A 72089-nucleotide genomic window follows, 5' to 3' on the forward strand; every position below is an offset into this window, starting at 1 on the left:
GTGATAATTTAGATACAGAGAGCTATATAAATGAAATTTGGTATGTAAGTCAGAATTGAAGATATTCGCTAAATTTAGCGCCAAATTTTTCAGGGTGGAGGGGGCGGGAGAAAACCGTATGTTGGTCTGTAAATTCGCGTGTAAATAAAGGCCTGAGTCTTCATGTACAACCAACAAACAAAAACGCAATGTCTGAGATAAATAAAATTCGGAATGCAATCTTATAGACAAAAACTGTATATTTGTATCAAATTTCGGATTTATTTGCTGAAAGTGAATGTTCAAAACATCCACGTTTCTTCAGCATATTACGAATCATTATTGCCTCACTAGACGTGGAATTCGGAGAGGGAGGAAGTTTATTTTAGTTATTTTAATGTCCCGTTTTTAAATCAACACTAGGGCTCTTTTGGGACGGACCTCGCAATTTTGAACCGTTGACAGATGACGAGGACGACACCTAAGCAGGCACCCCCTCTCCGAACTTCCGCCCCACACCAGTGAGATAACATTTAACCCTGATGTATTTAACACATACCAGAGCCGCTTACACAACAGTACCTCAGTGGAATCGGGTCTCGAACATGGAATTCTTCGGTCCCGAAGACGAGAGCTTTTCGCCAGGCCACCGCAACTCCTCTGGGAGGGGGAGGGCTGTAACATTCGAGAGTATAGCTCCTTCTCCCCTAAACTACTTTAACAGCATTTAACATTGAATAGATAGATACATAATAGTATAGAAGAAAAACAGAAAAATAAAATGTTGGATTGTCTAAGCATATGAGGATTTCATAGACATAAGTGGTTTTTCTTTCTATTAATATTCGCAATTGAATTTTGATTAAACTCAAAAATCTTTTAACTCAAAATATTTCCTGGAGTTAAAAATAATTTAGACAATATCTTGAAAAAGTTTTTTTTGATCCAATGAAACAATTTATAAAACTGTTACTTACTTGCTCAAGGCATAAAACTTTTATTAAATATCGTAGTTCAGTGATGCAATCCTTTATAGTCTGGCCGTGGGGATGTGAAATATTTACTGGAGAGCATAAAAAAAGTATTCTTAAGGAAGACGGAAGGGAAGTAAGAAAGAAAAAAATTGTCTGGGATGCATTATATACTATTTTTAGGGCAGAGTGCTTTAGCCGTCTGGCATCTAGTAATATGTATTAGCTCTATACTTAGCATCGAAACTTTGTACGCAGAATGTCCATTCCCTTTTATTTTTTAAGCTCGAAATTTTGGTTTATCTGCCAGCGTCAGACCTCTTCTGGTCTGAAATTTTTTTCTTTCTAAATTGAGTCTTTTTATCTGTCTACCCGTTTGTATGTAAGTATATTAAATGTAAAATGCAAAGATTACATAGAAGAAATTTATCATAATTAATTATTTAATTTACTTAATATTTAATTAAATTTAATTAAAAATTCTAGATTTGTGTCATTTTTTAGACGCAATCTATCAACATAAAGGAGAATTTTTTTTCTAATTACATGGCCATGCTTTCTTCACCATACTGTGAAACTAGTCAAGACCATATTTGAAAGAGTTATTAGTACGATTGTTTCCATTCATGTTGAATGAAAGTACTCTAGATGGGTACTGCTGTACTGTTGAATGAAAGCAAAATCAAACGTTCTCCCGCTGGTGTTTTACGGAAGTTAGTAGAGGTGGTACCAACTCAGGTGTCGTCCTCGTCATCTGACCACGGTTCAAAATTGTAAGATCCATCTCATGATAGCTCTAGTGTTGCTTTAAAAAAACTGGACATTACTATAACTGAACTGAGCTGATTTACAAGTTTAAACCTGATTAACCCAGGAGAAAATACCATTTCTTGCGGAGAAGCCATTTTTAAATAAAAATTTTAATGTGAGAGATTTAATTCATTTAGTGTTTACTTCATTTAAAGAAAAGGGATTTTTTTAATGAATGAAAAGTACTGGAAGTGTATATTTTTGTTAGTTTCGTTTAATAAATGTTTAAAGAGGTAAAGATACTTTTTGGTCTTTCTTTATGCAATTATGCACAAAGTATATTGATAAGAATTTGAAAGAAAGGCATTAAACTGGGATAAAAGTAAAGAAGAATTATTAAAACAAGTAAATGCTAAATGGACAAGATAACTTTATTTTATATTTTAGAGCGATTTTTACTGATGCTAGCAGAAAAACAGCCTTGAAATTTTAAAGAAAAAATCTTGAAAACTACATTACCTTACTCGGTAGTCTATAAGAAAGTTGTTGAGATAAAATTGCGATTCTTTTTCTTTCCATTAATTGCTCAATCTTCCCTGAAAGAGAAATTGGTAAGATTTTTAAAATTCCTATTTAAAAGGTTATTTTTAGTATGTTGGATAGGTTGTTTGGTATTATTTTTGATTCTTAGGAGAAAATATATAGAAAAAGTTAGGGATAGTTCGATTTTTCCTTTTATGTAAATTATTAGTTCGCACCATCAATGGGCCGCGGTGGCCTGGTGGTAAGGTCTCGGCTTCGGAACCGGAGGGTTTCAGGTCCGTGACCCGATTCCACCGAAGAACCGTCGTGTAAGGGGATCTGTTGCACGTTAAATCCGTCATGATCAAACGTCCTCCCGATGGTGTGGTGTGCTGCGGAGTGGGAGGTGCCAGCTCAGGTGTCGTCCTCGTCATCTGACCGCGGTTCAAAATTTCGACGTCCGTCCCAAAATAGCCCTAGTGTTGCTTCAAACGGGACGTTAATATAACAAACTAAACTAAACTAAACTTCGCGCCATCAATTCTTTTATTTAACTTGTAAATTCAAGAAAAAGGATTAGAAAAAATAGGCTAGATTTTTTTCCTCTGTTTTTTGTAAATTATTAAATGTTCCTTCCAATAAGATGGTTTAGTAATAATTTGATTTAAAGTGTTGCTGGCGATAATTTGGGTAGGTTGGCTTATTATATTTGATACTTTTGTGGAAAATATGTGAAAAAAAGATGTAAGCATAACTCGACTTCTTTTTCTTTTCTCTTTTTACTAAATTATTAATTCGCTCCAAAGCGATAATAGGCCGCGGTGGCTTAGTGGTAAAGTCTCGGCTTCCGAGACGTAGGGTTTCAGGTTCGATACCCGATTCCACCGAATAACCGTCGTGCTAGGGGGTCTGTTGCACGTTAAATCCGTGAAGCCAAACGTCCTCCCGTTGGTGTGATGTGGAGAGGGAGGTGCCAGCTCAGGTGTCTTCCTCGTCATCTGACCGCGGTTCAAAGTTACGAGGTCATAATTTTTCATAATTTTTTTTTCTTCTAAACATTATGGAATTTTGTAATAATTTTTCTCAATTTCTCTACCAGATGGCAGTTTTCGTAAGCAATCAATATCTTTATAAATGAATCGATTAACTGGTAATTAAATTCTGAAGATGTTAAAATGGTATATTTTCAATAGGAATCAACAACTATACAAATTTTCAAATCTATAACAACTCAAAGAAAGAGTGGTAATTCGATTGATTCTATTTCTGCAAACATAAACTACTCAAGTTAAACAAAATTGCTCAGAAACGAAACGAAGCAGTGCTTCACACACTGCACCGGTATCAAACAAACCACAAAAGCGCTGACTCATAGCATTAATACGACATTCAAGGTGTGTGGAACTCTTCCATGCCCAATTTGCTCACTGCCTGATAAGCGATTCCACAACAAATAGGAAGAACCCACCCACAGGAAGGGCGATGCAGGCATCTTCTGCCAACACACCTTCCTCCTGGGCAGTGTGGATCATTCGAGGTCGTTTATATCAACCCCGGCTTAATATTCATAAGTTGTGGTTGTTTACCAAAGTCTTTCAGTTAGTAATGCGCATGCGGAAGCAGACGTTCTTGACTTTATAAGTCTCTTAACAGTATGTTTGGTTTTTTTCTAAAGATTGCATGGGACTCGTCGATCAGTTTGTAGAATTGTCTTACAAATTGTTGGTTTGTATGTAGAAAGTTTGGGCAGAAGTCGGGTTATTGATTTTACAGGTATCTAGGAATTGACATGGATGGATTGTTTGTGCATCTATTAGTTTTTGACTCAGAGATGTCTGTTATCTTAACATCTGTTAAGATTCCCAATAATTACTGCAAAAGGTTTCTACTCTTTTTATAACATTTGGTTATTTTCTCATATTTATAGTTTAACGGACGTGAATGATATTTTGAACGATGAATACATTTTTTATTTATTTTTAATTTTCAAAAATCTAAGAAAATAGTTAAAACTACCTGAAAATCTGACGGAGGGGGAAGTGGGCAGATGATAATAAAGTTTTCATGATATGTTCTTCAGTTCAGTTTTCAAATCTAAACCGTGATTGATAACAAAGTTTAGGCTGAGTTATATGAAGAATCTGAATTTTGAATCCTATTAAATAGTAAGTTCACCAATGTCATGTTTTGTTCACATTTTATCCAATTTAAAATTTCGTTAATGTATATATAAAATATAGTATTTCATAATTGCCTATATTAAATTCTACGTATAATGTATATCTAAATATTAGAATAAGAACTTTGATTTGTTTTCGACGTGATTATCATTTTTTCCCAAATAAATATCCTATGTTCATATTTCGGTTTTAATAAGATTTATACTCTCAATTTATTTGACTTCATTTCAATGATTTTTTAAACATATATATTAATAATTCCTCATATACAAAGTATAAAAATGACAATTACACCGTTACAAAATTTATAAAAGTCATTTTAATGATATCAATGTAATAATTGTTCCTGGATGATATTACCTGATTTTTGGTGATTTTTAGAAATATTTTTTTGATCTAACTTCCGACATAGATTATAGCGTTGCTCTGAAATTGAAATCGTCTTCATTGCATCAACAGATTTTGAATAGCGTGATTTTTTTATTGTTGAAAGCTCTCCCCCGGGGGAGGGCACCTCGAAATGAGGATGAGAAGCTTCCGGCATGGTGGTTGGTTCTCGCCACAGTGGAGGGTAGACGGAAAGGTGGGGGTCTGGTTCCTCCAACGATGACAGACCGTACTTCCTTAGAGAAGGGTTGTACCGTGGCTCGTGATGGCCCTTAGGACTCAACCACAGTTCCCACCAGTGTTGTTGTTGCGGCTGCCCGGTCATTCAGTATTTTTTATCCCTCATCTGGTTGGCGGGTCAGTGAGTCAGTGATATAACTTATTGTTGAAAGCTAAGAAAGATGTATTATATTTAATACGGTTTATCTCGGAATTTGAAACTCTCCTTGCTTTTGCGCATGAATCAGGAGGTGCTTATTTTGTCAAAAAGGTGGTGAGAGGAAAAACGAAAGGAAGCTGTAGGGTGAACTCAAACTATTCGTGGAATTAGAAGTTAATAACCACTCATTTTTCTGCCTACCACCCCTTATTAAAGTGCAAGCGTCGGAAAGTGGTTCTCTCAAGTCCTGAAACGAAAGTATCTGTGTAGTGTACAAGACGAATAATAAAGTGAAGTTACGATTCCTCGAAAATTAGAAGACAGGCGAATTGGACAATTGTGTTTATAACAGCGTTATGATGTCATGGAATTGGTTCCCATTAGTAAGGTTTGTGTATGTAATGAACAAAACCGGTGTAAGATCATTCAAATAACATCGCTTTAATGGCTGCCATAATTTTATATTTAAATCTATTTTCTTGGGGAATAATCAACAATGAGAGATTTTATTGATAATAAACGCAACAATTTTCCCGACGAACCAGTTGGTCGCCAAAGACGGCTAGAAGATTAATATCTTCGAATTTAATAGCAACACAAATACATACCAATAATTCTTATTATAACTGATTAAATTACACTGAAATTTGACAGTGGTACAGAACAGGAGGTTAAAAAATAACTTAATGTTTTAAGCGGAATTCTTCTATAATTTTCATTCATTTGGAATTCTAGCTGAATTCTATCAGCATCTTCGTTCGACTGTCTGCCTTAGATAATGCCAACTTCATTTACGTACTGGGAGACGCGCTTATCATTCAAGAGAAAATAGTCTCTGCTAACTCAAAGTAGTCTTGTCTCTGCAAACGATATATATGTAATGATATCTCTAAATCTAAATTAAATTCTAATTAATTTCTTAATTTTTATCTTAATTTAGCCCATATTAACTTCATTCTAAAATGTCCTCCTATTTCCTGATCCAATTCCACCATTTTTATTTAATTAATACTACACGAGCTCTTTGAAACTGCTTTAGTCCACATTTTTACAAGCTCCGAGTGAAGGGATAAAAATCTGTCAAGCTAAGCGAATTCTTTTAAAAGATCCCTATAATTTCCTTACCTAAATCGACACGTGTACAGAAATCCCTATCAGACTCTCATGGTAAATAATCACCGGGAAAAATATTTCTTTCGCTCTTTTCTCTTTTTTGTTCTTGTGTTGTGATGTAGATTGACATACCTCGTCGCTTCTTGCTTGTACATAGATTATGTCTCCCGGAATGGAATAAAGCGAAGTTGAAAATTCAAATCAACTTCTTTGTCTTCGACCCCGAAACTGCTCAAAAACATATGTTTTATATATATATATATATATATATATATATATATATATATATATGTAATGATATATATGTAATGATATATATGTAATGATATTTTAATATAATGATATTTTAATATATATTTTAATATATATATGTAATGATATTTTAAAACAATTTAATCCTAACTAATTTACTAAATTTTTTGCCTAATTCAGCCCACGTAAAAGTCATTCTAAAATATTCTCTTATTTCCTGATCTCATTCCACTTTTAATTCAGCTGAAGCTGTGTAAAAATTACTGCACCATCAGTTGCCCTTACCAAGGTGAGCACGAGTATTTAATTGACACGTGGTCGGAAATCTAATGTTATATAAGACTAGTGATCCTTTGTTTCGCCCCTTCCTTCCTTCTGCTGTTCTGTCGCGCTGTGGCGGACGTGCCTTGTCTCCGCGTCTCTGCTTGTAAGTAATTATGCTTTCCCGGAATGGATATTAAAATTAATTTTAAAATGTAAAATGTTTCTTTAATGCCTTCGAACCTGCATTCTGCTTCGACCAAAATAAGCTTACATATATATATATATATATATATATATATATATATATATATATATATATATATATATATATATATATATATATATATATATATATCAGTCTTTTCTGTATTTTCTAATGTAGCCCACTCTTTCAAAACTAAATTATTATCTCTGATTGCTATCATATATTATTCATTTAAATACTTAACAACTAAATCCGTATTCATAAACTTCATATATTAACTTTTTGTATTGTATTAATATAAGACAATAAAATACGAATAATATTAATTGGTAAACTTTTAACTAAACAGCAAAGAGAGCTATTGCATTGCTCGTTTATTTTTGCGTGGGTATCTATATACCCTTGAGGGTGACAACAATTCAGAAACAACTATGACCATGAAGATTATGAGTACTGTCTCGCTTCAGCATTCAGAAAAACCCTGAATAGGTTTTATTCATTCATTAATTTCAGTATTTATGTATTGTTAAGGAAAAAATAAGAGAGTAATTAATTAATGTTTCATAGTTGATTTTATTACTTTTGTTACTTTCACAAAGCTTCATAAGTGGAAATGAATTGAAATTTAGTTTTTATGGTTAAAAATTTAAAGAACAGTCACATCAAGCGTTTTAAAATCCTTAGAATAAATTATCACGTTGAGGTCAGTTTTATAAAACTAAATATAAGATAACATTCTTTCAAATAAAGTTTTGATGGAAGTGTTATTTAATTTGCTTTAAATATAAATGTCTGATTTTGCATTAAATAAATAATGTTTTTATTTTCTCATATATAGATTCGAAAAAAAAATTAAAGTTATCAAAAACTTTAATGTGCAGACTTTGACGAATTTCTACATTTTAAACCTCCTTCAATCAGAAAAAAAGTGAGTTTTAGAATCCTAATTATCAGTGAACACGGTTGCTCAGAAATAAAACGAACTAGATGAGTGAAATTTTGCGGATATTTTTAACTACAGATTTAGATCACATTTGTGTCCAATCAAACGATATGGTAATGAGAAAGGACGCAAACACCAATGGAAGATCACTCTTATCGTTTGCAATTTATAATTCTTTTAAATTTCGAAGATGTTAGTTTCTTAAAGTGAAAAATTAATCCTGGAATCTACCTTAAAATATGAGCTTTAAAAGTTGTTAAATAGTATAGTCAATTTCAAGCAAACATATGTTTTTAATGATATAACTTTATATTTGCTATGAGAAATAACGTAAAGGGATTTTAAGATTAGTTTGTACGAGCCTTATATTGAATTAAATATTAAACATATATTTTGAACAACAGAATGAGATGGATGAATTTTTTCGGTGACAATAAAAATATAAATTTTTATTTCGCTGCTTTTTTAATGCTTTTTCATTATGATTTTCCTTCCAGCAATATTCAAAGGTCACATTTTAATTACTTAAACGTTCTCGGTTATTAACAATACACATTTTTTGTAAGTATTTTAACCCTTTAAAGGGCCATTTTTTTCTAGTCATATTATGTTAAAATATTTTTAGGCTTGAAATTAGAATAAGAAAAGGGATTCGTTTAGCTTATTAGATAAATTTAATTTGATTAATTAATTAATTTGGTTAATTAATAATTAAGTAAGAAATCAAGACGCGTCATTTTGTGTGAAATAAAAAACTGAAGCATCTAAGTTTCTGTCTTTCTAAAAAAATTTGTCAGAACTTATGCCAACCTACACAATTTCATACAAAGATTGATAAATTTGGTGGGAAGCATACTTCCCATGGCCCTAGAAAGGGTTAATTTGCCTTTCCTGTTGAATGTTTGATACTGTTTTTCTGTTGTGTAATTCTGATGCTTCGGAGACCTTTTCAGACAATAAATAACTGATTTTTTAAATTCTATCTTAAACTTTAAAATTTTATGATGTAGTTCTGTTATGTTTTCCCTTTTTATCTGATTAACGAATATATTTTGATAAGAGCCCCAATAACTCGTTATACACAAATAAATGCAATGCATATTTTTAGAAGGCAACACGAGCGTAAACAAACGTTGTCATTAACCAAAATATAATTTTTTTATTTGACATGAGGGTAACAGACCAGAAACTATTGCAACAGGTAAAGATGTACCTAACATTTTCGTTTCATGTGAAATGCAACAAGCTTACTAAAATAATTTCTGTACCCAGCGGAAACATCCTTCCCTCGATTACTTAGAAATATAGCACTTACGTTCCGATTCTTCTTATGAAAGTGTGCCTATAAAGTCAGGGGTTTGGGAGCAAGGAGAGAGATAGCAAATCTTCAAATGTCACAGTATGTGCTGTCATTCAATATACAGGGTGTTTGGGATAGCCAGGAAAGTAACGTGTACCTATTGTAAAAGGATCTATATTGAATTTATTGAGGTAGGTCAAAACGCTCTAGCAAAGAAATACGCTATCTCACAGAAACCCGTTTTCCAGGGGGAGGGTTTTATTATTATTTTTCTTTTTCTTTACTTTCCTTGTGGTTTAAATATCACTTCGCCGTTGATTAATTCAGAAAAACTGCATGATAAAACTGGAGAATACATTTTTCACTTTTAGGATGAATCCTTTGTCAAGTCAGGAAAAGTTCATAATTTTAATCGCAAATATATATCACCAATATTACAAATAACTTCATGAAACTTTTCCATGTATTAGTATTATGTTATTGCGTAGCTAGTTTTTTCTAACTAGACTTTTGGCCTATCTCCTTTATTTTTTGAGTAAATTTTGTAACTATCTTATTTCGCTGCTAGGGGTTCTCTAGATTGCCTCAATAAATTCCACATTATCCCTTTATTGAAGGTATATTACTTCTCTGGATATATGGTGCACCATTTTGAATTTAAAAGGCCTAAAGGGACAGATCATCCTTTATGATGCAGTTATAATATAAGCAAAAAACCGAATATGCATTTTGGACGTCTATTTTTTTAATGAATGTGTTCAAATTTTAATGCATATCTATAATTTCGGTCACAAAATCACATACCAAATTTCATTTATCTAATTCATTGCATACATACGAGTAAAACGAGTTGGACAGATATTCACTCCATTAACTGATTTAGTCCAAAATGTATCTACATTTCCGGAGATAAATTATGCACCAGAATTCATTCATATATCTCTTTATATTCTTAAGTAATAATGTTAATGAGTACATGGACGGGCAGGCAGTGGATTTCGTTCAAAATTTGACAGAAATTTTCAAAATAATTGTTAGAACTACCAAATATTTTTCTTTTAACTCAGTGCATTTTTCTGTTTTCCCGCTCACAGCAGACGGCATAGTATTAAAAATTTTTCGGAATTAGATAGATCAAATATGTGAAGATTCGTCAAACTTTCGATATTATTATTATTATTTAAATTACTATATTTTCTTTTTGTTATACTTTGAATATGAAAATATAAAAATGGCATTTCGTTTCTGTTTTTATCTTCATTATATTGAATTATGAGAAAGCGTACAGCGCTGTTAAACAGAAATCATGGCTAAAAATGACCAAACTTTTGGACTTTCAATCCTGGAACGGTCTGAAATGTGAACTTATAATCCGAAATGCAATTTAAGGGTAAAGAGAAGAGGTCAAATCAATTACAATAAATTAGTTTATTACAAAAATTTTCAAAATAAAAAAAAACATTAAGAATTAAAGAAACATAAAGAAATATTTTGCTATTACATTTATCATTTTTATTTCTCGTATACATAGTTCATTTTTGCTTTTCGTACTTTTATTTCTCATGTACGTAGTATGTAGAAAATATAGTAATCATTAAAAAATTCAAACTCCAGATTTTGATAAATATCCACGTTTTAAATCTCCCTGAGTTCGAAAAATGCATTTTTGGAAAATGTCTGTCTGTGACTAAGATAACTCAAAAACGCTTTGAGCTGGACGGATGAAATTTGGTATAAGGTTTTTACATAAAATTGTCACATTTTTACCAAAGTTTGTGTAAAATCTGCTCAGAGGAAGTTCGTCTGTCTGGCAGTTAGAATATAATTCTATACAGCAACTAAAAAAACGATGAGTGCTAAATAGATAACATTTGGCACATAGATTTAGCATCTACAATATATATTCTCTCAAATTTTGAGCCAAATCCAATAAATGGTCTGTCTCTCTGTACTTTCTGTCACTTTGTACTTTCAGAAACTTATGTTGTTGTTTCTTATGGCACTTGCCGCAGACAAGTTCGCTGTTCGAAGACAGCGATTTTAAGCCGGAGGGGGTTGCGTCTCTTGTTTTTATAGTAGCGCCAACTAGGGCCAAGAGTACGACTTAGCAACTTACGCATCACTCATTCGCTTGCACAACCCCTTTTTACAGGAGGGCACATTCACACATCTCACAGATAGAACAACGGAAGAACAACCATGCCCAAACCGGGACTCGAACCCGGGACGCCCAGATTATGGGGAAGCCGCGCTACCCCTTTGCCAGGACGCCGGCTCAGAAACTTATAAACGTGATAATTGAAAAACGCAATGACTTTAATATATCAAATCTGGTATCGAATTTTGCGATTACAATGGAATTTTGTGTCGAATTTTTGTTTCAATCGATTGAGAAAAACGTGTCTAAAATAGAAATTTGATTTTCGGACACTATTGATGACGTACCAAGGATTAATTGCCAAAAATTCGCCAAGGATAACATAATAGATTAAGTAAAAATGATTCATTCAGTCCAAAGGTTAATATTTCTTAACTATTGTACGCCAATCCCGTGCAAGGCGTTACAAAATTATTAGAGAATGCCAGAAATTAGAGTTCCTTCCAGATCCACCTCGGACATTGGTCGTATTAAGAAGATGGGTGAGTTTGGGAAAGTAAGAATGAATGTAAAGAATGGGTGAGTTTTTCAAAATTTGAATTCATCCGAAAAAAAGAAGAAAAAACAATAGGCTTAATTTATTCTAAGAATTCTAAATAAAAATTCCGAAAAATATCTTAATAGAATTTATAAGTCTGCACATTTTTAGAACCATTAGGAATTAAAGAAACATAAATTGTTTTGCCATTACTTTTCTCCTTTTTCCGTCTGGTTGATCCTTTCCCGACATTAATCATATTAAAGAGATATGATTTAAAAGAGAGAGAGAGGGAGAATTCTTCGGAAAATTTAATTGCTCAAAAAAAAAAACTTTAGTTGACTCAGGAAGTTTATTCTAAGAATTTCATATTGAAATTCCGAAAATTGCTTTAAAGAATGAAGGATTTCTTAGAACTGCACATATAAACTGCAAATTTTCAAAATGAAAAGCATTAAGAATTAAATTCACATAAAAAAAATTAGCCATTTTTTGCCATTTTTTTTATTAGTTTTCCTATTGGTTGATTCTCGGAAATGGAAAACTTCAGGGAGCTTTTTCCTTTTATTTGCCCAGGCTTTACAGTATAAGAAAAGAAATGTGGGAATTCTTCGGAACTTCAATTCATAACAAAAACGCTGAACTGTTCAGAAACATTATTCTTAGAATTCCAGGGGAAATTTTAAAAGGACTTTAATGAATAATAGCATTTCTATGGCTGCACATGTCGCTCTTCAAGCTCGATGTTGAAACGAATAGTTTACATAAAAATACTGACCAAGTAGATGCTAACACAACTTCAAGGACACTGCATCTAGTTCATACAAAAGATGCAGGGTTAATGAAAAATCCAGCGCAGGCAAATGGGAAGAATAAGAATCCGTACAAGTTAGTTCTTCGTTTTGGGAAGCCAGCGAACACGAGATGATTTAAATACTGGCTTCGATTTCTCGCTGGGTTACTTTCCCCTTTAAGAAAAGGAAACGAACAAAAATAAAAAAAGGGGGGATAGCAGAAATGGAATGCATGTTTGGGAAAACCCTGGTCGTCTGGGAGAGTAAGGGAAGGGAGGAGAGGAGGCTGAAAAACTAAAAATAATTATTAGAGAAGAGGAAACAGCTGCGTGTTGCATGATTACTTTAAATCATTGACCTAATTTCTCCTCGCATCTCGACCGGACCTTGTTTAAACTCGTTCAACTAAATTGTGAGCCATCTATCTATTATGCTGATCAGCGTGCTCCCATAATAACGGTTATATAGACCGCCTAATGTATTATCATATGCACTATATATTTTGGAACACTAAAATTAAAATTCTAGAAATTTAATTTTTAAAACATTTTGATTCAAATTTATTTTGCATACATTTTGTACCATGGCAAGTAATCCTGTAATCGTAATTAAAACTAGCGACGACGGTTCTTCCTGAATTTTGTATTTTCTCTAATAAAGAAGTGACCTTATATCCCCAGCATAAAATGATGGATTTTGATAACGGTTGTCAACACCACAAGTGCTCAGATTTTTTTTTTCAGTTTTATTTTCATATACTTCATATTGTATTAAAGAAAACAAAATAAGCCTTTTTTGGCGACTTTTATTGGTCGATTAAAATTAAAAATTTAATAAAAACTTTTATTACTTACCAAAAAATTTTATCAAATATCACCATTTTAAATATCACATACCAAATTGGATTTATTTAATTCATTGTATTTTTTTATTTATCGTCTTTACATATATTTGAAAGTACAGAAAAGTATACTGTCATGATTTTAACAGGTTTTATTCATAATTTGTTCAGGATTTATTTTTAAGTTACTAAAATTTTTATTTTCATATTTTATGCTTCATATTATATTAAAGAAAACCGAATATGAATTTTAGGCAATTTTAGTCAACCGATTAAAACTAAAATGTAATACAAAACTAATTTTTATGACAAGATCATACACAAAATTTCATTGATTTAATTCATTGTGTTTTTGAATTATGGCTTTTACATGTGTTTGAAAGTACAAATAAATAGACTGTGAGGAGTTTGATAGATTTCACTTAAAACTTGTTAAGAGACTAAAAATCTGTATCAAATTTCATTTATCAAAGGCATTGCATTTTTGAGTTATGGCGTTTACATACATGCGTTAATACATAGGTTCCCAAAGTGGTCCAGGTGGACCCCCAGGGGTCCATAGGAGACCACACTGGGGTCCACGTAGACGTGAAAAGAAAACAGGGGTTCACAAGTTGTAAGTGGTCCACGAAACATTTTCTGGTTTTCATAATAAAGAACAAAAATTTTGGCTTGGATTTACCTATCAACGTAGGTAAGTACTCAGAAATATTCGATACTTAGTTCAAACAGAGAATTAAATAGAGCAATAGATAATAGTACAAGTGTACACCACAAGTCGAGACTTCCAAAGAGACGCCCGTGCGCCCGCTCGTCCGGGATGCTTGTTTAGACCTGCAAAGGGATGAAATGCGACTTGCGCTGTGCTACTTTTTTGAGACTGAAAATGTTCTACTTTTTTTTTTCTTCTTAACACTCCCAATTTAGGGTGATATTTTTTAAGAGTTTTCAGAATACAGTAGAAATGTAGCAGCAGGGGGTCTACCGAAAATAGTAAAACTTTGAAAGTGGTCCACGAGAAAAAGAAGTTTGGGAACCTCTGCGTTAATATAAGACCAAAGGATGGCTAATGGCTACTCTGTTGATAGATTTAGTTCAAAATTTAATATAGATCTACATTTTAGAGGCTAAATTTTTGCACCAAATTTCATCCATTTATCTTTTTAAATTTCGCAGTTATTATATTAAATCGTATTCTGACACACAGAAGACAGATTTCTTTTGAATGAATTTCGTTCAAAATTTGATAGAAATCGGCAAATCTGGTGTAAAGACCACATATCATATTTCATCCGTCTAAGTAAGGGTTTTTTTTTTAATTGTCATGTTGAGACATAGACAGATATTTTCCAAAAATATGTTTCTTCGAAACCAATAAAACATGGAGATTCGTCAAAATTTTGTGATCGAATTTTTCTGTACTTTTTCTCGAAACTTTTTAGCGCACTTTCGAATAAAAATCGTATTCTTCTACCCCACCTCAAAAATTTCAAAATTTCGCCCCTTCTGCTAAGGTTGCGAATGTCTTTTAGGACACTGACGAGCAATCCTCATGAAATATATTATGAATTATAATATCAAAATCTCATTGGAAACTATATATTAGATAAAATTTGTAAAAGTGTACCAAATTTCATTTGCCTGACCTTTACCGTTTTTTTTTAGTTGTTGAGTTCTCTCGTGATGAAATTGCCAAACAGATAGACTTTCTCCAAATGAACTTCCTTCAAAATTTGATAGAAACGTACAATGTAATCTTAAGTCCATGTACCAAATTTCAAACATCTAGTTGAAAGTGTTTCTGAGTTATCATTTTCATATACAGACATAAAATGTGTTTTCGAACACAGGCAGGTCTAAAACGTTGAATTTCATCTTGAGCTCTTCATTTTCTAAATCTTGACTTCGAATATTTTAACAATTGCAATACTTTCGCTGTACTTCGTATGCAAAAAATAAAACAACAGCAAAAAAGAATAGCGATTTTATAATACTTTGAAACTTAGTAATTCAATTCAATTTTTTTTAGTTAGTTTGATTTGATTTGATCGAATTTGTTTACTATGAATACAAAATTTTGCAATATTGACTTTTGATTGCGAGTTTTAAAAAAAATTATTAAAAAAGAACCAGTGCTAATTCCTTTATATTACCATAACTTAATAGAGAAAAAAAAATGGAACTTTAATTTTATTTGTAATTGAGTCCAGGTTTTCGAAATATATTTTCTGATACTTGTTTTTAAAATTTTATTTAATAAACATCTAATTCCAATTCCATGGCTCAAATCTTTTTGCACTCGTAATAATAAAGATGAAATTAAATGTTTTATTTGATGAGCCAGCTTGCTGCTGTTGTTATTCTTTTTTTCAGATTCTTTAAGAGATAAAGAGTGTTTTCATTGATGATTTCATAAGACTATACCAAGGAGAACTTTAAATATGTTATGTAATAGAAATAAAAATTGCGAAGAAGAATACGAAATAAGCAATTAAATGAGAAGAATTAGTTTAATATCTGCTTAGACGAAGGTCACCATTATTTCCTTATTTGATATTACTTCAAAAGTTTTCACCGCTAGTTTTCCTAAATTAACGGACTGTGGCGTTTCAAATATTTCATGTCAGTGTAACATAATAGTTAAAAAATGATTTCCGAAAAAAAGTCTTTAAAATAATTTAAGGCATTTTTCAGAAATAACTTAATTTTCTGAATAGATCAAATTTGATGATGTTCATCATGCAATGAAAGCTTAAAAAAGAAAGACAGAAGAAATTAAAACTTAAATTATCAAGTTAATTGTGTGCGTATTTATTGACCTATTTTATTTTATACTAGCTGTCTTTGGCGAACAGCTGGTTCGCCAAGGATATTGGTTATCTTTAAGTTCAGTTAAATCCTTTAGATATAACTTTATATTCATGATATTGCAAAATTGCCAGACATTAATTGTCTTACATATCTTCCTCTAATTGTATACATGAAACTTTCTTATGGCCATGACATCATAAATGCGTGATTTATCTGTCTTATAAACTTCGCGGTATTTTATATTTAATTTTTTTATCCATCTAGTAAACTACACAGATAATAAACAAAATCCTTCTTCATTAACTTTCAATATTGAAGAAAATAACTTGGTCGGATAGTTGATGGCACAATAAAATGGCTTGATTTTTAGGGCAACGATGTAATTTGTTCTTGGAAATAAGGCAAAAAATATTTTTAAAAACTGTCAAAAATTCAGGAAAATTTCGCGCAACTATTAAATTGATATCTTTAAAATAATACTTTTTTGAATCTTGAAATGATGCAAAATTCACTTTTGCGCAATAATATTTTTGGTTTTTATCGCAGATCCAACAATCCATCTTAATTTTTAGTTAATTAAAATCTCAAAAAAAAAATCATTCTTAGATGCACATTTTAGTTTTTCAAGATATATATAAATGTAGTAAATTTAGTAGCTGTAGGTTATACAGAACCTGTAGAGCAGCAACACTTACACAGAAATACACACTTGCACTTTTATTATTAGAATAGATACTGCAATTGCAAATTGTCCGATATTACAAACGATGTTTAAAACGTGTTTCATTTAAAAGGTCTGGGGGGTTTTTTTTGTAATAAATATTTATTATAGTAATTAGCAAAATCTTGATTTTAAAAAAATCATGAGTTGAAAATGGGAGGATATTTTTGAGTGTTATGATAGAAACCCCCTTCAAAACCCTCTTCATTTCGTCATTTTTTGTTTTGTTTGTAAAATCGTGTTTTTTCGGAGAAAAGATTTAGATGCGAATCACATACCGATTCCATAGGAATATTTTTCAATCTGGCCTACATATGAAATGGTCATTTAAATTATAAAAAAAAAAATCATGAATGCACTTAGTTTAATATGTTATTCGAAACTATCTGCTATATTACAGTATTCATTTTACAGTTTATCTATCATTACTTATATTTTCGAACTTATACTCAGTTTTACCATGGTGAAATCGAATTCGAGATGGCGCTATACTATCAGCATGAGAGCAGAAAGAAAAAGGTTAATAGTTAGCTATTAAAGAATATGGTGTTTTTGTGTGTGTGTGTGCTTAAAATCATGTTTTTCCAGAGAAGTCACCTATATAGATAAACTTAAAAAGCAAAACCTTATCTAAATATAAAATTTGAAAATTTGAGATCAAAATCGTTAGAACTGTTTCCGAAATACACGATATATATATATATATATAATATTATTTGTTGTGAAGCATGATGCAGTTTGAAGACAATGAAGATACTTTTAATTTCGTGACGTCGTTTTATTTCATTTTGAAGAAGCAAGCATATGTACAAGCGACGAGCACACAGAACGACACAGAAAGGAATGAGGAAAAAGCTCTTGGACATTTTATCCCTGGTCTTATATAACCTATCATTTTGATAGGGAAAATACTTCTTCACAGTGCTAATGTATTATGAGATTTCGATAGGGATTTTCATTACAGGCGCGGAAGAAGGTAGGGGAAACACAGGGAGATTTTAAAAAAGAATTTGCATGATCAGCGGTATTTTATCTCTTCGCGCGCGGTGTGGGAAAGTTAGAATTTAGCTGATTCAACAATTTAACAAAGCTTCTCTTGAATTAATTAAGTAGAGACAGTGGAATTGGATCACGAAATAAGAGAATATTTTTAGAATGAAGTTACTATGGGCTAAATTAAGATGAAGTTACTATGAAAATTAATTAAATTGAAATTAGAGTTAAAATATCATTACATATATATATATATATATATATATAGGACTCAGAAATCGCTACTATTTTAGAACGCACATTTAATTACATTTAGGACGATTAGGACATTTAGAATATATATACATTAACATAAAAGAATTGAACATTCAGTAGATTTCGTCGAATACGTCGCGTCTCGTCTTTACTTTCATCCAGATCCGTCTGATCTGACACGTCTTCACTCTCGTCCAGATCCGTCTGATCTGCTCTCCGTCTAACCAGCGTCAACTCCGTCTAACAACCAGCAGATGGCGCTCGCCAACAGGCGCTCGTCACTACATATATATATATATATATATATATATATATATATATATATATATATATATATATATATATATATATATATATATATATATATATATATATATATATATATATATATATATATATAAATTGCTCGTTTAAAGACATAAGATTTCATCAGTGTAGTTTAAAATTTGGAAAATAATTAAATTCTGGAAGTTGAACTTTTTAACAATTTGTATGTTTTTTTTATATGTTTGTTTCTAAAACGGGAAAAGAAAAATCTAGAATTCCAACAAAATGTGCTTGAATCAAAGTCTATACGTTTCTAAATTTACGAGCGCCATGATGAAATTTCCAAACTATTCACGGTATAACTATTGGAGACAGTAGGCAAAGTGACAAAATACCGCGTCGCCTGGAAACAAGAATAGAGTGTGACCTTGAACCTCAGTTACCATAGCAACTGCTTCCGTTTGTCTGAGTTTAACATAACTGCTTTCCAAAACAATTTCGTAATTCTCTTTCTTTGCATTCCTAAAATTATTCCAAATAAGAAGAAGTGAAATTTCACATTTATATTAAGGTTTCTAGATTTTTTCTTTTGTTTAGAAACCAACTATCCAATATCAATTTCTTAGGATGTCTCTTTCTAAATGAAATTGAGAATTTTAAATGTTTAAAACCAAAACATCTTTTGTGTTACTTACAAGCGTTTATTGGTTCCTAAAGGCAAGTATTTTATTTTTATGCTAAAGTATAAATATTAGTTATATTAGGTTATATTTCAAACACTTTTAAAGGGTTCTCAAAAAAAATTGCTGAAAATATAGGTTAGTTTATTCATATTAACGTTCCGTTTTCTAAATAGCAATCGAGCTATTATGGGACATCCCTCGTGATTTCGAACCATATTCAGATGACAATGACGACACTTGAATTTGCACCCCTTGCAAACTTCCACACCACACCATTGGGAGTACATTTGGCCCCGACGGATTTAGCACGTACTAGGCTCGTTCTTTGGTAGGTTATTTGATGGGATCGGGTCCTGAACCTGAAGCCCTTCAGTACTGAAGCCGAGACTTTATCACCAGACCACCCCGGCCCTGCTGCCAAAGCATAATTGTATGACGCAAAATAATATATATATATGAAAATAAATTTTCTGCTAAAATATTAAGAAAAGCTCAAAGATTTATGTTCATTTCAATATGTTTTGTTATGAGCATGCGATTAATAATACATAACTACATTTATAAGAAAGTATGAAATAAAGCATTATGGCGGGGGGACCTTCCCCACTTGTTATAACGATATGTCTAGTTTGGTAATTAGTATATTGAATAAGAGTGACACTTTAATAATTATTAATTGAATATTCCTAAACCAACAAGAATGGATCAGAAAACAAAACTAGATTAAGAAAGGAAATTCGACGGCATTCAGCTAGAAAATTTTGGAACAGATTTTATAGATTTTCCCAAAGATAACGAAAACAGTAAAGCGAAACACAAGGGATAAGAAGTGGTTTCCCTAAAAAAATTTCGTATATTCTCTAACAAAGATGTTATACAAGTGGAATCCTTTTCTTTGCGTGGTATTGGCGTACAACAGTTACGAAATATCAATCTTTCGCGCGGAATGAGCCTTTTTACTAAATCTATCGTATGATCCTTAGTGAGTATTTGGGCGTGAAACCTGGCATATGGTCAAAAGTATTTTAAAATCCAGTTTGAGTTTTGGGTGCATTTTACTCAACCGATTAAACAGAAATTTGGCATAAAACTATACTTAAAGTCGCAGAATCACGTACCAAATTTGGTATCTTTAGGTCAATTACATTTTTCAATTATCGCGCTTATGGCCGGGATAGCCTGGTTGGTAGGGTGTCGGATTCGCGTCCCTTAAGTTGCGAGTTCGAACCCCGCCGGCCGAAGATTCCCCGTGCGCTTGGTGGCTGACGCGCGTTAAATCTGTCGTGGTCACAAATTCCTCCAAGTCGAAAGTAATACCACTGGGGGTCCTGGATCAGGAGTGATCGTTCTCTGATTCAGGTCTAAATGACGATCTGTAGTGAAAATGCGGGAATGAAGTCCGCACCAAAAAAAAAAGGGTTGGGAAGTGTGTGTAGCTAAGTCGTTCTCTTTGCCCTAGATGGCGCTATTATAGAAACAAGAGGCGCTCCCCCTCAGGCTCAAATCGGCTGTCTTCGAACAGCGGGCTTGTCCAAGGCAAGTGTCATAAGAAACAACAACAGTTATCGCGTTTATATATTTCTGAAACTATAGATCGACAGACATGTATTTCGTTCAAAATTGGATAGATGTCTGCATTAAAAATATTACATTTATGCACCGAATTTTATAACTCTCGATCTCTTCATTTTTTGTTAATATTCGAACAACCAGACATACAGCTTTTTCTGAACTGATTTTGCTTATAATTTCATAGAAATCTACAAATTTGGTTTTCAATCTTTATACCAAATTTCCTCCTTCCAGCTCAAAGCGTTTTTGAGTTATCTTTATCACAGACAGACAGACGGCCATTTTCCAAAAAATGTGTCTTTCGAACTCAAACGGGGAGATTCGTCAAAATCTCGAGTTCGAATTTTTCGACGGTTACTATACTCTCTCTATACTTCGTATACGGGAAAGTAAAAAGGCAGTGGAAATATATAACAAAGATTGATAGAAAATAAACTTAAATTGAAAATTTTGCTGAACTTCCAATAAATAAGCAGTTTTTTTTTTTTATTTTAAAGTAAAGGCAATGAGTATTTTTTTTTCTTCTAATAGTGTCCTTCCAAGTCTGTTTTAGCTATTTAGTACAATAAATTATGTTTATGCATCATTTTTTAAAAATTCCTCTCCGAACTAGTCGGATACCATAACTAACAAATTAATGATTGCCCATCGTCAATTATTCTCACTTTTTATCACAATTTACATGTTGATTCACTATTAATCATAGGATTACTCATTAGTGTGCTCCATTTAAAACTAGTGAATAAATTGTTACTCAATAAATGACTATTTCAAACCCAACATAAGCCAAAAACAGATTACTCAAGAAAATTCAGTTTCATTGTTTGGAGTCAATCGTTTCTATAGAGGTGAATTATTCACCTGGTTCCCAGAAGAAAGATCTAGAAAAAGCAAGAAAAGAAATATCCCTCGAATCATTAGGCGGTTCGTGTGTGTCTTTTTTTCATTCTCCTCTTTCCATCTCTGTCTTTTTGGCTCCAAAAATAACTCTTCTACAATCGTTAATCCACGGTGATGGTGTGATAATATGTTTTCTTACTATGCCTAAGCGACTCTTTTTCCACGAAAAACTCCTGTCAGGGCTCCTCGTAAAATTGTCTGCAGTCACATGGACATGACGTCACGGGAAGCGACGTCACAGGAATCGGCTATCACGTCATCAGGAGAATTCGCCCACGTAAATGGAGACGTTTGTGTATATGTATAGGAGAGGGATTTTTGTCGCGAAGAGGGCTTACATTTGGCGACGGAATGAAAGTTTTCTGAGTTAGTTTGAAATCATTTTGAACAATTTTGAACTAAACGTGGCTTGTTAGAACTCTAAACATAAAACTGTTTTCAAACTTAGCCTTTGAAAATAAATCTTTTAAAAATAAAATTAATTTAAAAATTTCTTATTTACACTTTAAATTACCATTTTTTTCTATCAATAATGCATTAAAATATTTAAAAGAAAGGAAATGATTTAAGATAAATATGACTTAAACGTATTTGAAAAAAAAATGTTTTATTTCTTTATTAATTAAATTTATTAATAAATGATTAAAAATTTAGATTTTTATTTATGGTTTCAGATAAGAAATTGAAATATTTAAAGTTTTATTTCATTGAAAAATGAGGCAAGAACTTACGCCAACCGTCTTTCCAGAGAAAAATATGGCATATTATCATAAACCAGGGGTGGGCATTAAATCGATCATATGGACCACTAAGACATTCAAGGGTCACCGCCTTTACTAAGACCTAAGACGCGCATACTAAAAGAAACATTTATGGAACACCGACGACTATTATTATTATGTTTGCAGTTATGTAGTATTTATTATTATTATTAAGTTATAATAAATATTGTAGATGTTTTTTAAATTCACTACGCCTACGCCACTGGGTGGACCGCAGCACCTTGGAAAAATTAATGTGGCCCTTATCCTGAAAAATCTTGTCAACCCTGTCATAAACTCTCGTACAACGCGATTAAAATATCTTGCTTTATTTGAACACAATTCATACGCTCTACAGCAAATTTATTTACAATAGACTTCTCTGTAGATGAATTTCCCGTTCTCTGAGATTTCCGCATATTCATTCAAAACGTGATTTTTTTGGCATTGTTATAAGAGAATCTAGGGTATTGTCTCAATAATAATAATTTTTTTTTCTTTGTTAAAACCACATTTGTGGTCGAAGTATTTAGTATCATTTTCTGCGGTTGTTAAGAGATATCAGTTTATAACCAAAAGTGGTAACAGTGCTTGCCATGGATATTTAAAAAACAGCTTTATAAAAGATTAGATTGTTTGATATCGGACGCATTCTGTTTAATTATGTTATTAGATTAGAGAAATTTTTCTTTAATTGCTCGATTAGTCGTCATAGTACAAATTTTGACTGTTTGTTCCGGATAAAAAATATTGGCCCGAGTTTGAATTAAATTATCCGTATTTTACTAATTTGTGAACAGTTTATATATATATATATATATATATATATATATATATATATATATATATATATATATATATATATATATATATATATATATATATATATATATATATATATATATATATTCATTTTACACTTTCGACACATTGGGGGATACCTCAGAAATGGGGATGAGTAGCAACGGGTACCGTGATTGGTTCTCACTATCCTGGTGGTTCTAGTAACGGTGTAGATTCGAGTCACCTTCCTTTGATGACGAGACGTACTTCCTAAGGGAGAGATTGTACAGTGGCCATTAGGACACAACCATAGTTCTCACCTGTTACTGTAGTACATTCAGTTTAAATTTATGCCTTTGAGTGGGTGGAAGGGGCTCAAGTATTTTCATCTTACATCCTTACTGGTAGGCATGTCATCGTAGATGTAGATTGTAGAATAATAATTAAAAAACTCATTTTATATAAAAATAACTATAGTTAATTTTTTAAAAAATTAGATAAAAATTAGAGTTGGAATCTCGATTATTTGGGCTGATGTGACTGAAATGACATAGGATGATCGAAAACTCGGTCCATAAAGATTAAATTTTCTTCTCATTCTTTAATTTATTCAAAATTGTTTATTTAAAAGCATAATATTAAGTACAAAATATCTTCCAGCTATTAATGTTTTAACAAATTTTATATTAGTTATCAAACATTTTCCACTGATTTGATGAAACATAAATTGATTTTGATAAGAGAAATTGTAAACCTCATTGTTTTTAGCTGTTCCCTTTGTTTCCATGTTAAAAAAAATATATATATATTACTCTTAATAGAATATTTTCCATTGCTGAACAACGTGAAACTCTCCAACACTTCAACTGTATAATTTTTTCATGAAAATGCGAGGATTTTACTTACAGCTCAGGTGTCATCCTCATCATCTGACCACAGTTCAAAATTACGAGGGCCGTCCCAAAATAGCTCTTGTGTTGCCTTATATAACGTTAATATTACTAAACTCACTCATGCAAGACGCCAAACTGTTACAAATTTCTTCTCATTGTTTAGCTTATTTCATGAATGTTTCGAAATAATTTATGCCACAATAACTTCACTCGGTTGTTTTTCCAACTTTCGCAATTTTCTAGCTAGTCTGTTTCATCATTTATCACTTCAGAACATTAGTCATGAGTATTTATCGCTTCAGCTCTAAATACTCATGAGTGAGTATCGCTTCAGCGCTAATCATGAGTATTTATCTTTAAAGCGTTTTCATCTCTAAAATTTTCTAGTAGGAGGGCAAGAACACTTTCACACCTGGAGACATCCAATTTTACTTTCTCCTCATCCTTCCTAGTTATCTAATTTACTTGGAGCCACCAGCAACATTAACTAAAGGATGCCCCAAAATTAATATAAGATTTGAATTTGCCACCATTTCTGCAGTAAAATGTTAGCAACCCATTAAAAAAACATTTGACCAATGATAGTTTAAGGTTGGTAAAAATGAAGCGTTACACGATAGAACAACATGTTTTGATTGTTGAACAGTAGTTCGAAAATAATGAAAGTCTGACACCACAGTTTGAAAATTTGAGAATTGGCCCCTTATATCGTGTGATTTAACACCAGCGGATTTCTTTTCATGGGGTTATTTGAAGTCAAAGGTCTATGCCAACAAGTTCACAAGCACGAGTACATTGAGAAAGGAAATTCAACGCTGCATTAAGGAAATTCAGCCACATTCATACAAAATAGTCATGGAAAATTTCTACAAAATAGTGCGTATGTGCCAGCAAAGCCATTTTCCCTATATGTAATTCCATACATTACCCTATCCTGTGTACCTTACAATTCTATAAAAATATTACAATTTAAAAAAACATATTGTTTTTTATTTAATTCAAATCTTGCATTAACTTGTTCTATCGTGTAACGTTCAATTTTTATTAATCCTAAATTATCAGCTGTCAAATGGTTTTTTAATAGGGTTGGCAACACTTTACTGCACGAATGTAGGCAAATTCAAAAGATGCATTAATTTTGAGGCATCCTTTATAAGGTTATCAGTAAATTAGAATCTTCCTGACATCGATACAACATTAAAAAATTGAACCTACCTTAACGATAAAGAAAATTACTGTTTTTTTTTTTTTGTAACTGATTATCAATCAATTCAAAACCAACATCGATTAGAAATGATTGCTGAGTAATTTAATGTTGAATAAAGACTCGACTGTAGTAACAAAATGTTGAAACAGAAGCTTATAGTAACATTATCTGTGTACAAGAAATGAGAGTAATTGATTCGGAAATGAAGAAAGATGACTTTCGCTTTACGTAACCTTCTTTTGTCGAAGGCAATTACAGTTACAGTTACCTTCCGTGACTAGATTTGTTAAAGAAACGGGCCTATCTATTAGATTGCAATCAAGTACAATGTAAACATTCATTACTGCAGAGAACATATTTGTTTACTGAGTGTAAAAGTGTTAAATTTCTTATTTTTTCTTATTTCAAAAATAATAATAATAAATAAACAAAAAACAGTATTATAGATGGCGGGATTATATCGTAAAGTAATAACATAACAAGTTGATATTAATTGTCCAATTCCGTCTTAAATTTTTAAACATCGTTTGTTATGATAATAGAAATTCGAAATCCAACATTTGCTTACAGAAACTGAACCAACTATTATAAAAAAAAATTTTTTTACTGAGAAAATGTATTAATACTCGAATAGAACTTTTTAAAAATCTTTAAATATTTAAAATTTATCCATTCTAATCATTTTAAAGTTGATTTACATAGACTGGTGTATTACCTGTAAACTGAATCGTACCTGATTAAATGGGCCGCGATGGCCTGGTGGTAAGGTCTCGGCTTCGGAGCCGGAGGGATCCAGGTTCGTGTCTCGATTCCACCGAAGAAGCGTCGTGTAAGGGGGTCTGTTGCACGTTAATTTCGTCATGACTAAACGCCTTCCCGCTGGTGTAGAGAGGGGGGTGCCAGCTCAGGTGTCGTCCTCGTCATCTGACCGAGATTCAAAATTACGAAGTCAGTCCTAAAATAGTCCTAGCGTTGCTTTAAACGGGATGTTAATATAGTTGAACTGAACGTACATGATTAAAAATCAATCAAATTGCTCTATAGAACAGGGTTGTAAGATGTAGAACCAACAAATTTGTTAAATAATTAATTCTTGTAGGCCTTGAATAATAAACGTTTTTCAAACTTTTTATTGCTTCTTAATTTTTAAAAAACCAATCAAAACTTTAACGTTTTCTCATAATAGCTTCGTGATAGTTATATTATGTATTATATTCTTATTATGTACGGAGTTTATAATAAGAATATTAAGTAATTTTAGTATAAGTAACTAATTTAGTAATTAGAATAAGTAACTAATTTTACATCACTTTAACACTTTGATTACTTTCTCTCCCGAATCAAGTCATGAAAGTTTCATATTCATGGGACGATTTCGGATCGATTCTTGCTTCTAACGTGTTGTAGAAGATGGAAAGCAAGTTTTCACTATGGATGCCCTCGCTTTAAATTCTGAATTTCTGATTTGAAAAAGAAATCCGTCCCCCCCCCAAAAAAAAGTGCCAATAGTATAAGATTGTGATTCTAGTGAGAGGGTTAAAATTCAAAAAATAATTTTTTTCAGTGACATCACTTTTATTTTAGTACAATTTTTTGTCTTACTTTAATAAATAGTAAAAACATTTTAAAATGTATTGTACAACAGTACTTCTTATTGCTTTAGTAATTGCGTTCATATAAACGTTTGTTGCATCGATATTAAACGCCACAAAATAAATTCCCTGTATGAGTCACCTACTTATAAAAGTAAATAAAACGAATGAAATAAAATTTCTTATATACATTGTTTAACCCTTTAAAGGGCCATTTTTTTCTAGTCATATTATGTTAAAATATTTTCAGGCTTGAAATTAGAATAAGAAAAGGGATTCATTCAGCTTATTAGATAAATTTAATTTGATTAATTAACTTATTTGGTTAATTAATAATTAAGTAACAAACCAAGACACATCACTTTGATTGAGATAAATAACTGAAGCATCTAAATTTCTGTCTTTCTAAACAAATTTGTCAGAACTTATGCCAACCTACATAATTTCATACAAAGATTGATAAATTTGGTGGGAAGCATACTTCCCACGGCCCTAGAAAGGGTTAAGAGAAATAAGTCCCGCAATAATAATAATAAAAGTCATCAACAGATGTCGGAACAAAAAAGAATCCAAATGAATACATGAAGGTGGAGTACGGAAAATTTCATTTAAATTCAAATGATTAACCACTTAACGCGTAAACCCAAGTACCATTCGGGTACGAGTTACTGGCAAATTTGTACCAGCCGAGTTCAGCTCGGACGTTTAAAATTTTATGGTTACTCTTCTTTGCAGCAACGAAAGTAGCTCGGACATATACGTATACGTGAGGTATAGAATCTATGATCAATTATTATGTTTTCGTGTAAAAAAAATGCGTTTTAAACAGTTAAAATTTGCATGTATAAATGCATGATGCACTATATGCAATTCGCCGAAAATAACTCCTGTTTGGTTTCTCATATACAAAATATACAAAGAAAAAGTATTGTAATCAATGAAAAAAAATTCGAACTCCAGATTTTTAAGAGACCATCCTGAGTTCGAAAAACACATTTTTGAAAAATTGATCATCTGTCTGTGAAATGATAGCTCAAACACGTTTTGAGATAGACAGAGGACATTTGGTATATTGTCTCTACTCCTTTATTATCTTTTCTGAATTGTATCTCTCCCTCCTTCGTCTTTGAATGAATTATAGAATTTAAAGTGATTAATATAAAATTAAATAAATAGAATGATTTTTTATTTCTTTCTAAAACACATACTAATGGAATAAAAAAAATATGTATGAGAAAATGTTTTATTAAGATACATTAAATGAAAGTACATTTACTTAAAGTTCTATTCATTCATTTCATTAGCTCATTTGTCACAGCATTCGTACAATTGTTAAAAAACATTACTTGAATCCAATAGTTAACAGGGCCGTCAGCTTACTCTTCACATTTTAAATAAGCTCTTTCAAAAATAGAGATTCGGCGCCACTTCACTTTCTTTTCTAATCTAAAAACTCTATTGGTGCCAAGTCGGGCGAGTTCGTTGCTGGTAACCGCAAGTGACCGAAGTGTGAAGGACGCGCAACAAATGTCATTCCTTTCGCATCCGTTTATCGAGGTCGAGTTCCTCTCAACTCTTAAAATATTTTCAAATAAAACTGTTTTTTAAAAAGCTTTTATTTAATTTGATTTGTTTCAAATTAAATAAAAGTTTGTAAAGATGAAAGTTACCAATTGACTTTATCGCTTACTTCCGGATGTGATGCCTTGGAAATTTGGCAGTAAGCGTATTCTTTGTGACAATATGCTATATTTAAAACTCAATCACTTGTTAATTGAATAATTCAATTAAATTTTGATTTCGTTCTAGTGGCATCAATTCGCATTGTAAAAAACAATCATTTCCAGAGTCCATAATATTTATAGCAGTGAATTATAAATTAAAGAAAAAGAAAATTGAAAATAAGCAACGTAAAAAAAATTATACTTCTTAGAATATTAAGAAAAATTTGATTTTATTAAATTTGATTGATTAACTGTTTTAATTTGAAAATTTAAAAATAAATAACCAAAGAATAAAAGAATTTTATGAGAAACAATTGTAAAATTAAAAAAACGAATATTGTAAACGAAAAAAAGTGAAATTTCCCACACCGGGAATTGAACCCGGGCCTCCTGGGTGAGAGCCAGGTATCCTAATCACTAGACCATGTGGGAGACACTTGGAGGTATGAAATAAACTCTTATCAATACTTTCAAAACATTTCGTCGACAAAATAAAATAATAAAAACTGTCAACTGTTCGAATTTTAATCATAGGAGAGAAAGAAAAATATAAAGCAATAAATACTGTATAGTACAACAATAAGAAACTTTCACACCACTAGAAAGAACAAAATTGTTTTCAAGTCCCTTCTCCTTACCTACAGTATTAAATATTACTTCGATTAACCTTTTGAAACAAAAGGCTAAAGTCTCAAGTGTCTATGCGAAAAATTGTCTCCGACACCACTGACTAATCATTTCTTGTCAGGTGGGTTCTCTTTCACCCATGAATTTTTCATTTAAAACATCGTAGAAGATTTATATTTGACGATCCCGGAATTTTTTCTTTTTCTTTTGTAACACAATATCTTGTTTTGTTCTTTGTAACTAATTTTGTAAGTAAAGAATTAATGTATTAATATGAATTAAATGAATATACATTAAATTTAAATTACAACGAAATTGATCATGTATTATATTAGTTTAAAAGAGTGGTGGGTTTTCCTTTTATATCTTGTGGGCGATCTGAAGTTAAGCATAAAATGTTTTTTGCTCATATATATAGATAAATGAAGAAAAATTTTTAAATTTCGCTTAGTATAGTAAATATTATTACAGTCATTGTAGTAGTAACATGTAGATAGAAATTGTAAACAAAAAATATATATAAATAAATAAATATAAAATAAAAATAAAAAATTACTATAAAATAAAATAAAATCAGAAATAAATATAAAATAAAAATAAGAAATAAATATAAAATAAAAATAAGAAATAAATTTAAAATAAAAATAAGAAATAAATAAAAATAAAAACTGTGCATAGTTGGGAAAAGTAAATTTATTTCGTAAATACTACATAAAAAAAAAGAAAAAAATTTCTTCCTATAGGCTTGTCTTCTTTGCTAATATTTTTTCACATTATAGGAAATCTTTTCTGCTGTGATTATGATTATAATGAATGTCATTATATAGATTTTAATTTAGATTTTTTTAAAATTTTTTTTCTTTTATAAGAGAAAAAATCTGCCCTGACTTTTTGTCTTTAACCTTCGAAAAAAATTTAAACAAATTTCGGATTATTCCCAAAATAATTGATTATGAAATTCGGATTGCTTATAATATACTGTAAATGACAGACAATCAATTTACAAATGTAATTTTTCATGCTATTTCAGATATAACAACTGTACTCGTCTCACGCCATGTTCTGGTATCAAATCTCTGATTTTTGAAAAATGTGCGTTGAATTACTAAAATAGTATTTTTATATGAATTATTTAAGAATTATTGATTTTAATGTCAGTAAAAGTGGGATTCTTTATTCTATTTAGTATATTTAAATCCCATTTTTGAGCTACAAAATGGCTATTTTAAGATAAACTTCAAAATTTCGAATGACTTCAGATAAAAAAGATGTAGACATTCTACTAAGTTCTCCAACATAGAAAAATACAGGTTGATTGAAAAAAGAAAGTACCTCGATATATGAGACCGTAATTATCATACCGTCCATAGGAACGGAATGAAATTTCTGTGCAAAGTATTTTGAGGTATGCATCCATATGAATACAATAGTTAAGCTCTAGCAATTTTAGTTACAGTGTCAAAATTTTCAAATGGCAACATCAACTTTATACAAATTAAGAATTTTAATGCAAACACACATATTAAATTTCAACTATCTGCTTTGTTAATGGTTTCAGTTACAGAACAGACATACATCTGAAAAGACAGACAGTCAATCATTAGACAAACCTCTACCAAATTTTGATCCATATTATAATTTTCGTGATAAAACCAAGTTCTAAATTTCTCTTTGCTCCCCCCTCAGCTACTTGCATTTTTAAGTTATTGTCTTGTCTGACAGACATAATTTTAATTTATTCTTTTTTTTGGGGGGGAGAGAAGTGGGAGGTACTACAGCAGGAAATAATAGTAATAGAATTTCTTCTTAATTAATTCGATATGACAGAGGGAATAAGATATTAAATTCATATTAATTGTATGTATAAGTTTAAATTGTTTTTTATAAAGGAAATAAATCATATACAAAAGACCCCCCCCCCTTCCACCATTTCTGCATGCCGTATCGCGAGATTCCATTCCTCTGTTTTGATAGGTAGAAAGATTTTAATTTTATAAAACTGAATCGAATTTTCTTCATTCCCTCTCGGAACGCACTAATTCAGTTTTGGAAGGACACCAAGAGGCCCCCGAGCTTCGTGTTACCCTATCTTAAGCAAATCAAGTCGGGTTTTTGTTTGAAAACACTAATAATAGGTGAAGCTGGCGTTTCTTTTGTGCCCCTAATTAAACGAAACAGCTGCGATTTTTGTCTTCGCTCCTCTCTGCTGGGGGGAAGGTTTTGTAACTGTCGTGGCGCGGACTGTATTGCGAGCACTTAATTTTTGGCTTATGAAAGCTACAAATGATATACGAATAGAATTTCTTTTTCTGCGAACCAATGGTATAGTAGTTATAACGAAATAATCTTCTCTCTGCGAATGGCCTGGTACAAAATTTGTACCAATAGAATTTTTCTCTGAAAACTGTTATAAACACTATATCACTATAATTTTAATTCTACGAATTATTGAGGATACTATACCACTATACCAGCAAAAGGATTTCCCCTGCATAAAATTTTCCTCTACAGATGTTTTATCAATAGAATTTTCCCTCTACGTGCTGTCATCGAAGTAGTATCAACTAAAATTTCCCTCTATGAACTGGTTCAGATGGGGCGCATTACAATTTTTACTTTCTGGTATAGATTGTATAGAGAAAGTATAGTAATCGTCAAAAAATTCGAACTCGATATCCACGTTTTAGATCTTCTGAGTTCGGGAACCATATTTTCAGAAAATATCCGTCTACCTTTCTATCTATCTGTGAGAAAGAAAACTCAAAAACGCTTTGAACTAGATAACTGAAATCTAGTATACTATCTTTACACTAAATTTGCAGAGTTCAATCAAATGTTGAATAAAATCTGTTCAGTGGAAGTCCATCTGTTCCAATATAAGCTAGCATTATATTTTACAAAACAAAGAGAGCTAGATAGATTTAACGTCTGTAATGCAGACGCCTACCAAATTTTGAGCCAAATCCAACAAGGAGTTTACTGTCTATCGGTCTATAATTTCAGAAGCATGTAAATGCAATAATTCAAAAACATAATGACTTAAATATTTCAAATTTGGTAGGAAATAATTTTTGTGACTACAAGTACAGTTTCATGTCAAATTTTTGTTTTAATCGACTGAGAAAAACCTTCTAAAACATAAATTCGATTTTTGCATACTATTAACGGCATGCCAGGGATTCATCGCCAAATTTCTCCCATCGATAAAACGATAGATTCAGTAAAAGTGCTAAATTCAAGCCAAAAGTTAATATTTCGTAACTATTGGACACCAGTGCCATGCAAGGAGTTCTCTGAGATAAAACTTTTATTAGAGAGTATGCGAGAAAGTTTTAGGGAGCCCTCTACCACTGGTTTTCGTTTGCGTACTAATTGATACATAAGTTGTGCCAATAGAATTTTTTCACTGGTACTGGTGAGCTGGTATAGATACTGTACTTGTAGAATTTTTTTTCTCTCTTTTGCCATCTGGTATACCTACTGTAGCTGTAGAATTTTTTTTCTCTCTTTTGCCATCTGGTATACCTACTGTAGCTGTAGAATTTTTTTTTCTCTTTTTTGCCATCTGGTATACCTACTGTAGCTGTAGAATTTTTTTTTCCTCTTTTTTGCCATCTGGTATACCTACTGTAGCTGTAGAATTTTTTTTTCTCTTTTTTGCCATCTGGTATACCTACTGTAGCTGTAGAATTTTTTTTCCTCTTTTTTGCCATCTGGTATACCTACTGTAGCTGTAGAATTTTTTTTTCTCTTTTTTGCCATCTGGTATACCTACTGTAACTGTAGAAATTTTTTTCTGTTTTTTGCCATCTGGTATACCTACTGTAGCTGTAGAATTTTTTTCTCTTTTTTGCCATCTGGTATACCTACTGTAGCTGTAGAATTTTTTTTTCTCTTTTTTGCCATCTGGTATACCTACTGTACCTGTAGAATTTTTTTTCCTCTTTTTTGCCATCTGGTATACCTACTGTAGCTGTAGAATTTTTTTTTCTCTTTTTTGCCATCTGGTATACCTACTGTAGCTGTAGAATTTTTTTTCCTCTTTTTTGCCATCTGGTATACCTACTGTAGCTGTAGAATTTTTTTTTCTCTCTTTTGCCATCTAGTATACCTACTGTAGCTGTAGAATTTTTTTTCCTCTTTTTTGCCATCTGGTATACCTACTGTAGCTGTAGAATTTGTTTTTCTCTTTTTTGCCATCTGGTATACCTACTGTAACTGTAGAATTTTTTTTCCTCTTTTTTGCCATCTAGTATACCTACTGTAGCTGTAGAAATTTTTTTCTCTTTTTTGCCATCTGGTTACCTACTGTACCTGTAGAATTTTTTTTCTTTTTTTTGCCATCTGGTATACCTACTGTAGCTGTAGAATTTTTTTCTCCTTTTTTGCCATCTGGTTACCTACTATACCTGTAGAATTTTTTTTCTCTTTTTTGCCATCTGGTATACCTACTGTAGCTGTAGAATTTTTTTTCTCTTTTTTGCCATCTGGTATACCTACTGTAGCTGTAGAATTTTTTTCTCCTTTTTTGCCATCTGGTTACCTACTGTACCTGTAAAATTTTTTTTCTCTTTTTTGCCATCTGGTATACCTACTGTAGCTGTAGAATTTTTTTTCTCTTTTTTGCCATCTGGTTACCTACTGTACCTGTAGAATTTTTTTTCTCTTTTTTGCCATTTGGTATACCTACTGTAGCTGTAGAATTTTTTTTCTCTTTTTTGCCATCTGGTATACCTACTGTAGCTGTAGAATTTTTTTCTCCTTTTTTGCCATTTGGTATACCTACTGTACCTGTAGAATTTTTTTTCTCTTTTTTGCCATCTGGTATACCTACTGTAGCTGTAGAATTTTTTTCTCCTTTTTTGCCATCTGGTTACCTACTGTACCTGTAGAATTTTTTTTCTCTTTTTTGCCATCTGGTATACCTACTGTAGCTGTAGAATTTTTTTTCTCTTTTTTGCCATCTGGTTACCTACTGTACCTGTAGAATTTTTTTTCTCTTTTTTGCCATCTGGTATACCTACTGTAGCTGTAGAATTTTTTTTCTCTTTTTTGCCATCTGGTTACCTACTGTGCCTGTAGAATTTTTTTTCTCTTTTTTGCCATCTGGTATACCTACTGTAGCTGTAGAATTTTTTTCTCCTTTTTTGCCATTTGGTATACCTACTGTAGCTGTAGAATTTTTTTTCTCTTTTTTGCCATCTGGTATACCTACTGTAGCTGTAGAATTTTTTTCTCCTTTTTTGCCATCTGGTTACCTACTGTACCTGTAGAATTTTTTTTCTCTTTTTTGCCATCTGGTATACCTACTGTAGCTGTAGAATTTTTTTTCTCTTTTTTGCCATCTGGTTACCTACTGTACCTGTAGAATTTTTTTTCTCTTTTTTGCCATCTGGTATACCTACTGTAGCTGTAGAATTTTTTTCTCCTTTTTTGCCATTTGGTATACCTACTGTAGCTGTAGAATTTTTTTTTTTTTTTTTTTGCCATCTGGTATACCTACTGTAGCTGTAGAATTTTTTTCTCCTTTTTTGCCATTTGGTATACCTACTGTACCTGTAGAATTTTTTTTCTCTTTTTTGCCATCTGGTATACCTACTGTAGCTGTAGAATTTTTTTCTCCTTTTTTGCCATCTGGTTACCTACTGTACCTGTAGAATTTTTTTTCTCTTTTTTGCCATCTGGTATACCTACTGTAGCTGTATTATTTTTTTTCTCTTTTTTGCCATCTGGTTACCTACTGTACCTGTAGAATTTTTTTTCTCTTTTTTGCCATCTGGTATACCTACTGTAGCTGTAGAATTTTTTTCTCCTTTTTTGCCATTTGGTATACCTACTGGAGCAGTAGAATTTTTTTTCTCTTTTTTGCCATCTGGTATATTTACTGTAGCTGTAGAATTTTTTTTCTCTTTTTTGCCATCTGGTATACCTACTGTAGCTGTAGAAATTTTTTTCTCTTTTTTGCCATCTGGTATACCTACTGTAGCTGTAGAATTTTTTTTTCTTTTTTTGCCATCTGGTATACCTACTGTAGCTATAGAATTTCTTTCTTTCTTTTTTTTTGCCATCTGGTATACCTACTGTAGATGTATAATTTTTCCTTTTCCTTAAGAGATGGTACAGATGCTGTACTTGTAGAATTTTTTCCCTCTTCCTTGCGAGCCAATAGAAATGCTGTCACTACAGAATTTCCCTTCTTCTTTGTGATCTGATTCAGATGCTGTACCTGCAGAATTTTTTCTCTTCCATACGAACAAATGTATTTGTATCAAAACTAGGTCTTCTTAAACTGTGTGTCCCGACCTTCCCCCTTAGAGTCGTACTTTGTAATATTAGGATATCAAAAAATATTCAGCGACTTCTCTATCCATATTCTTCAATATTAATGAACTAAATCTTTTAAGGAAAGCAAATTGAGACTCTTCATCAAAACTCACTTAATATTTATCATTGTTTGAATTTCATTTCATTAAAAGATTTATTAGCGTTTGTGGATTGTATATATTTGTGAAAATCATTTTTTCGGATGGAAATGAGGTCGCACTTATATTTTCCCACTTGCAAAGAGGCTGTGAGTGGAAAAATATGTATGAAGATCTGCTCTAACCAATAAGGAACCCACGGCACTAATTAATTTACGCCAACAGAACTGATCTATACTGAGACTTATGAATTAAAGATATTGACAGTCTGTATATGAATAAAGCCCGCGGGTCATAAAAAAACGGTGCAGACACAAAATGTGTTCAAGACGAAAAGAAACAAAGCATAAAATATGACACATGTACAATATTACTCAATGAGATATAGGAAATGCTTTCAGAAATTAATAAAGAATACATGCCTCGTATAGAAAGAAAATTGACAATGTACGGTTTGTAAAAAGGTTAATAGGTTATATGCTTATCATGTGCTACAAAATAAAAAATGAACCTCCAGCCATGCTGAGCTATAATTTATATAGCTAATCTTGTAACAGACAGTCTGGCTATTGATATAATACTAAATTTAATAACGGATTTAGGAAAAGATATGTTTCAACCCTTTGCCCGAACATATTCTTTGCATCCGCAATTGAATATCCTTAAGAAGAAGTGTTCTTATCTTTGGAATGTTCGTTGAAGATGATAGCACGATGATAAAACGGCCATTCCATTCTAAGCTATAACCTAAGATAATCGATTGAATAAGGGGATATAGAATCTATTTATGAACCAAAATCAAATATTTGACGTGCTTTATATTTTTTGTCCATGGTACTAATACATGAAAGGTGTCTTTTCGTGTTGAATCGAATGAGGTATGTCAAATTTGTTTTTGACTTTCTTCCTTTATTTCCTATTGTTTGAGAGACAAAACACATCACTGAGAATTTTGACTCCAAATAGTGAAAGGTGGTGGTCTCATTGAGAAGTGTACGGTCACTTTATTATTCTTAAACATTTTATGACCACGGTTGAAACTAATGAACGTGGGAGACGGGGGAGGGAGGGATCAAAACATTAGTCGATATTTTATATGAAGATAATTATCATTAAAAAATGATTTCAGAGGTCCACTTAATTCACAGTTGTTAAAAATTCAGGTTTAAAAAACAGAAATATTTGCATTTAAATAAAATTCTGTACTATTCCAGCAATTTCAAAAATGGGTGGTTATACGTGTCTTTACATAAATTGTGCACTTGAGAACAGATACTCTTTGGAATTTTTTTAGTTATCAAATTTTACAGTGAAGTGTATGTGCTCACTTGAGTTATAAGATCCAAAGAATAATAGGAGACAATTTCCATACGGTAATAATCCAGATCAGGACATAATTTTCATAGGATGACGTGTTTAACATGTTCAAAAATTGGTTGATAGATTCTTACTTCAAAAATAAATTCTTGCCGATTTGAAGTCCTAATTATTTGTCGAACTCTCGTTTAACCTATGTTTATTGAAATAAATACATTTTCCAACGGTCAATTGTTTGATTTGCTACATTAACGCCCATTTTGAACGTGCATAATGGTTATTCGGATGCGAACCTCATCATTTTGAAATAGAGTCGGATGACATCTGAGTCTGCGCTTCTATCTCTCAAGTTCCAAGTCGCACCAACGTGAATATACTTGACCAATGACAAAATAAGTGCACACCAGGCTCATATTCATGATTGATTTTGCGTAAATTTCACTCATTGACCTCAAAACCAAGATTGCCATCACGATTTAATTACTCTGACAGTTATATTAGTTAAAAATCAATTACATATAAAGCAATTTCTTTTTTTATTGTGTCAAAACTTTAGCAATAATTTGCCTTTTTCTTTGTCATCCTGTATAATATTCCAATAAAAATATTTAGGTGACAGAAAAAAAATGTAAAATTATCTTACAAGAATATGGATACCTCATCTCAATTAACCTAATTCATAAACAATTCTACTAAGTCATAAACTAATTCTGCGAACTACATGATAACTCTTCATCATTAACAACATCATTATCAACCTTTTTTTTTTTTCCACCATGCTGTCGATCCACCCTGCGAGAAGAGGACTTGTTGCTGTTTTGGCGATCGAAATCCTCTGCCAAAGAGTGTCGCAGGGTGTGGTAATGCGCCTTTCTATATTTGCTCCAGGAACTGTGCGGCGAAGCTATTTTTAGCTCCGCTTCCCGAAATAGCCCCGTCATGGGGCGCTAATGCCTCCCGCTCTTGTTTGTTGTTGGCAGCCTCCCTTTATTGACAGTGTCAGCTTGTTACGGGAGAAAGGGGGAGGGGATGGCAGAGAAAACCGCAGCGGACTCTCCAGTCGATTACTTCTGGGAAAAGGATCTTGTTTTTGATCGAATATTCAATAACCAAAAATAGGATTTGAGAGGGAAGGGAAGTAATTGAATGGAATAGTTTTCGAATACCTATGATATTTCAAACGCGGTTAGCGAATATGAATAAGTAATTCCATTCTGATTTATTGTACGATGCTGCCATATGCTGTGGTTTTACAAGAGAATTAATCGAATCAAGGCCTTTTTTTTCACGTATTATGGCATAGTGATTATTTAATTTAGTTTAATTTTATTAAAATATTGCTCTGAAGCAACTTAAGGATTATTTTGGAATGAACTTCATAATTTTGAACAATGATCGATAACGAGGACAAATCCTGATCCTGTATCTCCTTCTCCAAGATCATTTGATCCCAAAAGATTACCTTACATGGCTGTTCTTCGATTCCGAATATAGAATCCACCATATCAGAAGGTCATAATTTTACTATAAGTCAAATACGCTGAAGGAAAAAAAAATGTTGTCAAAATTATTAGAATTTATGGTCTAAGCAAGGCAAAACATAACTGGGAGCTTTCAATATTTAGTACTTGAAACCCTCCAATAACTAAAATAAAATATTTTCAGTTAAATAATTTATAAAAGGGCACAATATTCTATTTTCAAATACAAAGTCTGGTTCCGAAATGAATGGGTTGCGGGTTTTAACCCAGAGATCAGCCATGTTAAGTGAACCTATCAGTGAGTAATTCCGAGTTTTGTTTAGTTGTTGGATGAATCTTTCAGAAACGATGCCAATCAATTAAAAAATATGAAGATTTCTTTAATTATGCACATTAATTATGTATAATTTAAATATAACGCATCCCATTATCATTTTTTGAAATCAGCATTAGAATGTTAAAAAATGTTATCTTCATGTGTTTTACTATTTTAGAAAATATTTGAAATTCAGAATCAGAATGAGATAAATTCAAACAACATATCTATGTTCTGATTGGGGGAAGTTTTAAGTTCAGTATCGTTACATTAACGTATCATTTTGAAACCTAAAGAAAGCTGTGTTGGGATAAATCATATCATGTCGAATCATATTATATCGGACATCATCATCATCCCCAAATTTCCACGCCACATCAACACTGAAATATCCGATCCAGAACGGCATAATGAGAAATCAATTTACAAAACTCCAATCCTGACCTGGATTTCTATAATCAATTCACCACGGAGAGTTTGGAATAGAATTACAAAACGATCAATATTTTGATTTTGTGAAAGTGAGTCGAAAATACATGAAGATTCGGAATAAAATGATCCTGTTTTAAACAATCCTATGAATAGTATATGAATGTCCTGAAGCAAAATAAAGGGTGCCTCAAAATTAAAGCAAGATTTAAATTTGGCACCATTCGTGCAATAAAGTACTGGCAATCCTATTAAAAAAACCATTTGACCAATTATAGTTCAGTGTTACTAAAAAGGGAGCGTTACACGATAGAACAACGTGTTTTCAATACTTAACAATATTTCAACAATAATAAAAGTCTGGCGTTCAAAAATTTGAGAATTGGCCCCTTAGATCGAGTGATTTAATGCCATTTGATTTCTTTTTATGGGGTTATTTGAAGTCTAAGGTCTATGCCAACAAGCACACAAGCACGCGTGCATTGAAGGAGGAAATTCAAAGCTGCATCAACGAAATTCAACCACATTTACGTAAAATAGTCATGGAAGTTATCGACAAAAGAGACCATATGTGCAAGCGAAGTCGCGGACGCCATTTGCTCTATGTGTAATTCCATACATAGCCCTATCCTGTGTATTTTACAATTCAATAAAAATATAACAATTTAAAGGAAAAAAAATGTGTTTTTTATTTAATTCAAATCTTGCGTTAACATGTTGTTCTAACGTGTAACGCTCCATTTTTACTAACCCTAAACTTTCAGTTACCTACACTTTACTGCACGAATGAAAGCAAATTGAAATCTTGCGTTAGTTTTGGAGCACCCTTTATTTTCCACTGTGAGGATTGCGGTGATCTCGTCTAGGTTATGGAACTTCAAGATTCTAAACTCTCCACCCGATCTCGCCAAATATTAGCCATATAAGTGATTCTGGTAACGTTAAATCTAACATCCAGAATTAAATGCTCTCCCTGACTTAGAAATTTGAAGAATTATTAACTCAGATGCCGTGTTCATTATCTGACTACATTTTAAAATTGTGAAATCCATCTAAAAATAGTCCAAACAGAGCATTAATGAAACTAACCAATATAAATTATTAAACCATTGACAGTTAAAATGGAACGTCGGTTAATTTAATATCCGATTATGATACTCTCAGTGAAAAGCAAAAGAAGAAACACTGTGGCTTAGAAGTCCTGGAAATCATATTGTATATACGCAAAAAAATAAGAATTTATTCGGAAATTATTTTATATGGCCTTTTACTATTAAATCATCCTTTTTTGTATGTTTAATTTATGTTTTATTTAATTTAGTTTAGTTATATTAACGTCCCGTTTCAAAGCAACACTAGGGCTATTTTGGGACGGACCTCGTCATTTTGAACAGTGGTCAGATGACGAGGACGACACCTGAGTTGTCACTTCTTTCTCCAAACATTAACTAAAAGAAAGGGGATTTTGTGAACAGAAAAGTAATGTCTATCCACACCGGGAAATAAATCCGGGCTTCCTAGGTGAAGGCACCTCATCACAGCAATCCTAAACAATTGAAAAGTCGGAAATCTGTATCTGATTGTAACAACTCTTTAAATCTAATAACCATACTTTAAGCTACTCCATATTAGAAAAGTAATTCTTTTTCACTTTTGCCGCATATAATGTAGAAAGAAACAAATTTGAGAAATTCATTCTTTTCTGCAGTTTTGGATTTAAGCCTCAGATTTGCAAAGATGGAATTTGAACATCAGTTTCCATTCACTTCCTGCTTGCTGAGGATTTCGAAATTGTGCTCACTTGTGTGCTTTTGATGATAGTGTACTATTCTAATTTTTTCCAGAACTTATTTGACAATTAATCTGTCAAATTAATCATGTCTTGATTCTGTACTGGTGGCGTCATCTGGATGCAAAATAGAGAACCATTTCTTGCAAAATTCCTTAATATTTATAATTAATTGAATTAGAAATTAACAAATAAATAAGTAGAAAATAATTAAAATAAAACATTAGACTTTTTAAACATTACTAAAAGTGCAATTGTGAAATTTGTTTTTATTAAACTTCTAAATGTATTTAATTAAATTTAAAAAAAAAATTGAAAAAATATTAAAAGGGGTTCATTAAATATTAAAAGGGATAACATTGCGAAATCGAATAATGTATGTTAAAAAAAATTATTTCCCACACCGGGAATTGAACCCGGGCCTCCTGGGTGAGAGCCAGGTATCCTAACCACTAGACCATGTGGGACTCGTTTAGGGACTGTTAACGTTAAATGAGTTATTTTCAGTAATAATAAAACAAATTCATATAAATGACAGAGGAAAATAAGATTTGAACCTCGGAATTGGAGAATCTTGGATTCGAGACCTGATTTAATAAAAACATCCATGATGAATGCACACATGCAATTTGACATTTAGGGTGAAATCTTCTCATATTGTATATGATATTGATATGTGAAGAGGATCATGCATGTTCAGATACTGTCTTTCTCCTTTTACAAAGACTCAAAATGGCGAAATCTATAACTAAATAATCTTTGTCTTGCTTAAAAATCAGATATTAATATGATTAAACTATGCTAAATTTCCGACCATGAAAAAATTGTCATTTGATGAACACATTCTATTAAAATCTATACCTACCCATCCGTGATTACTGTCAGCAGTGACTACTGTTCCTCTTTGAAGCAATGCAGGACTATTTTGGGACGCGCTTCGTAATTTTTAATGCGGGCAGAAGAGAAAGTCGACACCTAAGCTGGCACTCTTTTTTCATGCTTTCTTGCCACGCTAGCAGGAGGATATTTGGTCCCAATGGATTTAACATGCTCTAGGCTCTTCTAGTCGGTGGTTCTTCGATGAAAATGGATTTTGAATCTGGAATCCTGTTACCTCGAAGCCGATTCTTTATACTAGGTCAATGCACCCCAAAACGCCAATATAGTGTAATTACTACTCAACACCACCATATCAAAATGACGTAAGACCATCGTAAAGGCTTATTTCGGTTTCTGAAAAGAATCCAGCATCCAAGATGTATTTCCCATGATGATTAATATGACGTTACAGATACAAAATAAACGTACCCATATACCATTTAATGCATCACTGAACTTTGTCTCATTCTACTCTGTGACTTTTTCTCCTATGAAATTGCCTATTCCAAAAATGTGTCTTGATTGTTAAATTGGAGCAGCATGCGTATCATGTGAGTATGAATTAAATCAATATTTTATTCCGGCCGATGCAAGAATTTGGAAAATGTTTTAATGCAATTTGCGAATAATTTTTCAATTATTCAAATGTTTCCTAGAATTCTTCAAATAGCTAGTACATAAATACAAACTAACGTGTTGAGTCAGATACTCCTTCATTGATACCTAAATCGGCAGACCCTTTCCAAAATTTCAAACCATATCAACGGAAGAGGGTTTGATAATAGACAAATCTAAAGTCCTAGAGCCCCGTTTATACAATTTATCTTTTGTGAAATGAGATACAGAACCCAAGATCATTCCAGGCTAAAATCGAGAGTTTTTTGAAGTTATCCGAGATTAATTAAAATGTCGAAGCCCTAAAAGATAAAATTTGTGTATGTTACGCAAAGCAATGTTAATTTTCAGTTTCTTAAAAGCTATATAAAGGCTATTTCAGGACAGATATGGGCAGTATGGTCAACTAATCAGAACGAAATTTGTGTCCTCATTTACCACGTCACACGTTAAGTTTGATTCTCGATGACAGATTTAACCCTTTCTAGGACCGTGGGAAGTATGCTTCCCACCAAATTTATCAATCTTTGTATGAAATTATGTAGGTTGGCATAAGTTCTGACAAATTTTTTTAGAAAGACAGAAACTTAGATGCTTTAGTTCTTTATCTCACACAAAATGTTGTGTCTTGGTTTGTAACTTAATTATTAATTAACCAAATTAATTAATTAATCAAATCAAATTAAATTTATCTAATAAGCTAAATGAATCCCTTTCCTTATTCTAATTTCAAGCCTAGAAATATTTTAACATAATATGACTAGAAAAAAATGGCCCTTTAAAGGGTTAATGTGAACATACATAAATGATTTTCAGTAGAATGTCAAGAATATGATCCTCTACATCTGTGTCTCAAACTTTACCATCTGAGAAATGATGCTTCAAAAATGAATCCAAAATTGATATTATTAAACGGATTTCAAGTTATACAACAGTCTGCGCGTTGTGTCCCACATGGTCTAGTGGTTAGGATACCTGGCTCTCACCCAGGAGGCCCGGGTTCAATTCCCGGTGTGGGAAGGCAAGCTTCTTTTCCTGCTTGTTGTTTTCGTTTTTTCAATGATTTAATAAAATAAATATTATTAAAAATTATTTAACAAAATAAATGTTTTATTAAATAAGTTTAATAAAATATTTATTACATTAAATTTAAAACGAATTTTATAATCCCACTACAAGTAGAGAAGTAAAAAGTATATATTTTTTAATTTTAATTATTTCCTGCTTTATATTTTTTATTTTATAATTTATTTTCATTATCAAATCATTTTTTTTTTTTTTTTGCAAATACGCAACCAGATAGCGCCACTATTGCAGAATCAAAACATGATTCAATTAGTAGATTAACTGACACATAAGTTCTGAAAACATTAAAAAGAAAGTGTTCTGTTATGAAAGAAACAGACAAATGTATAATATTCCATTAGGAAATAAAATAAAAATCGATTCAGTCTTTTCACATTTCCAACAAGTCAAAAATAAAGACATGTAAAACTGCAGAAAAGTAAGCATTTCATAAATTTGTCCCGTAACTACATGAATTTACAATTAAACTTCTTTTCTAACAACATATAGAAGCCTAAAGAATAATTATTAATCTTAACGAATTATTTGATTGACTAATAGATTTTCAATTATGCAACTGTGTAGGACCATGTGGTTATGGGGGGGGGGGACTGCTGGCAAATCAGTTAAAATGTTATTAGTATTTTTCGAAAAAAGAAAAAAAACATGTTTGTAAGAAATGCAAATTCTATAAATTATGAAATATTATGGCTGTAATATGTCCTTACTTAGATATATTAATCATTAATTATTGTTACATAAAATAAAATAGACATAATTACATAGGTATAGGAATATTAAGTATTCATTATACATGTCATATTACTTTACATTTGAAGTGGTCTGAAAAATATAGCAATTTTTAAATTTAATATATTAAATTTATTATTTCCTTATAATATATCATAATAATTAAATGCATTTACTTATATATAAGTTATTTATATATTAAATACATTTACTTACATTATCTTATCATTAAGTAATTATCATAGCTAATTTTTCAAAAATTTAATTTTTTAGAGTTTAGTTATTTTTTGCATGACATACACATTAAAATTAATAAATTTAAAAATGCAGATTTGCACAAAGTTAAAATAAATTATTATCGCGTTGATTTCGTTAAAAATTCATTTGAAATTTGTAACAAATACTAAAGGAGAATCAAATATTATTGTCTAATTATTAAAAAAAGAGCCTCATAATATTAACCTCTTAAATTCACGAAATGCCTAATTCGCAACTGATTTTAATATTTTATTTTTTTCTCATTTTCAGAATTAATTTTTGGCCGGTGTTGCATTTGAAAAGATTAAAAATAAAAACATAAAATCGGTTTCTTAAAAATCATACCATTGTTGGCAAATTTAAGTGACAATTAATTACAAATTTTCAAGTAAAATAAAATCTGAAAAAAAAAATAGCGTGCTTCTAAAGTTAGATTCTTATCAAATTTGGTACCAAATCTCTCAAAGGGTTGAATGTCTATCAGTCCGTACTTTCACATGCATATATATATGATACCACAAAAAATGCAATAATCTAAATAATTAAAATTTGATATGTGATCTTACTGTATAATATTACTATATACTGTACTGTATATTATTATATACTGTATAATATTTTGATTTCAATCGATCGAAATAAAGTAGACAAAATAAATACTGGATTTCTGGTACTTGTGATAATAGCCTTATGCCAGTAATTAATTGCAAAGATTGCAGGTTCGATACAGTAAAAACGTCAGATTCATACTAAAGATCAATATTCCTTAACTGTTGTCTGCCGATGGCATATAGTTAATGCACAAGTACAGTATTTTTTTGTTTGTTTGTTTTTTGCTATTATTACGAAGCATTCGTTATATGCAGGACACTGAAAATAATAATCTGAGCTGTCGTGACCTTCATAGCTCTATTAGAAGCCCAAGATTTTATGTGGGGAGAGAGGAATAACATTGTGGCGTTTTGTTATGCTCGAGGATAGAACCTGGGACCTTGTGATTCGCAGCCCAGTAACATGACAACGATACAAAAGCAATTGCTCGTGTAGCGTAGCTGTTAACTGGCTTATAAGCTTACACTACAACATCTTTATAAGACAATATACGAGAAACTTTCGGAGAGACCATTCTCCCATGTTTGGTGTACAACCAATCTGAGGAGTTTTAATAAATTTTTCACTCCAAATCTTCGTCAGATTGTAGCCGCGGCAAACGTGGCTCTAATATATCTTATGTGATTAACTATACTTCGATAAAATATTACATCAAAAAAAATGTGCAATTGTCGAAAAAAAAATGATTTCAAAGAACACTTGTCCTTTAGCAAATGTTCTTTGAGACCATTTTTTTCTAAAATTAAAATATTAAATTGAAATCAATTCTAAATTTAAAATCCTCAGGATTATACATTTACCTGAAAGTCGTCATGCATTTTCACCAGATTCATCTAAGATCTGAGGGAAGTATTATGACATATGGTTGATAAGTCAGTTTTTATTCTTTTATTTCTCATTTCTTCTCTTTTTGTTTATTAATTTTATTCTCTTCTGTGAACTCTTTGGGTTTTAGACATTTTGGTGGCATTTCTAAATTTTAATTGAAATTTATCGTGGAATGGAAACGCAGTGTATACCAGCTTTTAATTTGTAATAAGTTTATTTCATAAATTGGGAACTGTTAGTTTATTTATTATGTGTTTTGTCAATTATCATTGTTAGTAATACTTATACTTGTCTTTTATATAAAATACTGGAATAAAATTGTATAGAATTGATATACAAGGTCTGTGTCTCATGAGGGCATTTGCATTTCTTCTAGGACATGGTCATTAACACTTTCACTACCATGTTAGTCAGCGGTAACTGACACTGTGCTTTCCATTCGAATCGCATCAGTCATCGATGACCGACAATATATTCTCCTTTCAGGTCATATCCATTACCAGAGAATGATAGTAGTAGTATGACCAGTACTATATTTTCATTTTGTACCATGCCTTTACCAATGGCTGACAGTATATTTTTCTTTCATGCCACATCAATCACTGATGACTGGCACTATATTTTCTTTTCAGATGTGTCATTCACCGATGATTGCCAGTATACTTTTTATTCAGGTCTTTTCAATCACCATGACTCACCCTGTAGATTTCTTCCCGATCACGTCAGTCACCGATGACTGATATTATATTTTTCTTTTCGGACCTCTTCAGTCATCAATCACTGGTTGTATCCTTTTCGTCCAGGCCACTTCAGATATCGGCGAAAGATATCATATTTTCCTTTCGGGTCACGTTAGTCACCAAAGACTGACTGTATACTTTTCGCTCAGGCCCCATCAGTTAACAGCGACTTATACAGTATTTTCTTTTCGAGCCACATTAGTCACTAATGACAGACTGCATACTTTTCGTTCAGGCCACATCAGTTAACAGCCACTGATACAGTATTTTCCTTTCGATCCACATTAGTCACTAATGACAGACTGTATACTTTTCGTTCAGGCCACATCAGTTAACAGCAACTGAGAAAGTATTTTCTTTTCGAGCCGCATTAGTCACCAACGACTGACTGTATATTTTTCGTTCAGTCCACATCAGTTAACAGCTACTGAGAAAGTATTTTCTTTTCGAACCGCATTAGTCACTAATGACTGACTATATACTTTTCTTTCAGGCCACATCAGTTAACAGAGACTGATACAGTATTTTCCTTTCAAGCCACATTAGTCACCAATGTCTGACAATATATTTTTCGCCCAGGTCTCATTAATCGCCGGTGACTGGTATATATTTCCTTTCGAACCGCGTCAATCACTGTTTATTGACTATACGTAATTTTAAAAAAAATATTTTGTTTTATTAATAAAATTTAAATAATTTTGAGTTCATTAAAAATTTTCATTAAATGTTACTTGTCATCAAAAAAATTTTTTTTAATGATTACTGGAACCCTAATCACAAACAATTACATAAGGAGAACTGATTTTTGAAAGAACGATAAAGATTGCGATAAATAAGTACAAAAAATATACGAAAAGTATTGAGAAGTACTACATGCAGACTTTTCGAGACCTTGCATAAATTTCCAGGCATCAATATATCGGTGAAATCGGATACCGCGGCCAAAATGGAAAAATGCGCAACCATGCTGCGCCTTTACGTTCTAAACTAATTGTACACGAGTCGTTATAATAATTTTCAAACTTAAGAACATGACATGGCATTTTATTTTATCATAACCAGTTTTCGTCTCTCATACCATTCAAACTTAAAAAAATGATTGAACATGACAAGCAACTGCTATATAATAAATTCTTCTGGTTACGTTTGATGAGAGCCATGCTGTCTCCTACTTCCACGGTTGAGAGTAGTGATTTAAATTCAACCGTCCGCAGACGATTTATAATTCTCGCAGAAGAATGATTCACTTAAGTCGTATCCTTGAACAACGACATCTTCGCCTATTTTACATTCTTGTTAGAGCAGTTAACGGCGAACTTATGTTATGTCATTTCATAACCAGTTCTCAAATGTAATTTTTCGCAGATCGCTCTCATGTCGTTAGTTTTATTCGTTGACTTATATTACTCGAAGGATGAAATTTATTTGGAGTACAATAAATAATTTTTCGTTAGAGTTGGCAAAAAAAGGTCATATGCTGAGTTAGCTACTCGAAAATGGTTAAGAATTTCCTGAACGCAGAAAAATTTTCATAAAATTAATTGAAAACACACACAAACAGTGACAAACAGCCAGTGTCAAAGCGGCAACAGACTCATATATTCATCTTTATTATTGCTTACAATACATTTATTTTAAAATACAGAATTGTGTATTATTAGAAAATCTCATTAATACAGGGAGTTCGGGAGATTTTGTACAGATTGTAAAATCAGCTTAAACAAAAACTGTAAGCTATAAAAATAAAATAAGATGTGTCTTTTTCAATTCCTACTATTATTTCACACTCTCCTAATATATATCTTGTTCAAATTTTCAATCGTTAGTAAAATACTTTTTATTCATCCACTCAAGTTCAAATACATTTTTTAAAACTTGTAGTGCTTGACACATGATGTTAATATAGTTTATTCAAATATTAATTCATTAATTAAATTTAATTAATTTTTAATACTTTAAATAGAATTTTAGCAGTTTGTAATGAAAATTGGAATCAACAGGCAATAGCGCAATCTGTAAAATGCAAAGATTTCAGTATTTTTCACTTAAAGGTGAAGAATGCGAGTACAATTCTTGCGAAAATCAATAATTTTTTGATAATTATTTAATAAAAATTAACTAAAATAAAATTTTTCTTTGTTGACCTAAGTAGGAATTGAATTAAAAAAAATTTTTTATAATACTTGTTAATGGTATCATTAAAAAAACAATTTTTAAAATTTACTGTAAATGAACATCAAATCTTCCTTTAATTTTTACTTAAAATTTCAAAACAGAATTCACTTTGAGGTGCAATACCAATCTACCCAAATATATCTGAGCTAAATTTGATTGCTCTAGGTCAACGATTTGAGTAAAGAACCAACGCACACACACTTATAAACTCATTTTGCTTTAGGATAGAATAGGATAGTCAGAAAATCTTTTGCCAAATCAATCAGTCAATGAGTTTGTCCGTTTCTATGTTCACGTGTTTATAAACACGCACAAAGCGTAATAAATTGGCTAAATGAAATTTGGTATTCAACTTTGACATCAAAATTTCAAATGTTTAGCTTTAGTTACATTTTGGTAGAAATTGGTCAAAGTAAATATTTCTAAAATGCATACACGTTCTCTTCCCTATCTGACGAATTTAAACGCAAAACATAACATGCTGTTTAATACTCCAGAAAAGCGATAGGGTAATCCATCCCCTAGTTTATTTCGTTGTTTTAATGTTTTCCGTGTATCATTTTTATCTATGGGAAACATTTTTTGCGCCATCTTAAAACTAAAAGAGAGAAAAAAAAATGTCTCTAATGTTTATATGATTTTCATCCAGTTTTTTTCTCTGATTTCCGCAACTAAATCAATAAATGTTTTACTTTTTCATTTATAAATTTTTCAATAAATCTCATGAAGAAATGTGTATGTAAAATGTTACTTAAAAGCGAATGGCTAAACATAAGATAGGCTAATAAATACGTTTCGAAAATTTATATAAATGATTTCATTCAGCAAAAATATTAATGGGTATGTTTTTTTTTTAAATATTTTTCCTAAGATTTAAGAATAACTTATAATTCACAAAACTTTCGTTATCTGCTAAAATGAACGTTAATTATTAGACCTTAACCGTGTTAAATTAATACCAGATTTGGTAACGAATCATTTGAAAAAGAATTCGAGCTTGTCCAGTCATATCGTATTCTTAAATCCAAACAAAATTTTTGAAATCGTGACTTTTAATTGCGTTGCATGACAGAGGGAAAAAATCTTCATTGTGTAGAAATACACCACGTTTCATTGATGTTTTTTTTTTTTTTTTTCAAAATTTGAAATAAATCAATAGTTTTGTGAAGAAGACCACGTTCCTGATTTTTATTAATTTACCTTGTTGTAAATCTCAATTGTAACGTTCATATTTGCATGAAAAAACATGCCAATGTAATTCCAGAAATAGTTCTTCTGACGATTTATAAAAATTTAGTGACTGCATTTTTTGCGATTAAAATATTCAAGTATACTTTAGAAACGAGGACTACGAAAGCTCAAATTACTTCTTAAAGCGATATTTGTTATAATAAACCCTAATTTAAAACAAAAAATGCAAAAATTGAAAAATACATACATATATTTGTATCAGTCACTAAATTTATTAACCGTCATATTAAATTTATTATTATCACCATATCTGTGAAATGACGTTAACATAAATTTAAATACAAAGCTACTGTATAACATTTTATAATACATGCTACTTTTTTTTTTTCAAATACCTTTTGTGAAGCTAATTTACAATGTTAGATTAACACCAAAAAACCAAAATTATAAGTTCTTTTTTTTTTTTAAATAATTTATTCCATAAATTCATATAAATCATTCTAATTATTTTGATATTTGAATTTCAGAAATTATTCTAATAATCTAAAAATTTGGTTGAATATTAATCATTAAACGATTTTCTTGATTTTACAATTCACTTTATTTGCTTGACAACATTTCAATTTAAATCGTTTGCTTTCTTTAATAACATTCTAGAGGTTGCGAAACTTTAGAAAGATTTCAATTTAAAATAATAAACCAAAGTAAAATAAATAATTCCTCCTTCCAGATTTGAATCCGTTAACGAGTTTTTGGAGTCACCAAGTCACTATTTCATTAACTTTAAAGGTAAAGTTCAAATAGTGTTTCGTAATTCTCATGTAATGAGATTTTAGGTGTGACATCTGGTGGCATTTTACAGAAACAAAATAGCCTCGGATCTCGAATGTTCCGCCAGAAGGAGAAAACTGAGTTGAGCTGTCGTCGCATTGGAAATAAATCACATGACTTCTCTTTTGGTTGTCATGGCAACTGACTTGCGTATCGATTATGGAGTTTGGTTAAACTAAACTAGTGACATTCCGAGAACAAGACTGAACGTTTTCTTACCACACCTGAGTTGGCAAAAACCATTTCAATTCGCCACTAATTTTTTATTAAAATAAAATAAAATGGATGAAGACTTTTCGAGCAGAGTAATTTTCTAAAATTGTTTTGATATAAATTCAAATATTAATATTTGATAATATTTTTTATTCATTTTTTTTACATATGTCACAAATAATGAAATATTTCATAATAGAAAGGTAATTTTTGATACACAAAATAAGAACTTATTATAAAATTATATAGTTCATAAAAAAAGTTTCAGAGTTGAAAAACTTTTAAGATATTTTCAATATAAAGTGTCATGATTACTGAATCTTAGCTATCAAATTTCATAGATAATAATCTTTTCAAAAGTTCTATCGCAAAATTTGTACTTTTATAGTTCTAATGTCTTTGTGTCTTCTTTAGCTTGTTTTAAACTCAATATTTCCTCTTTCTCACTTTGTAAGAAAATTCTTTTTTTATAAAATTCACCAATTTCACCTTTTTATTTCTTTCCCCTCGTATAAGAAGTATAGAAAGAGAAAGGATTGTAATATTTCAAAAAATTCGAAATTATAATGAATTTTCATGTATCAGATCTTCTTAAATCGGAATAAATGAATAAATTTTTTGAAATTATATCCGTCTGTGCACACTATAACTCAAAAATTATATGAGCTAGATTGATAAAATTTAATATATGACCATAATGCCCAATTCGCAGGTTTCTATCAAATTTTAAACTAAATCCATTCAGAAAAAGTCTATCTGTCCACCTGTCTGAATATAAGTTAACACAATAATTACAAAGAGAGGAGATAGTTAGCTGTATAAAATTTGATATATCGATTTAACATCGATATTGCAGATATGTATCGAATTCGGAACTAAATCCATCATGATGTGGATTGTCTGTAGAGCCTGTAAACGCGATTTCTAAAAAGAAAAGACAATAACTCAAATACATGAAATTTGGAATACGATTTTGTGACTGAAAGTGTAAATCTATATCGACTTTTAGTTTTAATCGGCCAGTAAAGCGGTGTCCAAAATACACATTCGGTTTCATGGTGCTTGTGTATTAACCGCATCCCAACGATTAATCTCCAAAGGTTGCACGCTAATAGGCTGTTTAATAACGACCTAATAATTATACATAAGTATATTTATTAGAGAATATACAAAAAGGTTTTGGGGACAACTCCTGCTGGTTTATTTAAGAATTAGAAATAGCAATTACCAATTATCTGCCTTTTGATCCTAATTCTTAATGCATGTAATATTCAAATCAGCAACATGTAAAAGTACTTCACACAGAGGCGGTTTTCCGTACAGGCGTTGGCCTCATGCATCTATACAAAGGAAAAAGGGGAAGTGCTAAGTCGGTGGTAAATATACGACTTTGGGGAGGACACCCTTTGGCCACAGATTACCAAAATCTGCCACTAACCCCACAGAGTCAGAAACGACACTTTAATTTGGTACGTGCTCTCTTCATAAAATTATTTAACAGAATGAGCCCTTCCAGATGAATCGAATATCAATTAACATAGCGGCGTGGATTATGTCAATAGGGGAAATGTATCTCTCCAAAAGGTAATAAGCATCTTGACCAATCGACAAGAAAATTTTTGAGGGCACTCTCGTCTCACTGAGATAGACAGGAAAAGGGATGGCGCCGTCAGAGTGTGTGGAATTTATTCATGATATAGCTCTCACCTAGGCGCACCTCAGAAATGAGGATGAGAAGCTTCCTGTATGGTGGTTGGTTCTCGCTACTCGGGTATTACAGAAATGGTAGGGGTCGGCTACCTTCTATCGATGACAGGGCGCACTCCCACGGGAAATGTTGTGCCGTGGCCGGTAATGGCCCTTAGAACTCAACCATAGTTGCCACTAGTGTTGCTGTCGTTGCGATCTGGTCATTCAGATATTTCGTGTGTCTTCGGGGCGTTCGGAGTAGCTGGTTAAGGTTATTTATCATATAAGGATTATGTTCATAGATTAAGGGTAATTTTTTTCCCTGTTTGGTTTTGTGTGGTTTTCTCAGGTTTAAATGTATGAGTATTAATTTAATAAAATATAAGTAATATTTTCAGGTTGTTGTGGTTTTTTTTTTTGTTACAATTGTGATTAGAATTATTGACGGGCTTTACACTTTACACCCAATTTGTAGACTATCCAATTTTAAACGAAATTCATTAAGAAAAAAGAATATGTGTCCGGTTGTCCGTGAGCAAATGGACATGATAATTACAGAGCGTAATGAGATAGCTAAATAAAATTTGGCACACGGTCTTAGCATTTAAAATATAGATCCGAGCCAAATCTATGAAGAAGATGACCATCTGTAGTTTTGCATATATATAAACGCAATACTGGAAAAGGTAACAACTTAGGAAAATTAATTTGATATATGATCTTGCGACTACTATTCTAAGTCTATATGAGAATTTAGTTTCAGTAGGTTTGAAACAAGGCATCCAAATTACATATACGATTTTCTGATACTTATGTAATATGTACCGCATGTCAGCCATAAATCACCCATAAAAAATCCGCCAAAGTTCACAGTCTAGAATCGATCCAGAACGATTTTTGTAACTATTTTTCACCAGTGGCATACAATTAATAAACAAGTATTGCTTTCCTTCACGCAACTCTGATGTGTGAAAATAAAAATCTGAGCCTTCGTAGAGGTCAGGGGGCCTTTCCGATGGTCTATAGTTATGTGAGGAGGAGTTAGAATAACATTTATTTATTAGTGAGTTTTGAAGAATATATTTATTAGAGAGTATTGTGAAAAGTTTCGAAGAGACCACTTCCGGTATACAGGGTGTCAAAAAAGAATGGAACAATGATTTATTTCCTTTACTATTACAATTATATATCATATATACTTCTAGTGTATGCAATTGTGACCTATACTTCCAACTGCAGAGTTTCATCAAATAGATATCAATGTATGAACATACCTTGGCTTTTGTTGAGAGAGATAATGAAAAGTTAGAAATATTAAGGCTTTTTATGTTTCCCCATAGAAAAAAAAAGTGTTAATCAGTAAATTATTTTTCTTATATCTATCTAAGCCTGTACAAAGTTTTTATGCTTCTATCTGTAAAATTTGCTGAGTAAGGATATTATAAGGCAAATTTACTGACTAAAACCATTTTTCCATATCTCTGAAAAATGTTTGAACGACCCTTTCTTTGTACTTTTCAAAGGTAATATAGAAGTAACAAAAAATTATTTAAAAGGTAGAATCAGAAGATATTCCACATTTAATAACTTTCATTAAATTCTAAAAAATGAAACTGATGGAAACTGAATTTTTAAAAAATACTGAACCTAGTATTTCCAAATACTATATTCAATATTTTTGAAACAAATGGTTTTTAGCCAAATTTGCAATTAGTCTTTCTAAATTTAAAACTAAACATATCTTTACAAATTTTGTAGATATGTATCTGAAATTATTTGTTTGCACAGGTAAATAAATGTCAAGGAAACGATTCTCTAACTGACACTGTGGGAGACATAAAAATTTAATTTTTTAAAAAACTTTTTTACTATCAACCTTCTCATAAGCCAAAGCGTTTTTATTCAGTTGATCACTTTATTTAAAGAAAATTTGTAGTTTGAAGTATATGTCTAGGTTCAATATTTAAGAAATAAAAGCATATTACAATTTTATGAGACACCCTATATATCGAATTGTTATTGAAAATTTAATTATTAAACGGAAATGGATTCAATTATTTCATTATATATTATTAAAAGTGTTATTTTTAACTTCAAATTTAAGTTCTCCAAATATATAAAATCAGCCTTCATAATGATGCTAAATTAATATATTATGAACAATGTGCTTGACTTTATACCTGTAGTTTTACGCTCGGCAAATAAACGACTAAAAATTAGCATTTCACAATGTATTTACTAGGCAACTGAAATAAAAATTAAAAAAAAAACAGATATCAAGTAAGTATCAAACAATGTAATTGATATTCCAACTAATAAGTCAATAAATGATTAAAACATGGTTAACAATTTATTAATCCGAAAAACTGTCATTTTGTCGAACTGCATTTAAGTCGAATAATCAATATCCTATGAATCAGTGTTCCAGATATTCCGTGTGATCAAGTAATCTGAATTATCAATGTTTTTGATTAACAATATCACATCCAAATTTATCTGAATATCAAAACTTCGACCCCATAATACTGAACTGTAAATAATTCAGATGATATTCTGTTCAGATGTAATAGTACTAAAATTTTGTCAAATTCTAAATAATTCGGATAATTGGCAGATACTGTCGAAAAACTTTCAGAATATCGCTACATTACAATTATTCGAGATAGTTGACATTATCAAAGAATAGCAAAACAATCAAGGCATGAAAAATTGATATTTTTTCCCTTGTCTTTATCTCTTTATACAGGGTGATCAATAAAAATCTTTTAAGCTCTTTAAGTTCAAAATGGCACCTGATATAGCTATGGAAATAATCTGCACCCTTAGTAAAATGACTATACTGAATTTATTGAGACAGGTTACAGTGCTCTTAGCGGCGAAATAAGAAAGTTACAAAAAGTAAAAGAGATCGTCTAAAAAGTTCAATTAGAAGAATATACGCTATATCATAATAGAAACATAGGAACAAGTTTCATGGAGTTGTCTGTTGAATTGGCGGAGATGTTTTTCATAAAAATTATGCACTGTCTGTATCTTGAAAAAGAGTTCGCCCTCAATTGAAAAATGTATTAACCCGTATTATTATAAAGTTTTTTCGGGGTCAGCAACGGCGAAGTGGAATTTATACAATGAAGAAAATAAATAAAAATAATAATTTTTCTTAAAAAAAACTGAAAAACTCACTCTGGGGGACGGGGGCAATATGAGATGTTATTTTGAATTTATAGGGCTTCTTAATAAGATTTCACCGATCATGCTTTATAAAAATGAACATGCCTTTTAATTTTTGTCAGATTGTGACGGAATTTGGCATATGTGCTTTCCAAGACAAGGGAAAGGTCACGGTCAGCTTCTCAAAATCAAAAAGTTTATTAAATAATAAGCTAATTAAAACTTGACACTTTTTTGGTGTCTTTTTACTATAGATTCTGAAAGTATTATCTTACAAAAATAATTTTTATTATTCCATCTTAAAACTAAAATTAAATGAATTTTTTAATGATTTTCATACAAAGTGTACTCGAATTTCAATATTCTTTTTAAAAAATAATTTGATATAAATCCATAACAATGTTTTTCATTGTTAAGAGAAAATTCAAAATAATTTTATTGTTTTGCCAAACCATTGTATCTGATACTTTTAACCAGTGTTCAAATTAAGATGAAAAGCTGATTTCATTAGGATTTAACTCTGACGTAAGATTTTCATTTCGTAGAATACATAGATGTTACCATGAAACACAGAACAAGAAAATGCCAATATTCACCATAGTAATAGTTTAATATCGTAATTAATAGTTTACTAGCCATAGAGGCCATTATTCTTGGAGAAAAAGCAAATCTCAGTGAGTTGTGAATATACGTAAACGGGGGAAATATCTTTCCCTTTTTGAAAAATCATTTTGTTTGTTATATATAAATTCACACATTTGAAGTAAATTTTGGAAGAATAATTGTAAATTGAAATTTATAGGGAATAATTTTTCCCATCTTCTCATTCTCTAAAAAAATTATCTTATTGAAGGAAATTCAATCTTTACTCTACTTTGAACCCTTGTAAATTTTTGACATTTCGAAAAGCCTACGACATTTATTCCGCTCAAATTTCCCTATTTCATGAGGAATCACCTTTAAAATTCATGTCGTGCTGCCATCTAGTGCTGAAATATATATTTATAAAGTATCAAATTCAGTTTTAACATTAAATAAGCAAGAAAAAAAAAATATAATATTACAAATGATTTCTAGCAAGAAAAAAATTATTATAGAATGTTATTTGTATGTTATATGAATCTTTATAAACATATATGTGTGGGGTTTTTTTCCTCCGTTGAGCAATAATGGCGATTGAATTTGATATACAAGAGCATCATAAATAAAAATATCTCGTATAGTAGAGCGATATCTCTCATTATACAGAGTTCCAACCAGTTTGTCAGACATATTAAATATTTATAAAGTGTCAAATTCCGTTTCAATATTCATAAGAAAGAATCAAATATAATATTGGAATTCATGTATGGAATGTCATGTATTCATGTATGGTTGGAAAAATTCATGTACACATTGTGTACATGAATTTTTCCAACTGCTATTTGGAAGAATGGTTTATAACTCAAAAAAAGAAAAAAAGCATAATAGAAAATACATACATAAAATTAATCTCAATATACATAAAAACACACACACAAATAAATTAGTGAGTCAGTTGCAAATCTAAATATCCCAGCCTTAGTAGAGTAAAAAAAAATATAGAATTGTTGATAAAGTATGATAAAGTTACTTTTGATATCTTGCACAAAAAATAAATCTGTTTGAAAAGCTTATTTTTTTCACATGATTATCGTAAAATGTGAAATCACCGGAATTTGCCTCTTCTAAATTTCTTTTCATACTCTCTATAAAATGTATTATCCCTCTCCCAGCGCATTAAATTTTGGACCATTGGCAAGACCGCGAATGGCATTGGCGAACAATAGTTACATAATATTGATCTTTGACGTGAATGTAGCAATTGAATGATTCTTGGCGATTAATTTCTAGATTTATCAATAGGTACCGAACGATCGAATTTGTATTTTATATACAAATACGATTGTTTCAATTGTTTTCAACCGATTGAAACCAAAATTTGACACAGAACTACTCTTCACAAAATCGCATACCAAATTTCATATTTTTAAATCACTCAGTTTCTGTTATCTCGTTTACAGGCTTGTGAAAATACAGATCGACGAAAAGACAACTCGTCGACTGATTTGTTTCCAAATTTGACAACTGTCTGTATATTAGATGTTAAATCTAGCTATCATATTTTATCTATCTCGTACTTTCAGTTTTGTAATGATCGTTTTAACGTATATTCGGAGAGACAGACTTTTGAATGAATTTCGCTCAAAATTTGAGAGAGTATTAAAAATTTGTTAGTAATTCCATATACCAAATTTCAGGTGTCTGGCGCAAAGCATTTTTGAATAATCGTGATGACATACAGACATAAAGGCAAAAAAACGTTTTGCGGATTTAGAATTTTTTAGGTCTAAAATATGAAGATTCATTAAATTCTAATATTCGAATCTTCTGACGATTATCATATTTTCTCTATATTTCGTAAACAAAAAAGTAAAAATATTTCATCAGTTATTTACTCTCTTTTTTTTTAATGCCCAGAATCAAATAAAGTGTAAATTGGTTTGCTAAAATTTACTTTCAGTTTAAGAAAATTTCAAATAATGTTTTAGTATTCAAACATTCTTTTTATCTTTCAAAATAATAACTAGTTGCACATGTTATGATTTTTCCGTGAACTGATGCCTCTGCGTTAAAAAGCAAATCATCAACTGTATTATTCCTAAAATGTCAGTTGTAAAAAAGAAGACAGTTTTACATTGCCATCATAATAATAGACGAGTTTCTATAATGAATACTTAAATTATTTGTAAGAAAAAACTCGGTTTAAACAAATATTCATACTAATAATATTCTTGAGAAAATTCTCCTGTTCGATAATCACTAGAATAAGGTTTCTACATTAGTGTGATTAAGAAAATGTTTCTCCACTTCAAATTTTTTTAATTAAGTGTTGTACATCAAACATCACAAACTGGAACTTTCACAAGATATTGCTTCTTCATATGAAATATATATTAAATAATGCACTTTTTTTTTATCCCCTACATGCATCCTAAACCTCCTAAAACAAGCAAAGGAAGGAAATTAATAATTTAGTAAAGTCATTTTAAAATAAAGAAATTTAAAATTAAAAATAATAATTTAATATTTGATAGGAGATGTAAAGAAATTAGGAAATGATAAGGTCAATATATTGAATATAAAAAAAAGGCATTAATCGAAGGTTAATGTTGAAAAAATTAAAGAAAATTTTTTAGATAGTAATTGATCATATTTCATTGAGATCAATCAATTGTTTGCCTTTTTTATAAATACTGCACAGTGTGGCATGGGGTCGGATTAAAAATATATATCTGCTTTCACTTTCTCTAAACTAAAAACATATATATTTTGAGAAGTGGTACTGCTCTTTCAACTGAATGGAACTATTCAGATTATAATTTGAATAAAAAATAGTGTAGCAAAATTATTTAAAAAATGAGAAAAATTTTATGTATTAAAATTTTTGTGTTATTAAAACTAAAATATTTTCATTGACAGAAAAAACTAGATCAATTTAGAAATTATAATGTTCAGTATTCCGACAAGAGAATTAAGAAATCTTATTTTATTAAACAAAAGAAACTTTGGAAAATAATTTAACTCATATGGATCATCTTTAAATTGGGCTGTCAATGATGTGTTTCACACATATCAATTAAGAAATGCAAAAAAGATATGTTTTGAAACTGTAATAAAAATTTAAGTAGTTTGATTCATTTCACACTTGTAACGTTCATAATAAAATAACAAAATCAGTTTTGCCACTTCCTTCATTTTACAGAAGATTTCTATAGTCAAATACTGAAATATTTAAAAGATATTCAACATGATAATATCCTGCCATAGTATTTCCGTTATAACATTATAAACTAATTTTTATCTGCACATTCAACAACAAAAAATCACGTTATTTACATTATTGCTATGATAAAATCCCTGTTGCAGTGAAAATATGTACGAGAAAGTGGATTTATTTTGGGGGAAACAAAATGACATATGAAATTTCGACTCAAACATAAAATCAAAACTAAGACATCATTATTTATTTGCCATTTCATCATGTACTTCATGTGAAAATTACTTTTATTCTTAAACAATTTGCACCGAATCAAATAGATCTACATTAATATCTTTAAGGTTGCCGCATTGTGTGATTTAAAAACTCAAATTTGTTCTCATGTCACTTGTTCCCGGTTCTAGTAAGCAATTATTCGCAAAAATATTATTTGAATTTGTTAAGAAAGATTTAAATTTTATTTCGTAAAATAAGTAAGCTGAAGCTTAATTTTTTTAAATGCTTCGTCTGTGTAGTTTAAGAGTTTCATCAATTTAAAAGGACTTGAAGCAGGAAATTGTCAATAAAACGCACAGATAAATAAAACGTATCATTATTCACTTGTTGTTTTAACCCGCGAAGACGCGCGCTTCTGTTGTGACTCGAAGACGCGCATCGGGCTTCGCAGGCCCGGAAACGTTTTTCGTGAGAAAAACGCAAATAAAATTACATTTACGTTACCGAAAATCTAAGTTTCACAAAAGCATACTACTGAAAATATAAAATAATGTTTTTCAATAAATGCCACTTTCAATTTACACAATTACAGCTAGTTTAAGTACAAAATATTTAAAATTGTTTAAAGGTTCTTTTCTCTTTAAAACTGAAAATTACAAAACATACATGAGACATAAATTATTACTAGTATTTATTAATAAAAATTATTTCTACATTAGTAAATTAAAATAAAACTTACATTTTAGGGACATTTGCAGCAAACAACGCTGCTATGTTCCCCTCATACATTTTTTTTACACGCGGAACAACACATTTGGGATTTTCTGTCCTTTGTACTGGGACATACATGGCATCTTTTTCTAGAAATTTTTTGCTTTTTTTGCGGGGGAGTATCACAATTTTCACTGCGGTTACAATTCAATTGGTCACGCAATTGACGGGGAAGAGTAGCCTGCATACTTCTTTCTTGAAGGTGGCCCTTCAATAATTCTAAAGAAAGATCTTTTATGAATAAACTTCTTTTCTTATACTGAACTGGTGGCGTATTTGATGACAGTAATATGATACGAGAATTTACAGTAACAATATTCAGCATGCTGAAAAATATGACCATAGGCCATCTTTTACTTAGCCTCGCAGTAGAATATGTAGCTGACATTTCATCCACTACATCAACTGCGCCCTTTGTAAGGTTATAAAATGTTATAATCTCTGGTTTCTTTGCTTCTCCTGTAGAAGCGTCAATTGTACCACCATTATGCATTCAGGATAAAAGAACAACACATTTGTTTTTTTTCGGTACGTAAGAAACCAGTGTCAAATTTTTTTGGAATCCAAATAATGTTGAATATTGTTCTCGTTTTTTTCCAGAAATGAATTCCTTTGGAAGCTCCCTTTTATTTTTTCGGACTGTTCTCACAAGTGTAATTTTTTTCTTCAAGAGGTCTTTTGCTAAATCATAGCTAGTGTACCAATTGTCAACAGTTAGGTTGCGTCCTGAATTGAAAATAGGTTCTAGTAATCTCTTTACAATTTTGTCTGGGCCATTTTCAACGTTATATGGCCCTGCTGGTTGAGTTCCTGCATAAATCTCTAGGTTCCATGTGTAAAATGTTCTCGCATCTACCAAGGCAAAAATTTTTATTCCATACTTGGCTGGTTTATTTGGCATGTACTGTCGAAATGAACACCTTCCTCTGAACGGTTCTAATTTTTCGTCGATTGTCACATATTCTCCAGGAGTTTGAACTTTTTGACAATTTGCGACGAACATTTCAAAAATATTTCTGATGGGAGCAAGTTTATCCACTTCTCTTCTAGAAGAACGATCTCTTATATCATCAAATCTGACACACCTCATCAGAAATAAAAAACGTTTATATGACATAGTACGGTGGAATATGTCAATTCCTGTTCCGTCAGTAGCCCAGAGGTCCTTTACATTTACATAGGAAGATTTGTGCAGTCCACCAAAATAGAGAAGTCCTATAAATGCCTTTATTTCAGAAATTTTTGTAGGATGAGCGTCTCTTTCTCTTCCAAATTTACATGCAATTGATCGAATAAAAATATTTGTGCACTCGACAATAATTGATATCATACTTTCATCAATCAGAAATGTCCAAGAATTTATTGGCGAGGATACATTTTTTGTTTCGCCAATATTTCCAGGCAGTTTTGAAATGATATTGTGAGCAGGAGTTTTCACATTTTTCCTTGGCTCCTTTTTATACCATATCGTGTTACCGTCTTTCCCAACGTAATCATCGGTGGATTCACAAACGTACACTTCACTGTCTGAATCTAGCTCCTCTTCTGAATTCGATTGATGATCACTAATTAATTCTTCCTCAACAATTTCTTCATCTTCCTCATTAAGAGATTCTTCATCTGTTGAAACTTCCGCTAATAATTTTTGTAATCTTTCGCATTCCTCTTTATAACTCAAGTCTCGAGACATTATTGCGACCGTCTCCACTGCTTACAAATATAGCTATGCGAACGCTCGCATCGGGCTTTCGAGGCCCGCGCAGCTGTTTCTGGCAGCAGGTGTTCCATTTTCCAAGAAACGAGAGGGGTGAAATTCCTAGAATGACTGGGGTCAGGTGGCAAATGACCTTGAACGCAGCTACTGGGGAACTTGAGTTTCTACGCTGAAAAACCGATTTTCTGCATAATTTTTTTCAAGCTCTAGGGCCTCCGAGACCCGACGCTCGCGCTCGCGGGTTAAAGGCGAACTATTGAACTGATCTGAAAAGCTGGTTGTTTACCCAAGTAATTTAAATCTCAGCTGTCGTCTTGTGACTACTCTAGATTTTTGTGAACCCGGCACAAGCTAAGAATCCGTTCAGGAGCATACGCCGGAAAACAAACCTCATTCCTTCCTTCCTTCCTTGTGACTACTCTTAAGTAGTGATTGTGAAAGCCTCATTTCCATCAATATTTTTTATTATAAATTTGATATCGTTTTCAAATAATTTGAAACAATGTTAAACGGTAAACGTGCTCTAGTTACAGGTGCAGGAAGAGGTGTGTATGAAATATTTTCTTTAAATAACAATTATGGTTATTGAAACAGTTGCAGATTTATCATGAGCAGATTTTTTATTGTTAGGAGTTTAATTTTTCATTTATATAAGTAAAAGGATTTGGTTACAATTCCGCACATTTATTTTCTGATATTTTCTTATTTTTTCTACTTGTGTTAAATATATTGTGTGAATTATAAATTTAATTGATGAGAATTGACATGTCAAGTTCACAATTTTACCCGATATGTTTTATGTAAAAAAATAATAATTGTTCGCATTTTTAATTTTTTTTTAGGTATTGGAAGATCTCTGGCTATTGAATTAGCTAAACGTGGAGCTCATGTTATTGCTCTTAGCCGCACAATGGAACATTTAATAACTTTAAAAAATGAAGTAAGATGTTAAAAATGATGAAAATGTTGTTTTATTACTAATTTAATTTGAATGTTGTTCATCTGAATTATTATCAATATAAATAAATATCTTTGCTAAATCCAATTATTTAAAATTAAGTTCTCTCAAATCAAATCATTAAAATTTATATTCTCTAAAATCAGATTATTAAAAAGTCTCTCTTTATGTAAGGAATGTTTTCAAAATTTTATTGAAACAAGAGTTAATTTTGTGCTGCCATTATTACAAAATTAATTTATTTTTAATATTAAGAGTATGTGCATTTTAACTGACAAGCACTTGTAGTCTTTTTTTATTTTGCAATTTATTTTTCATATAAAAAATTCTTTGAAGTCAGCAGTGGTTATTAATAACAGTAGATAGTTTAGAATAAAGAGATTGGAATAACTAAAATGTAAAAAAGAAGTGGAGCAATTTATTTTTTCATTGGGTCTTTGGAATCAGATTTTCTGAATGTAATTTATTTAATGTTATGGTAGAATTTTAATGACTAAAAATGAAAACTATAAATCAAATATTGGTTTAAAAATTCAAAAATGTTTTAAACAAGAAGAAAAATTACTTTTGTCAAAAATTGAATTGATACCTGAAATCCAACATATATATATATATATATATATATATTTAGCCACAAAAATCAAATATTAAGAACATTTTTTTTTTGTATTGATAAGATTGAATAAAATAAGTGATTGTTTAGGAATTCAGTAACAGAATGATCCCACTTGTGTTAATATATATAACAAAAAATGGGTATCTGTGTGTGGAAGGGTAAAATGTATAGAAATATGTATTAAAATTAGTTACTCACAGTTTTCCATCTACTATTAATACTTATAATTTGATTTTTTTTATTCAGCTTTGTTTTTTCATTTATTATGAGCAACTTATTAATAATTATTCTTTTATTAAACTGCTTATTTGTTTTTTGAGATACCTGCCATTGAGATTGTCTCTGTTGATGTTGCTAACTGGAAAGAGACAGAAAATGTAGTTAAGCGTCTTGGACCTATTGATCTGCTTGTCAATAATGCTGGAATTGCTTCCTTGGAAGAAGTTGGGAAAATCACTGAAGAATCCTTTGATAAGTAAAGATTTTTCATTCTTTTTCATTTGCTTTGTGAATATTTTACTTTATGATTTCCTTTTCATATGTATTTGTTACTTTGCAGTGTTTTTGCCGTGAATGTAAAAGCAGTTGTAAATATTTCACAGGTATAGTCTATTAAAATACAGTCTAACTATCCTTGTTCCTTCTCTCTAGATACTTCTAGTTTTCTTTTATTTCATATTTCAAATTATTGAAATAAATATTATTTGTAAGGTTTTGAGAGATTGAATTGATAGAAGAGTGATAATACTTTCTATATTTTGACATTTCTTGTTATTATGATAAAATTGAAATTATTAAAGTTGTTTCATGCTGTGTTTCATAAACCTACAAAATGATGAGGCTCAATACAGTTTCCTTTAGTAATAATCTGTACTACCATAGTTAAAATTGTAAATTAATAGTTTATTAATAGTTGAAGGACAGCAATGACTTAATAGTAATCTTAACTCAGAGTCAATAGAATCAAGATTCAGGATAAGATTCCATCAAAGAGCAACAAAATATGTGGGCCTGAATGCTTGTGAACTCTGACATTGAAGATCAAATATCTTTCCCTGTTTGTGTAAAGCAGAATTAGAGAAATATGTTCCAGTTCAGATGTCATCTTCATCTGACTATTGTTCAAGGTAATTCTTTCAAAATATCTTCTTTGTTACTTCAAAACACAATAAATTCAACTCTTAGATATTGAAAATCCATGAATATATTTTGAATAGGTTAGTTTGTGAACAGAAATTACTTGTACAATAACTACTTCTGGATGATTTTTTTGAAACAAATAAAAAAGAAAAAAGTTATAAATTAAAGTAACGAATCATATAATAATTAATTGTTACTGTTATTTTTATGGGAAAATAAAGGATTTTAGTATCTTTAAATATGTAACTTTTGCAGAAGATTTTTTTTTCTAGTTTTATCATTTGCTTGATATCTATTTTGTTAGAGATGTTGTGTTGAAATAACTACAATATTATTAAGTATATATCCTTAGATTTCAATATGATGTTTGTACACCTTCTGAAAAATCGATGTACTATTTAGTTGTGTCATAGTAAAAATAATAACTGTAGTAAAATTTTCTGATTTTTCAATATATATATATATATATATATATATTTAGGCTTCTCCTCTCCTTCTTACCCCCCCCCATCAAAAAAAAATTTTTTTTCAACTTTGATGAAACAAATTAATGTTAGGTTGACATTCAATTTAGAAGGCTATTTTGATATAGACTTTGCTTCAAATGTAAATTAAGAATGACATGATGTCTAACAGCTCCCTTTTCTATGCCAACAGGTAGACATTTGGCTATATTGTTGGTATATATACATTGATATATATTACAGGTATGCATATATGTTGTCTTTTTGATGGAATCAAATCTGAAAATCTTTGATTGCAAATTTAATCCTAATAATAAAAACTAAAATTGATAATAATGATAAAAACTTATATATTTTGATTCTTGAGCAGCATTTAATAGTTTTTAATTTCCTGCAATACTTTATTATCAAAAGAACCGTCATTTTTTAATAAACTTTTCTTGATTTTTATGTTTAAAATTCTCTGTAAACCATATTTTTTTATTAAAGGAATCAATAATTTTTTAAATATTAAATTAACGTTTCATTTGCAGATTTCTTTTTTTTTTAATTACTGCAAGAGATCTCCATAATTTAATGAATTAATATAGATTAAAATCTAATTGGTTGGTTCATTTTATTTTCAAATGGAAGTAAGAGAAATAATAAATGCTTTTCAAAATATGCTAGACTGGCATGTTTTTTTCTTTTACTTAATATGAAATAATTCATAACACATATGTTTTTACTTTAGATTGTGGCTGAAGGCATGAAACAAAGGGGCAATGGAGGATCCATTGTCAATATTTCAAGTCAGGCTGCACTGGTTGCTTTGCCTCAACATGCCACCTACTGTGCATCTAAAGGAGCTCTTGACCAATTAACTAAAGTCATGGCTCTTGAACTAGGTCCATTTCAAGTAATTATGATTTTCAACTTGATTTAATGATAAGTTAATTAATTACTCACTTTTATATGCTGTTTTGAATTCTTAAATATTATTATTTCATAACAAAAATAATTTCTTTTTTATGAAAAGAATTATCTTTTTTATATCATGCAGAATAATAATTGATGCATTACATATTACTATTTAATATTGTATTTAGTATTATATAATGTATCAATTGTAATATATTGTTATATTATATTACTATTGATATATTACTATTTAATTCACATGTTACATGTCCAAGTTCTCTATGATTGCTCGAAACAGTAGTTTTTTATGGTAGCTTAAGGTCTACATTTTCTCTTTGCTCTGATCAGTTTGCATAATTTTGTTTGTTGTGAGAAAAAAATAATTTTTAATTAAATATTTATTATTCCACTACCAATATGCTTCTTAATTGTATTAGTTCAACCCTCTAGATATGCAAAAGTCATATTTGTCTATGATATAGAATATCTGGATTTATAAAAGTAACCATATCTCAAATAGCTTAGAGCTGAATCAAGTCTAAATCGATTCCAGCCCATATTGAATATTTATTGCAGATCTGCAAATAGAATAATATTTAACAAAATAGTTTTAATAAAAGTTTAATTGTTTGATTTTCATATTTATTCTGATTTAAGTCTGTGAAGTGAAGTGAAAAGTTCATTATAATCTATCAGACTTAGATCATATTTAAATCTGATTAAGTGAAAAGATCATATCATTATAAAGATGTGTAGCCCATTTTAAACATTCGAATATCAACCAGTTCTTCAAGAAAATGAATTATGAAAAACTAATATATTTACTGCCATGCAGCATGAACATACTAATTTAGGAAAAACTGCTTCATACCAAAAATTTTAAATCTTAGAACTAAATTTGAAACAGGGTATGAAGATTTTAAATTCTGAGAAAAAAATTTCTTCCATTTCCTCTAGATTTAGAACCAATATCTAATCAAATATAAATTCAAATAATCAAGATCCAATACCATTTAGATTTGAAGGCAAAATTACACAAAGTTGAGATGTTTGAATTTTATTAATATTTGCCAACCAGATTTGAAAACACTCAAAACATGTCATGGAAATTATTTCCGTGCTTGAAAATACTTATCAGTACATGCAATTATTTTTACCTATGAAAGGAAATGTCTCCAGAATTACAAACATTCATTTTGATTAAATTTTTAAATTATCACTGTAAACAAGATATTACTTCTTCTTAAGGTGAGAAAATGGTAGTAGAGACAAGATACTAAATGTAAGGAAAAACGATAAATTTTTACCATTAATTTATAAAAAAAGTTTTAAAAAATAATTTTCTAAATTTCTACTTTTTCCATCCCACATAAGCATAGACCTTGTTTATTTAATCCATCCAGTATTTGAATGTGATATTCTTGTATTAGATCAAACCTTTCAGAAATTAAAATAAAATTATAAAATTTTAATAAAGTGATTATGACATCGAAATCACTTTATTAATATAATTGTTTTGTCTTCTTAAGACCTAACTGCATATTGCCTTAAGAGTTCTATGACATCTCATCATTTTCCTCCTGCGAAATAATTTCAAAATAGAAAGTATTCTGTGATTGACTTAACATATATTGTATATGAATTAATATTATTATATACTGCATATATTTTTCACACCATTTTAAAGAAGTTGTTTAATACTGGCTGTCAGATTAGAAAAAATTTTGAAAAAAAATTTCTAAGAATATTGAGGTGATATTTTCTATTGTATAATTTCATGTAAAAATTCTGAAGGTTGTCATAGAGGAAAAAAGTAGGAAGAAATGTCTAAAATTCATTGACGTTTTATGCACAAAAATTACTAATACTTGGTATATAGTTTTCTTTCAAAGTCTCTAATGCTTTTTGTGTGTGTGTGTGTGTGTGTGTGTGTCTCAATCACTTTTGAAAATTTCTGCCCCAAAACTGATATTCATCTAATAGAGTTCTTTCCCCTTCTCAGATAAGGGTTAATAGTGTAAATCCAACTGTTGTATTAACTGAAATGGGTATTAAAGCATGGGGAGAAGAGAACAAGGCCAAAGCTACAAAAGCCAAGATTCCACTGGGTAAATTTTGTGGTATGTAAAATTAGTTTCTTATTCCAATCATTTAGTATTTATAGGATAAATATTTTGCTACTTCTGTATTAAATGCATGTTAGCAATTAACTGCCGAAGTTCTCATGTTTATTGCAACCAGCTATTAATTACTAAAACATCATCAAGATGTCATTTTAATCTAATGTCTATGTTCACCAATGACATGCAATTAAGGCTAAAATTCATCAATGTCATGCAACATTTTTTATCCAAAATATATGTACTTATATATTTGTAGCATCAGGATAAAAGAAACAAATCTTGAATTCATAACATATCTTTAATTATTGGCTCTAGCTAGTTTGGTAGAGCCAGTAAACTTGGACGCAAATTCACTTCTCCATGATTGTCAACCAATCAAATATGCTATCTGTAATAAAGTTAAAAAAAAAAAAAGAAAGAAAGAAAGACACACACAGTTTTCAGGTATTAGTGAAAACTCTTTGTTTCAAAAATTAAACTGGTTTTCATTTTTTGCTGACATTTTTATTTTTCAAAAATTCTACAACTTGCAGTTAAAAATAGAATTCTTAGTAGTTGCAATTAAGAGGCATAAAAAGGAATTATGACATAATTGTACAATTGTTAGGTTTCTTTCAATGTAATGTAATGTATAGTAAGTATAATGATTGTTTAATCATAATTTAAAAAAAGTAAATTTTCCAAGTAAATAAAAACAAAATATATGTATTCATCTCCTTACATGTGTCAGAAAAAAAAATGTAGGTTGCTTTGAAAAATAAATGATAAATTGAAAATATTAAATTGAGAAAGTACTATTATAAGACCAATAAGTAATAAATTATTTAAGTGCTATAAAGAAACTAAAAACTTTTCTAAAAATTGAAATTAAAGAGTTTAGAAAAATTGTTCCCTCATTTTTTTTTTTACTTAAAAAAATAAGCATTAAATATAATGGAGCATTTTATGAATTTAATATTTATCATATTTGGTTGATGATGTCACCAGTTTCTGTTGCAAAGAAAGCATGCAAAGAAACAATGATTTTATCTATCTGCAGATACCATAATATTTATACAGTTATCTGAAATTCAAATTTTATTTAAAAGTTGCATTCATCTATTTTTTTCCCACCCTTCTCATTTTCAGATCCTGAAGATGTAGTAAAAGCTGTCATTTTTCTTTTAAGTGATGATGCCGGCATGATTACAGGAGCACAGTTACCAATCGATGGAGGTTATACAATTCACTGAATGTTTAAAAGTTTTCATATCAAAAATATATTTTGTACTGTTATCATATGGATTTAATTTTTGATAATAAAGATATTTTTATAATACTATTTTTATTTTTTTAGTCACCACTTAGACCTTTTGGTTTTCACCTTAAATAAATATATTTGGAAATAATGCTAAAATTATTATTCAAAAGAATAAGAATTTGTTTGCAACATGCTTCCAAAAGAAGAGGAAAATGAAAATTAATGTTGGATTTCAGTTACTTTGTATGTGTGTATTGATAATTTGTAATAGACATTTTCTTTATTATAAAGGCTACCAAAACTTTAAGCATTCACCTAATTTATTTGGAATGGCAAGTCAAAATTTGTTTTGACTCTTGTGTAAAAAAAAAGCATCAGTGTTTATTTTGTCATATATAAAATATTATAATTATCCAAAAATTTTAACTCAGGGAGCTTTGAAAATATCTACATTTCAAACCACAGTCAGAAAAACATATTTTTAGAGTTATGTCTGTTCCTGAACACAAAACTGCTTTGAGCTAGATGAATGAAATTTTTATATGAATTTTAAATTTGCTCAGTCTGTCTGTCCAAGAGAACACAATAACTATGAAACATAATTAGATTGTTAAAATTTGTTATGTAAATTTAGTATCTAAAATGTAGATATGTATCGGATTTTGAACCAAACCTGACTAGAAGTTGCCCATTTGTTGATTTATTTTTTGGTGAGCATTCTTGCAGATTATTATTAACTCTTTTTATCTGTTATTTCCTTTCAATTGTTGATTATAAACAATCTCTTAAATTTAAATATCTAAATATGTTTTATGAGGGTGGTGTTTCCATGAAAGAATCTGATTGATAAACAGATATAAATTATGATATTTAAATAATAATTTATTGTTTTATCTTCAAATAATTACTGAAATACTTCATGCACATGACATGCAGATATACTGATGGCTTACAGGAAAATGAAGAAATAAAATGTTAATGAATGAAAGAGAATTTAAAATAAATAAAGATACACTGCACAATTTGATTTTTTAAATGTTTTAGCAAAAAGTAAGAAATTTTTTAAGCACAAAAGTTATTGATACTAAACAACACTTTTAAAAATAGAAATTTATCAATGGCATGGAAGAAATATAAAATGAAAATACTGTAAATGCAATTTTTAATATATATTTAGAAATAGATTGTATATAGTGACACAAAACAGTTCCACTTGAAAACAGGATTTCTCACAAAGACCAATTATCATTTGCTAGGATAATTGGTTCATTTTTTTTTCTCATTGCTTTTATAATTATTATTATTATTTATTGAAGTTGATCATTTTAACTTTGGTTATATAATATATAGAATTAAAATAGAATTCAAAATATGAGCTGTAGTGCCTTTTATGTAAATTTTATAGAAAGGTTAAGTTTCACTAATATAGGACAAGTGCTTAAAATGAAAAATAATTATTAAAGTAAATGGTAATAGTTTGTCTTCAAGATGCAGGACATGTGTTTTTGCTCATACATACAATTTTAATGTATTAAAAATGCCTTTTCATTATAGTATTCTAAAGTCTAAAGAAGAAAAAAGTGCTTCAATCTATATAGTTAAAAAAGAAGAATTGTCTCATCTGTATAGATTGCCACTAAACCTTAAATGAAATTTTGAGAATAAACTTCAGTAAAAACTGTTGAAATGAAATTCTATATTCCTATTTTGAATATCATAAGAAGAGTGAAAACATAAGACAAAAGTATTTTGTTCACTATGAATCGGAATGGAATTGTATAAATTAACGGGTTCTTGAAAATGTTAGCACTGCTTTTAGATTTTTGTAAGTAAAAATATTATAGAAACTTGAAGTATTTTATAAAATCTGATGAATACTTCAAGTTTTAATTGATTATTCTATATTTATTACAAAATTGTGTTGTGTAGTCATAAGTAATTTCTGTAGATTAAAATGGAGTTCCAAATTTTTTCTTTCTCTTTTTCTCCATTACAAAAGGCTAGTAACAGAATAGATGCTAATGACAAAACAGGTTAAAAACCTTTGTTCTATATGAAAAAGAATTTTCATA

The 72089-nt window shown here is 30.6% G+C and overlaps 2 protein-coding genes and 3 non-coding genes across 6 annotated transcripts; 2 read left to right on the plus strand and 3 right to left on the minus strand.

Annotated features, from left to right (window-relative positions):
* Window positions 1-29038: 29038 nt before the first annotated feature.
* Window positions 29039-29110, minus strand: Trnae-cuc (transfer RNA glutamic acid (anticodon CUC)). Its single transcript has one exon. It is a non-coding gene; the product is annotated as a tRNA-Glu (tRNA).
* A 12344-nt stretch (window positions 29111-41454) lies between these two features.
* On the minus strand, window positions 41455-41526 carry Trnae-cuc (transfer RNA glutamic acid (anticodon CUC)). Its single transcript has one exon. It is a non-coding gene; the product is annotated as a tRNA-Glu (tRNA).
* A 1975-nt stretch (window positions 41527-43501) lies between these two features.
* Window positions 43502-43573, plus strand: Trnae-cuc (transfer RNA glutamic acid (anticodon CUC)). The gene has a single exon. It is a non-coding gene; the product is annotated as a tRNA-Glu (tRNA).
* A 17782-nt stretch (window positions 43574-61355) lies between these two features.
* LOC129987528 (piggyBac transposable element-derived protein 4-like) lies at window positions 61356-62552 on the minus strand. The gene has a single exon (XM_056095498.1). It carries the CDS (start codon window positions 62550-62552, stop codon window positions 61356-61358), a length of 1197 nt encoding a protein of 398 aa, XP_055951473.1.
* A 244-nt stretch (window positions 62553-62796) lies between these two features.
* On the plus strand, window positions 62797-70098 carry LOC129989351 (L-xylulose reductase-like). Of its 2 annotated transcripts, XM_056097839.1 has the most exons (8): window positions 62797-62889; window positions 62985-63121; window positions 63419-63516; window positions 64471-64625; window positions 64710-64752; window positions 66488-66652; window positions 68657-68774; window positions 69906-70098. In XM_056097839.1, exons 2-8 carry the CDS (start codon window positions 63079-63081, stop codon window positions 70007-70009), a joined length of 726 nt encoding a protein of 241 aa, XP_055953814.1. In that variant the 5' UTR covers window positions 62797-62889; window positions 62985-63078; the 3' UTR covers window positions 70010-70098. The 2 variants fall into 2 exon arrangements, with proteins under 2 accessions (XP_055953814.1, XP_055953813.1); XM_056097838.1 differs by lacking the exon at window positions 62797-62889 and having other exon boundaries at window positions 62897-63121.
* Window positions 70099-72089: the final 1991 nt, after the last annotated feature.

This window comes from Argiope bruennichi, chromosome 10, assembly GCF_947563725.1.
Source record: "Argiope bruennichi chromosome 10, qqArgBrue1.1, whole genome shotgun sequence".
Taxonomy (NCBI): Eukaryota; Metazoa; Arthropoda; class Arachnida; order Araneae; family Araneidae; genus Argiope; species Argiope bruennichi.

Excerpts from the sequence above, each read along its gene's own strand:
- LOC129987528 (XM_056095498.1), bottom strand. The coding sequence starts at position 62,552 with ATGTCTCGAGACTTGAGTTATAAAGAGGAATGCGAAAGATTACAAAAA.
- LOC129989351 (XM_056097839.1), top strand. The coding sequence starts at position 63,079 with ATGTTAAACGGTAAACGTGCTCTAGTTACAGGTGCAGGAAGAG. Across the intron at positions 63,517-64,470 it reads TAATAACTTTAAAAAATGAA|ATACCTGCCATTGAGATTGT; the intron begins GTAAGATGTTAA and ends TTGTTTTTTGAG. Across the intron at positions 64,753-66,487 it reads CAGTTGTAAATATTTCACAG|ATTGTGGCTGAAGGCATGAA; the intron begins GTATAGTCTATT and ends TTTTTACTTTAG.